The sequence below is a fragment of the Littorina saxatilis genome, linkage group LG6, assembly GCF_037325665.1.
Source record: "Littorina saxatilis isolate snail1 linkage group LG6, US_GU_Lsax_2.0, whole genome shotgun sequence".
Classification (NCBI taxonomy): domain Eukaryota; kingdom Metazoa; phylum Mollusca; class Gastropoda; order Littorinimorpha; family Littorinidae; genus Littorina; species Littorina saxatilis.
Window position 1 is genome coordinate 16471914 of NC_090250.1, and position 52500 is coordinate 16524413.

General features: G+C 42.3%; 1 protein-coding gene across 1 annotated transcript; it reads left to right on the forward strand.

Annotated features, from left to right (window-relative positions):
- Nucleotides 1-24935: 24935 nt before the first annotated feature.
- Nucleotides 24936-50783, forward strand: LOC138968615 (mannan endo-1,4-beta-mannosidase-like). The gene is made up of 8 exons (XM_070341212.1): nt 24936-25019; nt 28794-29077; nt 31140-31280; nt 32421-32498; nt 38133-38281; nt 41938-42059; nt 49585-49745; nt 50266-50783. Exons 2-8 carry the CDS (start codon nt 28832-28834, stop codon nt 50572-50574), a joined length of 1206 nt encoding a protein of 401 aa, XP_070197313.1. The 5' UTR covers nt 24936-25019; nt 28794-28831; the 3' UTR covers nt 50575-50783.
- The last annotated feature ends 1717 nt before the right edge of the window (nt 50784-52500 follow it).

Genomic DNA, 52500 nt, shown 5'->3' on the forward strand with positions numbered 1-52500 from the left:
AGAGAGAGAGAGAGAGAGAGAGCTTTCTGAACAAGAACGAAGCAACCGATAAGAAATAAGACAATCATCGATCGATCAAGATTCTTTAATTAAAGTCAGCTAGGTCACAATAATGTTGTTTAAGTTGCTGTATTTTACAGTTTTCCTTACATGATAATTTCTTAGCACCGTGCAATTGACTACCCATTTCACTTTAGAGGTGCTGGGACGACGCCAAGTTGACTAAATGCCTTAGTTACCGATTTGACCGGGAACTATTTCGTTAACGATTTATTCCTGACATATTTTCTCAGGCTTAAGTGACCATGTATACAGTATGTATTTGTATTTGACTAAAACACACAAAAATAACGACGGTTAGTTCGTGAAAATACACTGACTTGAATCATGTTTGGATAACTACAGCGATGCAGCAGGTATTGCCGCCTAAGTAAATTTGATTTAATTTTAATCTACACCATTTTCACACACACACACACATGGTCATAAAAAGGATGTTCTCAAACAAACATATTTTTTCGTTCAGTTACTTTTTGCAGCACTGTCAGCCGGACAGAACAGACAGTATGTTAATATAAACGTGATATAAACACAGCCGACAGCAGCCGCTATACGCGAACTTCCTTGTGCGGCAGGGAGTGGCTCTTTTCCCGCGCGCTGGCTGGCCGGTCTCACTTTCGCACCGCAGCGCAAAGAAGGATGAAGCGTCTCTGTATACTCTATAGTCTCTGCCCTCGCTCTAAAGAGGGACTAAACTATTTTACTACAACTATCACTGGGGAAAAATAAAGGTTACATACAAACATAATAAATGGTAGAACATATAAGTTTGAGATAGAGAGTGAGAAAGAGAAAGACACGCAGAGACAGACAGACAGACAGACAGACAGACCAACAGACACACAGAGTGGGTTGGGAAGGGGATGCAAAGGCTACAACATAATGTAAGCAATAAACACTGTTTTCATGACGTGGAGGCGTGTTGGAAAGACCCGGACAAATAAACACAACTACACTAAAACTATACGTGTACATGTTACTCATGCAGAGGTTTACCTTTGTGTATTGTTGTTGCTGTTTATGTTAGACTCAGACAGCTGTTGCATCGTTATCGCAATCAATAATCATGTTTTTCAGCCTCCAGTGGTGTCTACGTCAGTGTACATGGTAAAACGTGGGCTGCACATAAGTAGTTCATTGAACAATATCTTCAAAAAAGGATATGAATAAAACAAAAACAAAAGGTCACTTAATATATGAAACATATAGCCAGCTTTACGGTAATGCGTACCCCTAGCGCGGCTCTGCTTGGGTGGGAATGTTCTGAGCAAAACACTATGTGTTACTCCATACCCCCCGCCCTCCATGGAACTTCTTGACCCCAACCAATTGGGGGGGGGGGGAGTTTGCCCAGTCGGTAGAGGCGCTGGCTTTAAAACCGGTTGTTACTATCAGCGTGGGTTCAACCCCCAAGTTCGGCGCGGGATGTGTGTCCCAGAGTCAACTTTGTGCAGACTCTCCTCGGTGTCCGAACACCCCCGTGTGCACCCATGCGCACGATAAAGATCCCAGGGTCACAGCGAAAGCCTCAGGCCTTGGAAACACGAATACATGCATGCAAAAATATGAAGCTCGGGTGTCCGTTCGGCCAACAGCCAATAAAGTAACCATTTCAGCACTGACCCAAGACGACCCAACCCGGTCCCTAGCCCATTTCAGGTCTCCTCTAGCAGCCGGCAGCCAGCTGTCTACATCCCCCCCCCCCCCCCTGCATTTTTATTTTTACATTTAGTCAAGTTTTGACTAAATGTTTTAACGTAGAGGGGGGAATCGAGACGAGGGTCGTGGTGTAGGCCTATGTGTGTGTGTGTGTCTGTCTGTCTGTCTGTCTGTGTGTGTGTGTGTAGAGCGATTCAGACTAAACTACTGGACCGATCTTTATGAAATTTGACATGAGAGTTCCTGGGTATGATATCCTCAGACGTTTTTTTCATTTTTTTGATAAATGTCTTTGATGACGTCATATCCGGCTTTTCGTGAAAGTTGAGGCGGCACTGTCACGCTCTCATTTTTCAACCAAATTGGTTGAAATTTTGGTCAAGTAATCTCCGACGAAGCCCGGACTTCGGTATTGCATTTCAGCTTGATGGCTTAAAAATTAATTAATGACTTTAGTCATTAAAAATCTGAAAATTGTAAAAAAAAATTTTTTTATAAAACGATCCAAATTTACGTTCATCTTATTCTCCATTACTTTCTGATTCCAAAAACATATAAATATGTTATATTTGGATTAAAAACAAGCTCTGAAAATTAAAAATATAAAAATTATGATCAAAATTAAATTTTCGAAATCAATTTAAAAACACTTTCATCTTATTCCTTGTCGGTTCCTGATTCCAAAAACATATAGATATGTTTGGATTGAAAACACGCTCAGAAAGTTAAAACGAAGAGAGGTACAGAAAAGCGTGCTATCCTTCTCAGCGCAACTACTACCCCGCTCTTCTTGTCAATTTCACTGCCTTTGCCATGAGCGGTGGACTGACGATGCTACGAGTATACGGTCTTGCTGCGTTGCATTGCGTTCAGTTTCATTCTGTGAGTTCGACAGCTACTTGACTAAATGTTGTATTTTCGCCTTACGCGACTTGTTTATTTTCATACAAAGCCGGGTTTTCCCGTGTAACATGCCCCTAATGGCTTTGCCGTGAGGGCGTAAAACTTACATTTTCTCTCAATATATGAAAGAGTGGTAGTCGTGTCTCTTGTTTGTATCCCTCATCACACAACTCTTGGACGTGAAAGATTCGCTGCTGCTTTGGTAAACTACGGTATGTATATGTTTCAGTCAATTCTCAAAACCAGGAAATTTACAAATTCCCTAAATATGTCACTAAATTTGTAAATTTCCTGTTTCACTGCGGGATTTTGCAAACTTCCCAAAAAAATCAGGAAATGTGTAAATGTCCTGAAATTAGCATGCAACTTTTTGACGAATTACTGAACAATTAAAATATTCTTTTCAGTAAATGTGTCAAATTCTTCAAATGACATTTTTATTTTTTTCTCCTCATTTTGCATTCTCATTTTAACAGATTGACAATAAGGAAATCAAAATTAAACAAGTCGCGTAAGGCGAAAATACAACATTTAGTCAAGTAGCTGTCGAACTCACAGAATGAAACTGAACGCAATGCAGTTTTTCAGCAAGACTGTATACTCGTAGCATCGTCAGTCCACCGCTCGTGGCAAAGGCAGTAAAATTGACAAGAAGAGCGGGGTAGTAGTTGCGCTGAGAAGGATAGCACGCTTTTCTGTACCTCTCTTCGTTTGAACTTTCTGAGCGTGTTTTTAATCCAAACATATCATATCTATATGTTTTTGGAATCAGGAACCGACAAGGAATAAGATGAAAGTGTTTTTAAATTGATTTGGAAAATTTAATTTTGAGAATAATTTTTATAATTTTAATTTTCAGAGCTTGTTTTTAATCCAAATATAACATATTTATATATTTTTGGAATCAAAAAATGATAAAGAATAAGATGTACGTAAATTTGGATCGTTTTATAAAAAAAATTTTTTTTTACGATTTTCAGATTTTTAATGACCAAACTCACTCATTAGCTTTTAAGCCACCAAGCTGAAATGCAATACCAAACCTCGGCCTTCGTCGAAGATTACTTGACCAAAATTTCAACCAATTTGGTTGAAAAATGAGAGCGTGACAGTGCCGCCTCAACTTTCACGAAAAGCCGGATATGACGTCATCAAAGACATTTATCAAAAAAATGAAAAAAACGTATGGGGATTTCATACCCAGGAACTCTCATGTCAAATTTCATAAAGATCGGTCCAGTAGTTTAGTCTGAATCGCTCTACACACACACACAGACAGACAGACACACACACACACACACACACACACACACACACACACACACACACACACACACGCACATACACCACGACCCTCGTCTCGATTCCCCCCTCTACGTTAAAACATTTAGTCAAAACTTGACTAAATGTAAAAAGGTTAATTTAGGGCATGACTTTAACCGAAGACTTTAAGATTTTGGCCCTGACACACTACCAAATTCACTAAACAGAAATCAGACTTAGTCAACTTGTCAAAGAATTAATTTTTCACAAATATGTTTTTCAATTTTTATTTTGTATTCTTCATTTTTACATTTAGTTAAGTTTTGACTAAATGTTTTAACGTAGAGGGGGAATCGAGACGAGGGTCGTGGTGTATGTGTGTGTGTCTGTCTGTCTGTCTGTCTGTGCGTGTGTGTGTGTATAGCGATTCAGACTAAACTACTGGACCGATCTTTATGAAATTTTACATGAGAGTTCCTGGGAATGATATCCCCGGATGTTTTTTTCTTTTTTTCGATAAATGTCTTTGATGACGTCATATCCGGCTTTTTGTAAAAGTTGAGGCGGCACTGTCACACCCTCATTTTTCAATCAAATTCATTGAAATTTTGGCCAAGCAATCTTCGAGAAAGGCCGGACTTCGGTATTGCATTTCAGCTTGGTGGCTTAAAAATTAATTAATGACTTTGGTCATTAAAAATCTGAAAATTGTAAAAAAAAAATATTTTTTTATAAAACGATCCAAATTTACGTTCATCTTATTCTTCATCATTTTCTGATTCCAAAAACATATAAATATGTTATATTTGGATTAAAAACAAGCTCTGAAAATTAAAAATATAAAAATTATGATCAAAATTAAATTTTCGAAATCAATTTAAAAACACTTTCATCTTATTCCTTGTCGGTTCCTGATTCCAAAAACATATAGATGATATGTTTGGATTAAAAACACGCTCAGAAAGTTAAAACGAAGAGAGGTACAGTAAAGCGTGCTATGAAGCACAGCGCAACCGCTACCGCGCCAAACAGGCTCGTCACTTTCACTGCCTTTTGCACTAGCGGCGGACTACGTTCCGTTTCATTCTGTGAGTTCCACAGCTTGACTAAATGTAGTAATTTCGCCTTACGCGACTTGTTAAGAAATTACTTAGGAAGATTGGTGTTGGTAAACATGTCACATTCTTCACATTTCTAGGACATTTGTCAATGACCTCTACAGTTTCATATGGAATTTGTATATTTTGCATGCAGAATGTTGCTGAAGTTGCTAAACTGAACCAAATAATCTAAGTAAATGTGTTAAGGTTTTTTTAAGTTTTGTGAAAGAAAAAACATTCTGTCTACATTACATATCTGCGAGAACTTTTGTAGTCCCATGCACTTTTGATATATTTTTTTTTTAAATGACCAGGTGTCTTCTGATTTTGTGAAAATGGATACATAAAGATAACCGCTAGTGTCATCATTTTCACGAGTTTTCATTCACAAACACCTGGGAAATAAATCTCATGTTCCCCATGCAATAAATCCCTGGTTACCATAGTTGCAGGAAGCATATTATGCATGGATAATCAAAAGTAAACCCAATAGAAACGCTCGGGGATTCTTCGGCTCTTTTCATTGGCGTTTCCACAGACCTATAAACAGACGACACGACACGGCACTGCTTTGCAAAGTTCCCAAAACGAACTGGCAAACTGGCAAAAGTAAACAAAAAACAAAACTACTTCATGAAAGGTCATACATTCATCACAAACAAATGAAACCTAGCGATATGTTTTGTATTCTTACAAAGTAATGGAGTGCGTGTATCTGTGTTTCGATACACAGACGTTCAGAGAAACACGAACGTCAAGTTCAAGTCAAACCAATTGACTCCTGACATACACATTTTGACCCGTGCACAAGACGTTGTATCGATAAACGAAGCGCAAATAAGAAATAATAATAAAAGCAAGGAACATAGCAACAAGATATGCAAACATCTAACAAAGCTAAGCAAGCAGAATGACAGGTCTAATGAAAAACAAAGAGGCAATGAGTCGGAAACAAGATCACGATTCTTTCCTTCGCTGCACGACGCAAATCTTCTGTGACCTTTGACCCAACGTAGCTTCCACATTCGATCATTAAGCTTAATATTTACAACTGAAAACCGAGGGGGTGGAGTACTGAGAGGAACCTACAGGGCCCGTATGCATGAAATGGAAGTCAGAAACACTGGAAGTAGAGGTTTCTTTTGAAAGTGGGAACTCCCGAAGTTAACTTTCTAACTGTTCCCTATGCATGAACGCCGTAGTGCTGACTTCGAGAGTATTCGGTCAAGGTCGCGAACATTGGGGGAATCCCAACTAGTACATGCGTTTGTTAACGGTAAGCTTGGCGACCAGAAGAAACATATGGAAAGCCGTTTGGCTCATCTTCTTCTTCTTCTTCTTGGCGTTCGCAGAGGTTACACAATCAGTCCAGCACTGGTGATAAATGTTGTCGTTTTCTCCAACTCCTGTCGACTGCCGTATAGTTTGGTCTGCAAGGGAGTTGGTGACGGCCACACTTCTTTTCGTTCCTCATCTAGTAAGGGACATCGCTGTAAGATGTGTTCCGCTGTTTGGTCCTCTTGACCGCAGGCACAGGTTGGTGATGGCGCCAGCTTGAACTTTAGGTTCATGTGAGCATTGAGCCTGTTGTGGCCAGTACGCAGCCTGATGAGGTTGACTTGCTGCTCTCTGGACATTGTGTGGTAGTCATCTCTGTTTGTCCTTGGCCTCATCAATGCCTTGATGATTGTTTTCTGCTCACTAAAGCTGACACTGTTTTCAGGTTGGTCTTCCACGGCTCCTTCTTTTGCCAGCTCATCTGCCCTTTCATTTCCTGGTATCCCACAGTGTGCTGGTATCCACTGGAGGACAACTCTTCTGGTTTGTCTGACCATCTGTAATGCTTTGGCCAGCTGTGGGAGTTTGTCGTTCTCTAGGGCCTGAAGGACTGAAAGGGCGTCCGAGAGGAAGACAACTTGGTAGCAAGGGTCTGCGGAGTCCTGAACGAAGGAGGCGGCCTGCATGAGAGCTTCTGCTTCTGCTTTATAGTTTGTGCAGTGTTTGCCAGTGGCAACGCTGGATGTAGCTGTATGTCCCCCAGGGAACTGGATGAGAATGCCTGCACCTCCATTGAGCACGGCGTTAGTTGCTGATCCATCGGTGTATACATGGATCCACGCCTCTTTTGGGTACTGTTCGTCGATCAGGGCTTAGGTGAGTGCCTGTCGAGCTGTGTCATTCTGATCTTCTCCTGAGGTTACATGTGGAACACTGGTGCAGATCTGGATGCCTGGTTTCTCTGTTGCCTTGGGGGTTTCCTCTTCTTCTTGAGTCAGAGGTAGAGTGTTCTGTGGAAGGACTTCCCTGTACTGTCGAGAAAGTCTCTTGCTCTCGTGTACAAAACTGCTCCGTTTAAGCCGGTTCTTGGTGAGGTTGCTCAGTCTGTGCTTCATGGGGTGGTCGGGTAGGCACTTGAGCTTCTCGGCCTGTACCATAGTCTTGGCTTCTCTTCTCTGACAGAGGGGTTGGATGGTGGTAAGCTTCTCCATTTCCTTGATGGGCGTGGATTTCATTGCACCGGTGATGAGTCGGAGGGCCTGGTTTTGCACACGGTCAAGGGTCTGCAGGTTTGTCTTGGCTGAGGTTGACCACGCTGTGGAGCCGTACTCGAGGTGGGGTCTGATTGTTCCCTGGTATACTGTCTTCAGTATCTTCTCGTTCGCTCCCCAGGTGGTACCTGCCAGCTTCCTGAGTATGGCTAGCTTGCGCCGGGCCTTCGTCTCTGCCTGTGCAATGTGTGGTTTCCAGGTCTGCCGTCTATCAAAGGTGACACCAAGGTACGTTGCTTCTTCATCCTCTCTCAGAGGAGTTCCACCAAGCCTAATGGTTCCGGCTTTCTGCTTTGGCGACAGTGTGAATAGGGTGGTGGAGGATTTCTCCTTGTTGATGGAGACGCACCAATCTTCTGCCCATGCGTTCAGCCTATCTGCCGCTTGCTGCATTCTGTAGGTGGCAGTACTTGCGTGCTCCTCCTTGCACCAGATCACAAGGTCGTCTGCGTAGAGAGCAGCTTTGATCCCCTTGGGCATCTCAGACACCAGATCGTCGATGAAGAGAAGGAAGAGTGTGGGGGAGAGGACTCCGCCCTGAGGGACGCCATGACGAAGGAGGAACTTCTTGCTTTTGGTCTGGTCGACGTTAACTCTTGCCCTGCGGTTATAGAGGTAAGAGCGAATCCACTGGTACATGTTGCTGGACACGCCTTTCCTCAGCAGTTTTACAAGGAGTCCATCTTTCCAGACCTTGTCAAAGGCCTTCTGAAGATCTATCCAGGTGACGAAGACCAGCTTCTGTTCCTGAAAGGCATCTTCAACTTCTTGCGCCAGGTAAGTGACCTGATCTTCAGTGCTGCGGAACTGTCGGAATCCAGCTTGTTCAGGGGCGAGGAGGTTCCTGGATTCCAGGTACCACCTGAGGCGCTCGTTCACAATTCTCTCCAGGGTCTTCACAACACAGCTGGTGAGGCTGATTGGGCGATAGCTGGTGGCCTTCTTTGGATCCTTCCCTTTTTTTAAGATGGGGATCATGATCGCTTCTCGCCAGAGTTGTGGTAGCGATCCTTCTTGCCAGCTGCTGTTGAAGACCTCGAGTAGCTTGTTCTCTGCTGCACTACCAAGGTGGGTTAGCATCTCGTTGGTGATGCCGTCTGGGCCAGGGGACTTCTTCGCCTTTGACTTTTTCAGAGCTGAGTGCAGCTCGTGGAGTGTGAGTGGTTGACTCATGGCGTCCACTGTCGACTGTCTGGCAGGTCTCTCTCTTTTCTCTCTTCTTGCTTCTCTCTGTTTCTCGGGGCTAACATGGAGGTTGCTCTCAGCTGCATAGCTTTCAGCAAATTGGTTGGCAGCATGCTTTCCAGTTAGCACTTTCCCGTTCTCTTCTAATGTGATCTTTCCTCTGCTGGTGTTCTCATCATTCAACTGCTTGGTGAGCCTCCAGAGCTTTCTGCCATCCTTCTCAAGGTTCAGAGAGCTTGTTTTCTCTTGCCAGCTTCTCCGTCTTGCCTGTAGCTTCTTTTTGAGAAATTTGGCTTTGGCTTCCTGGAGGCGGATGTTGTTGTTTTGTGACGGGTTGACTTCTGCTTCCCTTCTGGCGTCTGCCAGATCATCATCCAGTTCCTGCAATTCATTGCTCCAGTAGGGCTTATAGTCTCTCCTGGCACCCCTGGGAATGGACTCACGTGCTGCTCTGAGGATGCTCATGTTGAAGTCCTTCGCCACCATGTTGATGTCTCGACCCTCGACTCTGATGTCTTTGGTGAGTTCGCTGGTGCGGTGTCTAAAGAGGAACCAGTTCGCTCTTTTGTAGTTCCACCGTGGGAAGGAAGCTTCAGTGCAGGACTCCATGCCCAGGGTCAAAAAGACTGGCCGATGGTCACTTCCACCTAGCTGTTCTCCGACCTCTCTGCTGGTTAGCTGGTGCATGTCTTCCGTGCAGAAGGCTAGGTCAGGAGTTGATGTAGTGTGCCATCTTCTGGAGTAGAATGTAGGGCAGTCAAAGGGACTGTTCAAAAGGATGAGACCTTTGTCGTCCTGCCAGTTCTCCACCTCTTCTCCTCTCCGATCCAGGTGGTCATATCCCCAACTCTGTGAATGACTGTTGAAGTCACCCACCACGATGAAGTTGGAGGCCTTTGCGGGGATCGTGTCAAGGGCGAGGTGTCTATCATTGGGGCAGTAGAAGTTGACAAGATGGAATTCTGATGTCTTCGTCTGGATTCGAATCACCTGATATTCGGAGTCCTCCATGTGCGTTTCTATCAAACAGGCATTGATGTTGTTCCTGATGAGGGTCAGGATTCCTCCTTTGCTTCGGTCTGTTCTGTCGGACCTAAGGCATTGGTAGCCTCTCACTTTGAAGGACTTTTGGGGTGTCAGGTGCGTCTCCTGAATACAGCAGATGTTGATGTTCTTCTCATGCAGGATATGCTCCAACTCTGTCTTCTTGTTCAGGATACTTTCTGCGTTCCAGTGCATGACCTGAAAAGGTCGCTGCTGACTGGGTTTCTTCCTGGTTGTGGTGGTGCCAGTCACTTTCCTCCCGCGTCTCCTGGCGTGACAAGACGGACGGGAGGGACCTCCAGTAGTTGGGGCTGGGTCCCTTTGAGGCATGGGACCCGACGCTGCTCCACCCTGGGGGGTCCTCAATGGGCGAGCGCCATTTCCATCTGTGCTGGTTGATTGTGTCATCATTTGCGTAAGTGCGTGTACCCGTGGTTTGTTAGAATGCGCCGTGCGGCCCGGGTCCTCCGTCTTCAGCATTCGGGGTTTTCTGTCGGGGTTACCTCACCCTTAGCTCATGGCCCGTACGTCCTACCCTGAGAGCACAGGGGGGAGGATTTTCCGGGATCCCACCCGGAACCAGTTTGGTCCGCGGCCGCAAGCGGCTGATCTCCATATCTGAAGACCGTTCCCCTATCCGCCACCCGGGGACGCGCTGGGTTGGGGGTGGTCGCCCCACTGAAAATCTCACACTGGGTTAAGAAAGATCAGCCTGTCCCAGGTTTGGCTCATAACTATTACAGCTGTAATTTAAAATAAATACACCTGTATTTATTTCTTAAACGTATACAATAAGTATACATTATTAATTACAGGTGTAATCTTTTTATTAATTACAGGTGTATTTTTGAGTCACTTGAGAAAAAGTGACTCTATGTAATCGGTCAGTGTTAGTCTGTCCGGCCGGCCGTCCGTAGACACCACCTTAACGTTGGACTTTTCTCGGAAACTATCAAAGCGATCGGGCTCATATTTTGTTTAGTCGTGACCTCCAATGACCTCTACACTTTAACGATGGTTTCGTTGACCTTTGACCTTTTTCAAGGTCACAGGTCAGCGTCAAAGGAAAAATTAGACATTTTATATCTTTGACAAAGTTCATCGGATGTGATTGAAACTTTGTAGGATTATTCTTTACATCAAAGTATTTACATCTGTAGCCTTTTACGAACGTTATCAGAAAAACAAGGGAGATAACTAGCCTTTTCTGTTCGGCAACACACAACTTAACGTTGGGCTTTTCTCGGAAACTATAAAAGTGACCGGGCTCAAATTTTATGTGAACGTGACTCATTGTGTTGTGAATAGCAATTTCTTCCTGTCCATCTGATGCCTCATATAATATTCAGAACTGCGAAAGTGACTCGATCGAGCGTTTGCTCTTCTTGTTTTTATTAAATACAGGTGTATTTATTATAAATTACAGGTGTATTTATTATTAAATACAGGTGTATTTATTATTAAATACAGGTGTATTTATTATAAAATACAGGTGTAATTAATAATAATCGCGAGACAGAGTATGCAGCGTGGCGGTTTGCCGGCTTAGAGCACGTGTTGAAAATTTTCATCCACCAGTTTGTGCCCGGGGTCCACCTGAATATGCCCACCAAATTTGATGCAGAATATTTACGATGGGAGGGGTAGTATTAGTGGCAATATTTTGAAGATGGGAGGGATTTTGTACACAAATTGCAATACTTATGTAACCGAGTGCCGAAACACCACAATCACCTTTGGAGGCGAAGTCCAATCATACAGGATTGAGAATTTTAGAGCTTATTTCTAAGCCCTATAAAAACTGTTACGGCTTCACAAAGGAAGGCAAGAACATACAGAGAGACAAAAGCCGCCAGACCCCATCACAAACAAAAATCTACAATCCACAGGTGTTGCTTTGCGACCTAGCTATAAATAGCTCACAACTTCTAAGGCGAACTTCTTCTTCTTCTTCAGCGTTCCAGAATATGTCTGGTTACGTGTGAGCTCGTTTGCCCATTTGGGTTCCCCACACTATACTCTGAGAGCATAGTCAGCTTCACTCCGCTTTCGTTGAGTAGGCATGCTGGGTATTTTCGTGTTTCCATAACCCACCGAACTCTGACATGGATTACAGGATCTTTTCCGTGCGCACTTGGTCTTGTGCTTGCGTGTACACACGAAGGGGGTTAAGTCACTAGCAGGTCTGCACATAAGTTGACCTGGGAGATCGGAAAAATCTTCACTCTTAACCCACCAGGCAACTAAGGCGAACAACTCTGCAAAGTCTGCTGTGAAGGGCGACGGTAGTCTCCCTATCACACTCGCCCCCGTTTGAATGAACTTTGTCCCCAAAGTTCCGAACCATGGACCCGCCAAGCGTAGGTCCCTCCCAGGTTCGTGGAATGGGAACAGCACGAAAATGATTCAGTGGCCATAATGTCATTCCTGAACATATCATGTCGAGTTCCATCCCTGTCGACAACGCCGAATGTAACCGAGTGCTGAAACACCACAATCACCTTTGGAGGCGAAGTCCACTCAAACAGGATTGAGAATTTTGGAGCTTATTTCTAAGCCCTTTAAAAACTGTTATGGCTTCTCAAAGGAAGGCCAGAACATACAGAGAGACAAAAGCCGCCAGACCCCATCACAAACAGAACTCTACAATCCACAGGTGTTGCCTACACACACACACACACACACACACACACACACACACACACACACACACACACACACACACACACACACACACACACACACACACACACACACAGAAGCCGTATATATATATGGGTCGTTCCATAAAGCTGTGTACCAAAAGTGTGACATCGTGAAAATTGAAAGTGTCTGAATAGGTTGTTTTTATGGTTTATGTGAAAGATATAGACATATGCCACGGTGCCGTGCTAAACAAAAGATAAGTTTATGCTTTTTGGATACGAGGGGTGATCGGAAAGGTGTGTAACATCACACATGTTTAACGTTACATGTTGTCCAAACACACGAAACAGATAACAAAAAGCCATAGTATAATACAGCCGCACTCGCCTAAACGAAACACGCTTAAGCAAAAAACTCGGATATCTGAAACCAAAACCAATTCCCCGCCAGACCCCCCTCTTTGTAAGACTATTTCTAATTCGGATAAGCCAAACTCTGTCAAAAAATAGCTAACTCAAACACGGACATCTCAAACGTGATTTTGACAGATAAGCCAAACTCTAAACACTGTCGGAGAGACTTTGTTTTTCTCCTTGAAAAACACGTCAGGAAGATAAACATATTTCGTCACGGCTATAATTATCCTACGGAAACGAACACGTCACCTGTTTTTGAGTATGCGGGGAAACTGATGACGTGTGCCACATTGACCAAGAAATACACGTGTCACGTGATGCGACGTTGAAATCCTTGCGGCTGCCAGCATATGTTCCAAACAACTGTTGCAGTGTTCAAAAACGAGTGGCTCTCATACAAACCTCTTTTTCCAATCGAAGGAAGAGATCTTTGTGAAGAGCAAATCTACCTGAGGAATGTATGTGCACATTTTGAGCGAGTGGTGAAGATCAAACCACAATAAACATGCAGCAAAACAAAACATTTGCCTACAATCTATGTTTACGGGGATTTGATCTTGATTTATGACCACAGAGACAAATTGTCTAATTGTGTTTCTTTTCTTTCTTTAATAGAGAGGGTTTCATTAAACATTACTTGGAATCCTTTTAACAAAAGCATAGTTGCTTGTGGAATCTTTGGTTTTGTTTCTGAGATGTGTCACTGTTTTCACCATTTATTTTTACAGTTGGCTATGATTTAATAATAAAGCTCCACTGAAGAAAGCACTTGTAGCTTGTCACTGTTTTGATCTTATTCATTTAAACACACACACACACACACGCACACACACACAAACACACACACACACACACACACACACACACACACACACCACGTACAGAGAGAGAGAGAGAGAGAGAGAGAGAGAGAGAGAGAGAGAGAGAGAGAGAGTGAGATAGAGAGAGAGTGAGAGAGAAACATTCCAAGTGATTTTACAACTTATCCTGAGAAAAATACTCGTTTAAGCCGAACTGCAGGGTAATTTCTCGGGAAAGGTTTGGCTTATCCGAACTCGGATATGCACAAACTCGGATAAGCGAAACGATTTTTCATTCCCCGGGCGAGTTCGGCTTAAGCGTGTTTGACTGTAGTAACAAGCTTTATTTGCTTCCCATTCAGAGCTCATTCTGAACAAAATTCAGTCGGGGGAAACGAATTGAAATAGATGTTGGTAACTAAAACGTATTTTTTTGGTTGCGTCAACCAACAAACAAACAGTAGCAAGATTTAGATGTTACACTTTTCAGGACGTGTACGGGAACGTGTACGGGTAACGTCATCAAATCTAGTTTTTACGTCACGCGTTTGCCAAGATCTGCAGTTGGAACATTTGAGAAAAAAGTGAGTCACGGTTGACGCAATATCTACACGTACACGTGCAGGTCTTTGCTACACGTTCGATCATCTAGAACACTGTATTGTCAATAACAAAACATCGAGTCAACATGCAGCTAGAAAATGAACACTGAAAGCCCAGAATCAGTTATCACAGAGACAAGTAAGGCTAGGTTTGCACATTTTCGCGCCGCGTCGCCGCTGACGTCAGCATATGTTGTGACGATTCGATTGGTCCATGACGTGGCGTCATCAACTGGGTTATGAATGACAGGGCCGGACTAGGCGAAGAGGAGGGGGGGGATGTTCCCAGTGGGGGTCAGGGGGCAAAGCCCCCTGAAGCTGATGGGTAGGTCATATTCTGAGATAGGAAAATGGTCGCTCCTTGCATGAAACGGCATAAAATAAACAATAATGAAAAATGTTTTTAATAAGTGAGGTACATGTTTAGGCTAGGGGGGGGGGGGGGGTTGCGCAACCCCCATAACCCCCCCGGTAGTCCGGCCCTGAATGACTGTGTTATGAATGTAATTCTTTTGGTTTTAGTGACGTCGTCATTTACTACCCTCGAAATTCGGTCAGATTTTGGTGGGTAGTTTTTAACACAAGGCAGATCAAGACACTTAACGATTTTGATTATTAATGATTTGCTGTGTCTTCCGGTTACGTCGGACACACAGTGGTCCTCTCTTAAACAAGTTGGTATTGTTTTGTGTTTATATCTGAATCATGGAATAACTCAGATACAGAACAATACACAAATTATCCACACAACAGGCACGGCAATTTTTACCTCAAAAACGTTATTTTTCTGCCAATTCTCCTCATTTTTGCGAGCATATTTTTGTGATCATTCTTCGAAAAAGTTAATGTACTTTACGGGTTTTCACAGCTTATGTGTCCAAAACAATGTACTGCTGATTTCAAAGTTACATGGCACAGATTATAAACAAGATGGGCAACTGTTTAGATCTAGTTGACCACTTGCGCCTTCTTGTTATACTTGATTGATAATTCAATCCGTTCTTAGTGGTCCTGTCAGAAACATTATTCTTCCTATACCAAATATCTAAGTGTCATGGGCAAGAAAAATCGCACAATTTCTAACAAAGAATACTCTTTAAGAAGTTGGGGAGGGTAAATGCTGTAAGCTAATGAAATCCGATGCTAAATGTGGCTGCTTGGTTCGCCCAGTCAAGTCTTCCGGATATATACGCTTAGTATCACCAGGCAGTTTGAAGGGGCTGCTCTTTTTTTAATTCTATTTTATATCCTCACTAACAAGGAAATCAGCTTCGCAAAAACAGGATTTCTTTCTCTCTATTTCGCAACAGCATTTAATCTGATTTTCTTCGATTGATCGTTTTCCGAAAGAAAAAAACTAGTCGATCGAATGTGTTCACATTTGGAAGAAAACTCAACTTTTTTTTTTTTACCTTAACTCTTACAACTGGAACAGGACTAGACTACAAAGAATAGCCTAAGACTTGACAAAGATACACCGAGCACGTATATTACAAAATAAATTATTAAAATGTCGAACTTTAAAAAAAATATTAACTTTTAGAGCGAAGAGTCGCGAAAGGTTTCCTACGTAACATTCGTCCTGGCCCTCGTTGGTAACGACTCAAAAAACGCTCCACGCCTTCTTCGTTCAAAAAATTAATGGTATTGAATGAAATTTTGGCCAAGTAGTCTTCGACGAAGGCCGGACTTTGGTATTGCATTTCAGCATGTAGGCTTACAAATTAATTCATGACTTTGGTCATTAAAAATCTGAAAATTTTAATTACATTTTTTTTATATAAAACGACTCAAAATTACGTTTATCGTATTCTCCATCATTTTCTGATTCCAAAAACATATAAATATGTTATATTCGGATTAAAAACAAGCTCTGAAAATTAAAAATATAAAAATTATGATTAAAATTAAATTTCCGAAATCGATTTAAAAACAATTTCATCTTATTCCTTGTCGGCTTCTGATTCCAAAAACATATAGATATGATATGTTTGGATTAAAAACACGTTCAGAGAGTTAACAAGAATAGAGATATAGAAAAGCGTGCTATCCTCCTCAGCGCAACCGCTACCGCGCTTTTCTGAATTGTTAATTTCACTGCCTTTGCCACGAGCGGTGGACAGACGATGCTACGAGTGTACGGTCTTGCGGAAAAAATGCAATGCGTTCAGTTTCATTCTGTGAGTTCGACTGAGCTTGACTAAATGTATTTTCGCCTTACGCGACTTGTTTTGAATTGCACAAATCTTGTCTGCACGAAAATCACGTGCATGGCGTCGTGATGTTTTTGCCTCTGTCTGAGCCTCGAGTGGCAGAGATGAGAAAGCCATGTCAACCGCAATTCTGTGACACTCCCTGCGTCTGCAATTAAGGTGCGGACAATGCCACGACTGACTGAAGCCCAGCGCCATAGTGCTATTGTCCGGTTGCAAGCAGGTGCAACTAATGAAGATGTTGCAGGGTATTTTGGTGTGCCACAACAAACTGTATGTGCACTATGGAACTGCTTAAATGCCACTTAAAGTGTACAGGACAGACCAAGGTCAGTCCGACCTAGAGTCACCACACGGGCTCAGGATCGGTATATCAGGGTGCGACAGCTCCGTGAACGGTTCACTATACCGCTGCGCAGATTCCGGGGGTGCCTCTACCAAAAAAAGAACTTGAAAAAAGAAACATCATGGCGCCATGCACATGTTTTTTAGCAGACAATAAAAGGGCGACCACCTAGTAAAGTCTTGGTTAAATGATGTTCTTTTTGTGGTTTAGTGGTTAGCAACAATGTAACTGACAAACTTCAAACTAAACTTCACCACTAAACCACAAAAAGAACATCGTATTGTCATAAACGTAAAAGCTCACTCTTTGGAGAAGAAAAAAAAAACACCGTTGTAAGTGGGAGTTGCAGAAATATTATGAACTAGATGAATACCCGCTTCGCCGGGTACCCGGCTTTGCCGGGAAGAAGTAGAGCCGAATACCCGGCTTCGCCGGGGACCCGGCTTTGCCGAGTGTACGCCGGCTTCGCTGGCGCACCGTACGAAGGAAGGGAGATAAACGCGCAAAACACTGGAGAAGATAAGGAAGAGTTACTGGGAATGGATGTACAGAAATACCAAAATCGGTTCAGCGCTGCGCGCTGAGAGCACGTGTTGAAAATTTTCATCGACCAGATTGTGTTTTGGGTGTACCTGAATATGCCCACCAAATTTGAAGCAGATCCATCGAGAACTTTGGCCGTGCATCGCGAAGTGACCGACAGACAGACAGACAGACAGACAGACAGACAGACACAGACAAGCCGTATATAGATATAGACGCCCATCTTGTATTTCCGAGGTGGGGGATGACAATCAATTTTACGCTTGCTCTTCATTTAGTACTACCTAAGATTTTGAAAAAAATATCGTTTTTACATTCTATACCGAGCAACAAAAGAAACGCGATAAAAAATCGTCATTGTTTGATTGACAAAATCTCCAACAATTATAGAGTTAGAATTATTAAACCACAAAAGTTTGATGAAGGCATGTTTGACCTTGCTTTTGTGTGATTATTTTGATGCTGTGACTGTTTTAACACACGGGACAAACAGGTTTAACGTTAAACACATAATGCGCGCTCGCAGCACGTGCAAGTGGAGCAGGAGAAATCTGATGTGTGAGATGTGTTCACTAATGCATTAGCAACCAAAAGAGACCATGGCACGCTTGCTGCCAGTCTCACTTTTGAAACAGCCAGGATGCCAAGATTGACACCACCAAAATGCCAGGTCGATTTAAAGCTGGGGATGATCCAGAAGCGCTGGCATGTGCATTAAACGTGCATATAATGTCAACAGTCTATCACCTTCAGCAATGGTCTGTTGACATTGGAAGCACTGCAGTTATGCAACGCGGTGGATTGTTCGCATTACCCCAAATAAGACAAGATCGCAATTTCTTGCCACAACGTCTTCGAGATCGATTCAAGACAGCCACTGACACTACCAGGAACATCATTGGAAGCCACCAGTGTCCGATCAGTGGCCAGAGAGCGCGATGAAGACTGACTGAGCGAGACCTCCAAAACTTCGTTAACGTTAAACCTGCTTGTCCCGTGAGTTGAAACAGTCGCAGCATCAAAATAATCACACAGCAGCTAGGTCAAACATGCCTTCATCAAACTTTTGTGGTTTGATAATTCTAACTCTATAATTGTTCGAGATTTTGTCAATCAAACATTGCAGAATTTTTCGCGTTTCTTTTGTTGCTCGGTATATAATGTGTTTAATTCATGTGGATGCAGAAATGCCTCAATTTTGTCATACAGTTTGAATTTTTTGTCTGAGAGATAATTTATTTATTTTTTTTAGATATTTAGGGTCAAATCTCAAAATGTCCAAAATGTCATAAGAAATGCGACTCAAGTATGCTTAGTGCACATGCAGTCACATGAAATAAAAGGTACAGTGCCAGATGATGTGATTGTAAATTCTGTGCCAGTAGAAAACAGAATAATTGACTAGACACTATAGTAAGTACTACTGAGTGACAGTATTTCGAAACAGTTGTTGCGTACATTGTGAAATTCTAATTTTGACGCGTTTGAAATGTTTGCGAAATTTCAATTAATGTTATGGTTCTCGATTGATATTTTCTAAACTATCATAGATACAGTGGGGATATTTTGCACAGTTATGTTTCAAAGCATTCTTTGGAAGCTGAACCTCTAATCTTGGCCTTATATATAAGGTATATCATAACTCAGCTTACAATGGTTGCAAAATGAAAATTGTACCCTAATTATTCATTACAATTCAGATAAGCGTAGAACATAAATATTTAACCATAAATTCTTTCTTGGAGGTTTAGCTTAAAACAAAAACCAGTTCCATTTAATATTGTTAAGTACCAAAGTCCAGTAACTGTTCATTGTGTGTTAATCCTTCTAGAACCTCACACACTGTAGTAGATATGCCCTTGAAGGTATTTTCTTGTTATTTAATGTTTATACATCAATAAACTAATTCTTGCAAAATGTATTTTATTGTTTCTTAATATTGAATGTATGATCTGACTTGTGACCAAATTGTATGGAAATTGAATGATATTTAGGTAACATACCACCAACATAAAGAAATGCACCCATCGCTAGGTAGTACTGCCCCCTTAATTCCCCATAGATAAAAGGTACAGGGTGACCCTAACAAAGTAAGTGCCAACCAATAAAATACTAATAACTCCCACATGAGTTTAAGAAATAAATTAGAACTCCCAATTTGAAGTATAATTCTGAAAGAGTTTAAAAGTCAAACCATTGGTCGCACAAACTTGAAACGTTGTGAACTGTCTAGCATCTGCATACTTGTTCTTTCCCGAATTCACCACAGTTGAGCAACCAGGTATTCCCTTTTATTTGTTTTGTTACTGTCTGCGCCAGCTGTCATTGGTACTTGATACCCAAACAGTGCGATAAATGAAAAGAGTAGGTAAAACATGTGTGTTTCCCGTTAACATCTCAGTAGGCCTACTAAACGATCATATGTGTTTGATGATGTTTTTAAGAAAAACTAAAATCGAAATGAAACTGACAATAATTCACATGACTCATTGTGGAACAGAAATGTGTATCCCAATGACAAACATGTCACCCCTCCTCTACATTTAGCATGCATTTTGTTTTATGTAAATATCTCCGGGTGATCCCACGAAAAAAAATAGGATACATTTCAGTAACTCCTCAACGCATCCAAACAACGATTTTTGCGGCGTACCACTTCCCACGGCGTGAATATATAATAGGGCTACCACATTCAAGTTTACAAATATACATGTTTTGACTAAATGTAGTAAAAGCTGCAGACCGATAGATTGATTATATGTTTTGATATATCGCTTTACGCGATTTTTCGTTTGTTTATTATTCAAGGCGGAGGTCTAGGGCCGTATTTGATATGTTTCTTTGTTTGTTTTGCGATAAAATAAAATTGGGCACGAAGTTTGTTGTTTCGAATAAAAAGAACTACAATTGTCTCTGGGCTACCTTGATTAAACTCCAAATCAAGATCTAGCATACGCAGCGGATAAAGCAGGTTGAAGGCACAGTGCAGCTCACAGCCTTCGTTTTGCGTTTTTGTTGCAGCTGAGTGCATTGACAGTTCAAAAATCCTCCTATGGTAGTAAAACAAACCCAAAACTACCCAACGACGACATCTGTGAAGCTCGACAGTTTCTTGTTCACGCGAGTGCATAAATTAACCTAGTTATTACGTGGTGTCTGGTCGGAGTTCGATTCAACTGAATGATTCCGGCCTCCATTTTGTTTTATACAAACTCATGATGATGTCTGACATAGTTTGCTTAGTGACGTGTCTTTTTGTGCATGATGTGGTGATCTACCTGATCTAAATTTAGATCCAAAAATAGGTCAAGACCAGCCGGGTCCGAGTACGAAATTAATTCGTAAAAAAATCGCAGTTCTTGACTCTTTGGGTGCAAGTCAATGAAACTTGGTAGTTCTTCTAACTGATAGCTGCCTGAGGTATGACTAAAAGCCCCAGGAGCTCCGTGCACCTGGATTTGACAAGTTCAGTACCTTTAAGTGTAACTTCAACTTTCCTCAGTGTATACAGACCAGAGTATGTTTGATACATTGTTTTAACAAGGACACAAATCAAGTTTTTAACCCTGTCTTTCGGTATCTCTCTGTCTCTCTCTCTGTATGTTGATGTTTTTTGTAACATTTGTGCTTGTGCGCATGTGTGTGCTCGCGTACCACTTGGGGGTGGTGTGTCTTTGTGTGCTTGGGTGTGTTTTGCATGTGTACGGGGTTTGTGTGTGCACGTTTATTTGATACAAAGAGAGCGTGTACTTGTGTTTATGGTTCTTTGTGTGTATTCTGTTTGCATGTACATGTGTGTGATTGAGTGTGTGTGTAGAATAGAATAGAATAGAATAGAATAGAATAATGTTTATTGTCATGAACCAGTAAAGTTATTGACACAACAAACAACAAATAATGCATTATACAATGCTAAAACAATCCGTAACAAATTTGCCAAGACGAACTTGAACTTCGTCTTCTAAGAATAAGTTACTTGGATTTTTGTTAGCATATTTCATATTGATATGTGAAGCATCTTCTTTAAATTCATCCCTTAATTTAACATATTTATTGCATTTATCTAGAAAATGTATTTCATCTTCTATGACATTGCATTCAATACAAAGACGATTTTCTTTAGGGATATTCTGATGTCTTCCACTTTCAATTTTTAGACAATGTGTGCTAGTCCTTAATCTGCTTAACATCTTTCTGTGTTTATTATTCTTAATTTGTATTAAATATGACTGCATTTCGTAAGATTTACTGATCATAGAATAAAACTTAAGTCTGGAATATGTATCTGATTTTTCTTTTGTCCAGTATCTTATATATTCCTCTTGTTGTTTTTTGTCAATGGCAAACTTTAATTTGTGTACATTTAATGTAGATTGGTTATGCCAAACGTGACTAAAACCTAAGTTACAAAGAGATTGTCTAACAAATTGTAGCCATGGCGTTTCTGTCGGATGGTGCAACATTGAGTCATATAATTGATGTATATACGAATCTTGTTTGGAGTCTAGAATATGCGCCCAGAATGCTATTGTTTGTGATAACATTTTTAATCCTAAAGGGAACCTTCCTAATTCCCCCAGTACAGGTATCCACATAGCTTTTCTATGAACTCCAAGAAGGAATCAAAAAAATTTGATATAAACATATTCATGAGGATTTTTGCTAGATAAACATGATCCAAAGAAATGATCAGTATTTGTTTGTTTTATTTTATTATTAAACGTAAACGGATACCAGATTTCAGCGCCATATGTTAATATCGGATTTACAAGTGAATCAAATAAATGTATCATTGTGTCTATTTGCACGTTTTGATTGCTGAAAATTCTGCGGAGGGAATGTGCTGCTTTATTACCTTGTTTACTTAAATGATCTTGAGCTGTATCAAAATTTCCATTCTTGTTGAATATGACCCCTAAATATTTATATTGATCTGTTACTTTGATTACATCAGTTCCACATTTAAATATTGTGTGCATTTTTGGATTTATATGACAAAATACTATAATTTTTGCTTCGCCCCCTGACCCCCACAACGAGGGGGGGGGGTTCTAGGGTTTCCGGACCCCCCCCCCCCCCCAGCCAAGAAATAAAAATATTGAATGAGGTATGCATTTCTTTATTTTACATTGAGTTTCAATTTTTGGGGTATTAATCAGTGACAACATCTGCTGCCTGAAACTGGTAATGATCATCCTCAGAATGCACCAGATTGCACCATTTTGCATCCTTTTTTTCAAAATTTTCCGGGGGGGCATGCCCCCGGACCCCCTTAGCAAGCTAGGCGCTTCGCGCCGTCGGCTCGGCGCTTCGCGCCTTCACACCGATATCTTCACAATATACTTTTGAGAAAAAAACACCCATAAAATGAACTGATCCGCCCCTGGCAACCCCCCCCCCTCCTCTTCGCCTAGTCCGGCCCTGCTGAGTGTGTGTGTATGTATGTGTGATACACAGAGAGAGAGAGAGACAGTGTGTGTGTGTGTGTGTGTTGTGTGTGAGTGTGTGTGTGTGTGTGTCTGTTTGTGTGTGTGTGTGTGTGTGTGTGTCTGAGTGTGTGTATGTGTGTGTGTGAGACAGAGAGAGAGAGAGACAGTGTGTGTGTGTGTGTGTGTTGTGTGTGTGTATGTGTGTGTGTGTACATGCGTGTGTGTGTGTGTGTGTGTCTGTGTGTGTGTGTGTGTGTGTGTGTGTGTGTGTGTGTTTGTGTGTGTCTGAGTGTGTGTGTATGTGTGTTTGAGACACAGAGAGAAAGAGACAGTGGGTATGTGTGTGTGTGTGTGTGTGTGTGTCTGAGTGTGTGTGTATGTATGTGTGAGACACAGAGAGAGAGAGACAGTGTGTGTGTGTTGTGTGTGTGAGTGTTTGTGTGTGTGTGTGTCTGAGTGTGTGTCTGAGTGTGTGTGTATGTGTGTGTGAGACACAGAGAGAGAGAGACAGTGTGTGTGTGTGTTGTGTGTGTGAGTGTATGTGTGTGTGTGTACATGCGTGTGTGTGCGTGTGTGTGTGTGTGTGTGTGAGTGTGTGTGTGTGTGTGTGTGTGTGTGTGTGTGTTAAGAAACGCTGCCGTTGCTGAACTTTGGTTCAGTTTTGTGTGTTGCATGTAGTTGACTTATTTGTACTTTGTGGGAAAGTACCGACATTACATTTTGTAAACACAATATTTATGTTTGGGCGAGAATGCAGGTGAACTTTCTAGTCCTGTCAAAACAAGTTGTTTACCATGTTGTTTTGAGTCGTGGGTTCGTGGCGTTTGCTCGGATTAAGTGCGTCAGCACATTTGATGTACGTCACAGAGAATGTCACTATTCTAGTCCATGGACAGTTCATCTAATTTTAGTTGTATCATGTTCGGTCTGGAATATTCTCGAGATTGAGTATTTACTATATAGGCCAGCGCGATTTGTATGTTAAAAGGCTTCTACTTTGAGTTCTGCTACGATGTGCAGTTGTATGTATGGAATGCTAAATAAATCCTCGAACTCAATTTGACGAGTTTTTGTCTGCTGCTGTGAAGACGGGCCACGTAGAATAAAAGAACACAACTATTGAGAACTTCGTCAATCTCAAGTGTCGTGTAACAGTGTGTGTTTGGGGGTTGGTACATGGTGGGTTAGTTTAGTGTTCATGCGTCCCAATTAACCGATCTGTTCCCACTGGTATGAAATTGGGTTGGCACGCACTTATCTTTTTACATTTAGTCAAGTTTTGACTAAATGTTTTGACGCAGAGGGGGGAATCGAGACGAGGGTCGTGGTGTATGTGTGTGTGTGTGTATGTGTGTGTATGTGTGTGTGTGTGTGTGCGTGCGTGCGTGTAGAGCGATTCAGACCAAACTACTGGACCGATCTTTATGAAATTTGACATGAGAGTTCCTGGGTATGATATCCCCATTTTTTTCTTTTTTTCGATAAATACCTTTGATGACGTCATATCCGGCTTTTTGTAAAAGTTGAGGCGGCACTGTCACACCCTCATTTTTTAATCAAATTGATTGAAATTGTGGCCAAGCAATCTTCGACAAAGGCCGGACTTCGGTATTGCATTTCAGCTTGGTGACTTAAAAATTAATTGATGACTTTGGTCATTAAAAATCTGAAAATTGTAAAAAAAAATCACTTTTTTTATAAAACGATCCAAATTTACGTTCATCTTATTCTCCATCATTTTCTGATTCCAAAAACATATAAATATGTTATAGTTGGATTAAAAACAAGCTCTGAAAATTAAAAATATTAAAATTATGATCAAAATTAAATTTTCCAAATCAATTTAAAAACACTTTCATCTTATTCCTTGTCGGTTCCTGATTCCAAAAGCATATAGATATGATATGTTTGGATTAAAAACACGCTCAGAAAGTTAAAACGAAGAGAGGTACAGAAAAGCGTGCTATCCTTCTCAGCGCAACTACTACCCCGCTCTTCTTGTCAATTTCACTACCTTTGCCATGAGCGGTGGACTGACGATGCTACGAGTATACGGTCTTGCTGAAAAATTGCATTGCGTTCAGTTTCATTCTGTGAGTTCGACAGCTTGACTAAATGTTGTATTTTTGCCTTACGCGACTTGTTTTCCATTGTAGCAGACAACGATAAGAAACTGAAAGGTAGATTAGGGCCGGTATAAAGTCAAAGTCAGCAGTAGAAAAAATAGTATATTTGTTTTTTCCGTCCTTCTTTCGGTCGTGGTGAGTTTGTTTATTGCCTTTATAAGATACTGCTTTTTCTTTCCCTATCTAATGTACACTGTTTCTCTTTCTTACGCTTTTCACGGTCGTCTTTTGCAAGTATGAAAGACTGAGACAAAAAGTAGAAAGATTGTATTGCACTACATAATATAAGATAAAGAAACTTGTTCACTGTTGTCAAAGCTTAATGTACAGCAGACAACTGTAACGATAGTCCATTTTGCAACTCGACCAACAAAAATAGTCCAAAATCACAATCACAACACCAATCTATGTTTCTGTGTAAGCAGGTAGCGCTTAGGCATTACAAAGAAAGAAAATTACCCGTCTGAAGAATTTCGTTAATTTTCTTATTAAACTTTCCAAAAACTAACTTTTGTGGGTTTTTACATTTAGTCAAGTTTTGACTAAATGTTTAAACATAGAGGGGGAATTGAGACGAGGGTCGTGGTGTGTGTGTGTGTGTGTGTGTGTGTGTGTGTGTGTGTGTGTGTGTACGTAGAGCGATTCAGAGCAAACTACGTACTGGACCGATCTTCATGAAACTTTACATGAGAGTTACTGGAAATGATATCCTCAGACATTTTTTCATTTATATCTTTGATGACGTCATATCCGGCTTTTTGTAAAAGTTGAGGCGGCACTGTCACACCCTCATTTTTCAATGAAATTGATTGAAATGTTGGCAAAGCAATCTTCGACAAAGGCCGGACTATGGTATTGCATTTCAGCTTAGAGGCTTAGAAATTAAATAATGAGTTGGGTCATTAAAAATCTGATAATTGTAATTAAAATTATCTTTTTATAAAACGATCCAACAATAATGTCATCTTATTCTTCATCATTTTCTGATTCCAAAAAAATACAAGTATGTTATATTGGGATTAAAAACAAGCTCTGAACATTAAAAATACAAGTATGTTATATTGGGATTAAAAACAAGCTCTGAACATTAAAAATACAAGTATGTTATATTGGGATTAAAAACAAGCTCTGAACATTAAAAATACAAGTATGTTATATTGGGATTAAAAACAAGCTCTGAACATTAAAAATACAAGTATGTTATATTGGGATTAAAAACAAGCTCTGAACATTAAAAATACAAGTATGTTATATTGGGATTAAAAACAAGCTCTGAACATTAAAAAATACAAGTATGTTATATTGGGATTAAAAACAAGCTCTGAACATTAAAAATACAAGTATGTTATATTGGGATTAAAAACAAGCTCTGAACATTAAAAATACAAGTATGTTATATTGGGATTAAAAACAAGCTCTGAACATTAAAAATACAAGTATGTTATATTGGGATTAAAAACAAGCTCTGAACATTAAAAATACAAGTATGTTATATTGGGATTAAAAACAAGCTCTGAACATTAAAAATACAAGTATGTTATATTGGGATTAAAAACAAGCTCTGAACATTAAAAATACAAGTATGTTATATTGGGATTAAAAACAAGCTCTGAACATTAAAAATACAAATATGTTATATTGGGATTAAAAACAAGCTCTGAACATTAAAATACAAGTATGTTATATTGGGATTAAAAACAAGCTCTGAACATTGAAAATACAAGTATGTTATATTGGGATTAAAAACAAGCTCTGAACATTAAAAATACAAGTATGTTATATTGGTATTAAAAACAAGCTCTGAACATTAGAAATACAAGTATGTTATATTGGGATTAAAAACAAGCTCTGAACATTAAAAATACAAGTATGTTATATTGGGATTAAAAACAAGCTCTGAACATTAAAAATACAAGTATGTTATATTGGGATTAAAAACAAGCTCTGAACATTAAAAATACAAGTATGTTATATTGGGATTAAAAACAAGCTCTGAACATTAAAAATACAAGTATGTTATATTGGGATTAAAAACAAGCTCTGAACATTAAAAATACAAGTATGTTATATTGGGATTAAAAACAAGCTCTGAACATTAAAAATACAAGTATGTTATATTGGGATTAAAAACAAGCTCTGAACATTAAAAATACAAGTATGTTATATTGGGATTAAAAACAAGCTCTGAACATTAAAAATACAAGTATGTTATATTGGGATTAAAAACAAGCTCTGAACATTAAAAATACAAGTATGTTATATTGGGATTAAAAACAAGCTCTGAACATTAAAAATATAAGTATGTTATATTGGGATTAAAAACAAGCTCTGAACATTAAAAATACAAGTATGTTATATTGGTATTAAAAACAAGCTCTGAACATTAAAAATACAAGTATGTTATAGTGGGATTAAAAACAAGCTCTGAACATTAAAAATACAAGTATGTTATATTGGGATTAAAAACAAGCTCTGAACATTAAAAATATAAACATTATGATTACAATGAAAATTCCGAAATCGATTTAAAAATAATTTCATCTGATGTTTTGTCGGTTCCTGATTCCAAAAACATATAGATATGATAATTATGTTTGAATTAAAAACAAGCTCAGAAAGTTAAAAAGAACAGAGATACAGAAAAGCGTGCTATCGATCCTGCTCAGCGGAACCACTACCGCGCTATTCTGGCTAGTCAATTTCACTGCCTTTGCCACGAGCGGTGGACTGACGATGCTACGAGTATACAGTCTTGGTGAAAAAAATGCAGTGCGTTCAGTTTCATTCTGTGAGTACGATAGCTTGACTAAATGTTGTATTTTCGCCTTACGCGACTTGTTTCCCCTTACCTCTCTCAAAGTTTTGATAGGTAATGTTACCATAAACTTAGCAAACAAATTATTACAACAAACTTTGCATTCCAATTAAAGCCGTCCATTGAGTATCTGGCACACCTTTCGGATCCAAGATTTGTTTAACGTGACCGCCGCTCAAATAATGCGAAGTCATAAATGTTTGAGGAAAGTGAATAATCTTATTACGGGTTTTAAAACTCTTTCGGAACACCCGTAACAACCCCAAATTTTACTCGAAGTACGTCTAGTAGGCGTAATATCCTAAAAGTTTCAAAGCAATCCTACACGTTATTACTAAAATACCGTGCTTTTCGTCATGGTACCCCCTCAAAATTGATGCGAAACCTCCCGGGTTCTTTTACTCCTAATGCGATCGACACCTGCATCAGTAGGAATAGCATAGCACACGAAATACGCTATCCAGCTAAACAAAACAACATGTTCTGGGTAGATATTTAATTTTACTTTCTACTCGTATGTACAAATTACCAAGTTATAGTTGATCTGATTTTTCGTCGCTTTTCAATTGGTCCCTTCCGTTTTCGTCAAATCATTTTGGGGGTACCCTTATTTGAGCTGCGATCACGTGATCCCTGTTAAAGACATCTTTGATCCAAAATGTGTGCAAGATAGTCAAGTGGACGGCCTTAAAGTGTACACTACATTGGGGTGTGCACGTTAAAGATCCCACGATTGACAAAAGGGTCTTTCCTGGCAAAAATGTATTGGCATAGATAAAACAAAATGTCCACCAAATACCCGTGTGACTTGGAATAATAGGCCGTGAAAAGTAAACATTCGCCGTAATGGCTTGAGATTTACTGGCCGATGTGAATGCGTGATATATTGTGTAAAAAATTCCATCTCACACGGCAGAAATTAATATGTAAAGCGCTTAGAGAACGTCAAGCGCTATATAAATCTCCCATATAAATAAATTTAAAAAAACATAGACAGTTTGAATTAAAATGACACGGGAATTAATGCTTAAATTGAGGTGCGACATTTGTCGCAATGATTTTTTGTGGCTTAGTTTATACACAAATACTTTCAGAATTGTTCCCTTTTGGATCTTCTGTACTGTGTGGCTTGATGGAGCTGTATTTGCTCGGCGCTATTTTGCTGGCGACACTTCCGCTGGATGTGACATCCGGACCTGTAGACCAGCATGCAACGAGTCAGACGCAGACCCTGTACAACGTGCTGCACAAGGTGGCACGTGACAGCAGCAGGATTCTGGTCGGCAAGCATCTACCGACACTCTTCGGACTGTACGGGGGACACAGCCCATACTGGCTCTATGAACACAACGGAAAGCAGGAGGCCTGGATGTATAACGTAAGTCTAATTTGGCCTGTACGGGCTACTTGATCCCAACGGGCTATATGAACATAATGGGAAACAGGAGGCCAGGGCTGAGATGCACGAACCGAAAATGGGTGCCAACCAAACGGGAGATAACGATCAAATCTCAACACATCTCAGTTTCAACCAATCCAACACTGCGGGTGGCTCCCGTTTGGGTGGGAACTTTGTCGTGCACCTCAGTTTCAACCAATCCAACACTGCGGGTGGCTCCCGTTTGGGTGGGAACTTTGTCGTGCACCTCAGTTTCAACCAATCCAACACTGCGGGTGGCTCCCGTTTGGGTGGGAACTTTGTCGTGCACCTCAGTTTCAACCAATCCAACACTGCGGGTGGCTCCCGTTTGGGTGGGAACTTTGTCGTGCACCTCAGTTTCAACCAATCCAACACTGCGGGTGGCTCCCGTTTGGGTGGGAACTTTGTCGTGCACCTCAGTTTCAACCAATCCAACACTGCGGGTGCCTCACGTTTGGGTGGTAACTTTGTCGTGCACCTCAGTTTCAACCAATCCAACACTGCGGGTGGCTCCCGTTTGGGTGGTCACTTTGTCGTGCACCTCAGTTTCAACCAATCCAACATTGCGGGTGGCTCCCGTTTGGGTGGTAACTTTGTCGTGCACCTCAGTTTCAACCAATCCAACACTGCGGGTGGCAACTTTGTCGTGCACCTCAGTTTCAACCAATCCAACATTGCGGGTGGCTCCCGTTTGGGTGGTAACTTTGTCGTGCACCTCAGTTTCAACCAATCCAACACTGCGGGTGGCTCCCGTTTGGGTGGTAACTTTGTCGTGCACCTCAGTTTCAACCAATCCAACACTGCGGGTGGCTCCCGTTTGGGTGGTAACTTTGTCGTGCCCCTCAGCCCTGGATGTTTAAAGTCAGCCAGTAACTGGGTCTGAATAGGGGACACAACCCTTACTGGCCCTGTGAACATAATGAGAAGCAGGAGGGTGTTTAATGTGACTTTAACTAAGCATTGAGAACGACGACTCAATATTTGAGCATCTCCGTATACCTTCACAGACTAGAAAATATACCGAGCAACAAAAGAAACGCGAAAAATTCGTCATTGTTTGATTGACAAATTCTCCAACAATTATAGAGTTAGAATTATTAAACCACAAACGTTTGATGAAGGCATGTTTGACCTTGCTTTTGTGTGATTATGTTGATGCTGAGACTGTTTTAACACACGGGACAAGCAGGTTTAACGTTAAACACATAATGCGCGCTCGCAGCACGTGCAAGTGGAGCAGGAGAAATCTGATGTGTGAGATGTGTTCACTAATGCATTACCAACCAAAAGAGACCATGGCACGCTTGCTGCCAGTCTCACTTTTGAAACAGCCAGGATGCCAAGATTGACACCACCAAAATGCCAGGTCGATTTAAAGCTGGGGATGATCCAGAAGCGCTGGCATGTGCTTTAAACGTGCATATAATGTCAACAGTCTATCACCTTCAGCAATGGTCTGTTGACATTGGAAGCACTGCAGTTATGCAACGCGGTGGATTTTTCGCATTACCCCAAATAAGACAAGATCGCAATTTCTTGCCACAACGTCTTCGAGATCGATTCAAGACAGCCACTGACACTACCAGGAACATCATTGGAAGCCACCAGTGTCCTATCAGTGGCCATAGAGCGCGATGAAGACTGACTGAGCGAGACCTCCAAAACTTCGTTGACGTTAAACCTGCTTGTCTCGTGTGTTGAAACAGTCGTAGCATCACAATTATCACACAACAGCTAGGTCAAACATACCTTCATCAACCTTTTGTGGTTTGACAATTCTAACTCTATAATTGTTCGAGATTTTGTCAATGAAACATTGCAGAATTTTTTCGCGTTTCTTATGTTGCTCGGTATATATATACTAATTTTAAACAACACTTCATATTGTTACACATAAGTGTAACGAATTGAGCTAATAGATACAATTTACAAAAAAACAGTATTACAGAATGAACAGTGGGAAAATAATCAAAATTTTTTTCATAATGTATTGAATGAAGTATTTTGAATATGTAACCAGCCCGACATGGCGCACTCCAATCACGCTGACGAGCTATGTGACCCCTGCGCCCTGACCAATGACTTCCCGGCCATCGCTGGCTTTGATTTCTCCATGATCGGCAACGACATCGAGGACGCCTGGGTCTACCTGCTGCAGAAGGTATTATAGATGTCATTTGTGAAATATCCCTACTACAGCTGAATTGAACTCCATTTAAACGCAGTATAGTGTGTGTGTGTGTGTGTGTGTGTGTGTGTGTGTGTGTGTGTGTGTGTGTGTGTGTGTGTGTGTGTGTGTGTGTGTGTGTGTGTGTGTGTGTGTGTGTGTGTTTGCGTCTGTGTGTGTGTTTGCGTCTGTGTGTGTGTTTGCGTCTGTGTGTATAAATGGGTTAGCACTTTGTGTTTTGTTGTGATGTAAACTGATTCATGCACCCATTTTCTTACATTAACTAAAACATTCAATCCTGTGTCATTTCTTTCAAACTTTGTATGTACTCAACTTGGCTGCCCGGTACACTTTTCGGATCAAAGTTAGGTGTTTTACAGGGACCACGTGACCGCCGCCCACATAAAGGTACCCCCAAAATCGACCTTATTAAGAAAATGAGGTATCAATTGAAAAATCGACGAAAATTCAGAATAGGCACAACTTGGCAACTTTTACCAACGGAAAGTCAAATGAATTAACTATTCTGAACAGGCTTTGGTTTTTTTTCGCTATCTTGAATATTTATTGTGTTATGCCATTCCCTCTGCAGTGGGTGTCGATCGTATGAGCGGTCGAAAACAGGAGGTTTTAGCGTACATTTTGAGGGGTACAAAGACAATGACCCTTTTGGGTTGCTTCCGAGCTGTCCGGATCTCAGGCCTACAGACGATACTTTCCTAGATAATTTATTAACATTCTTCTCGTATGTGAAAGGTGCCAAGTTTAGCCTATTCTGAATGATCGTCAATTTTTTTAATTGTACCTTACGTTTTTTTTCACGTCGATTTTTGGGTTACCCTTATTTTGGGCGGCAGTCACGTGACCCCTGTAAAAAGATCTTTGACCCGAAAAGTGTGCCTGATACCCAAACTAAGTGGCTTTAACTAAAAGCGCATAGTGCTTTTAGTTATGCGCTATAGAAATCTCCTTAATAAAATAAAGAAAGTGTAAATGAAATGACGCGGGAATGAATGCTTTCGTACAGGTACGAAAATTGCTGCAATTTTGTTGTTGCTAAGATTACTCTAGCCAGGCAATATTCCCTGTATGCTGCACATGGTTGAACTAAAGTCTTTTGTCTTATGTCTTAAGGCTCACGACAGGGGCGCCATCATAACATTCTCTTTCCACACAAACAACATGGTCACCGGGAAAGGGCCTTGGATCGGGGTGAGTTGATGTGTTGATCCCCGGCCCCCGAAAGCGGAGTATGGCTGCCTGAATGGCGGGGTTAAAAACGGTCATACACGTAAAAACCTACTCCTGCAAAAACATGTGTGAACGTGGGAGTTTAAGCCCATGAACGAAGAAGAAGAAGAAGTTGATGTGTTGATGCTCGTTTCAAGCAGGAGGACAGGTTCTGTTCGAGCTGTGTTGACCTTAAAGAGGTTGCGGGGAAGAACGGAATGTCACCGACGACGGAACCCAGATAGGTGTGGTACACGTTCGGCGTAATTTCAGGTACTGACACTATAAGTTGGTATGAGCAAGCTAAGAAAAGATAACTTTCGCGGAAAATTGAAATCCCCGAAAACAGGGCGACAGATTTTCACGCTTTCACATTGTGCAAATACGCAGTTCGAACGTTGTCTTTTGTGTTGTTTTCGGTTTTATAATGACCTACGCGTAAAGAGAATAATTCGGGGCCCTTTTCATTGAATATTTTGAAAGCAAAAGCTATTCACAATCATTACATGTACTTTTAACATTATATCGTTTGTATGTCAGTAACAAACGAAATGAACGCAAAAAAATAGATCTTGCAATTTTGTTTTTGTTTGGCCCTTTTGTTACATTCCACGACTGGACTATGCCAAAACTGCTGCCCCAAGGAAAAGGAGGATTTTGACCGGTGTAACACGAGAAAATTACTCCCACGAGATTTTTACTCCGGAGTAAACATTTCGTACGAAAAAGTTACTCCCTTTACGAAAAAAGCACTCCCCCATTGCACGAGAAAATGATTCCCCAAGACAGGTGAGTTCCGAGTAAAAATTTCGTACAAAAATGTTACTGCCCTGACGAATAAATAACGAATAAATTACTTCACCCCAACACGAGCAATTTAACTTCCCATGCCAGGTGTACGAAATGTTTACTCCCTTATCCCCTGTTAGTCTTGGTGGTGGAAGGGGTGGAAGGAGGGTAGCGCGACATTCGTTTGCACGAAATCACTTATTGGCATTATCCCTTCGCCCGCATCCCATTTTTGCGTACGAGATTTTTACTGGAAGTAAAAAAAATGGGGAGTAAACATTTCGTGGAGGGAGTAATTTTTTCGTGCCTTGGGGAGTTCTTTTCTCGTACGAAAGGTGTACTCGGAGTAAGAATTTCGTACGAAATATTTACTCCGGAGTACATTTTTCGTGGAGTAAAAATTTCGTGTTACACCGGCTCAAAACGAAATCTCCAGTCAGATAACATTGGAATATTTTCATACCACAAATAGATCATATCATGGTCCTGGAAAAAACGATATTTCTTACATTAAATCACGTACAACTGAAATGCATGGGTGTTTCTGCTTGTGAGAGCTTAGAGCGACATCACATGTAACAAGCCGCGTAAGGCGAAAATACAATATTTACTCAAGTAGCTGTCGAACTCACAGAATGAAACGCAATGCCATTTTACTCGTAGCATCGTCAGGCCACCGCTCATGGCAAAGGCAGTGAAATTGACAAGAAGAGCGGGGTAGTAGTTGCGCTAAGAAGGATAGCACGCTTTTCTGTACCTCTCTTTGTTTTAACTTTCTGAGCGTGTTTTTAATCCAAACATATCATATCTATATGTTTTTGGAATCAGGAACCGACAAGGAATAAGATGAAAGTGTTTTTAAATTGATTTGGACAATTTAATTTTGATAATAATTTTTATATATTTAATTTTCAGAGCTTGTTTTTAATCCGAATATAACATATTTATATGTTTTTGGAATCAGCAAATGATGGAGAATAAGATAAACGTAAATTTGGATCGTTTTATAAATTTTTATTTTTTTTTTACAATTTTCAGATTTTTAATGACCAAAGTCATTAATTAATTTTTAAGCCACCAAGCTGAAATGCAATACCGAACCCCGGGCTTCGTCGAAGATTACTTGACCAAAATTTCAACCAATTTGGTTGAAAAATGAGGGCGTGACAGTGCCGCCTCAACTTTCACGAAAAGCCGGATAACGACGTCATCAAAGACATTTATCAAAAAAATGAAAAAAACGTTCGGGGATTTCATACCCAGGAACTCTCATGTCAAATTTCATAAAGATCGGTCCAGTAGTTTAGTCTGAATCGCTCTACACACACACACACAGACACACACACACAGACACACACACACACACACACACGCACATACACCACGACCCTCGTTTCGATTCCCCCTCGATGTTAAAATATTTAGTCAAAACTTGACTAAATATAATAATGATTGTAAACGACAAAGAATGAACAATACAGAGAATTCTACCAAAAAAACACTTAATTTTTGTATCCTTATTAGTTCGTGTTGCAAGAACTTTGTTTTGTTTTTTTTAACTTTCCGCTAGGTCCACCGTAAACGATATCCAGATGTGAACGACAGCGAATCAGACTGATTTTGTTTTGTTTTGTTTTGTTTGCTTAACGCCCAGCCGACCACGAAGGGCCATATCAGGGCGGTGCTGCTTTGACATATAACGTGCGCCACACACAAGACAGAAGTCGCAGCACAGGCTTCATGTCTCACCCATGTAGTCACATTATTCTGACACCGGACCAACCAGTCCTAGCACTAACCCCATAATGAGGGCCCCAAAGGGTTTAAAATCGTGATCGTGATTGGCGTTTTTTGACCTTTCTGTGACCGTGATTGCCGAAATTTCCATTTCTGTGATCGTGATGGGACTTTGCCCGTGATCCGTGATGACAAAAAAATCAAGTCTCGTGATCGTGATCGTCATTTGTTTTCGTGATCGTGATGGGCATTATTGCAAAGCATTTTATTTTCAACGTACATTTTTCACAGCTGTATCACTCTATGATCCTCTATTCGTCAAGGAGCCAATCCCGATTGAAGGGAAGCAACAACACATTCAGAAATATGATTTTGACAGCGATTGCTTCCCTTTAAGAGAACCAATCACACAAAAAAAGAGATCCAATCAGAAGGCAAATTGCAAAAGTCTGCCAAACTTCATCCAATGGAAGGGCTTCGTGCAAAAGTTTTGAGTGCATTCAGTCAAATTCGAAGATCAAAAATGGCGTGCAGCGGTACTGTCATCGAACTTCTGTTATATTTTGTGGATTCAAGCCAGACCAAAGCAGGCGGCGAGAATGCCTTCCTTCTACGGGTCGGTCTTTCCGAAGACGAAATATCAAGGCATGTTGATCTATGTTGCTCTATAACTGTTCTGAATGTAGGCAAAGATCTTGAAATTTGTTCAAGATCTTTGAGTTTGAGTGAGATCATTGACATTGTCGACATTGCCACGTCCGGCTGTCACTCGCTCAGTGTGACCTCGACTGGCTCGAGATCGAGTCTGCGTGTAGCCAAAACCGAAACTAGAAATGTGTTTTTTCATCCCAGCAACGTGGACACGCTTGGCATAGATTCTAATTGTCGCTTCTTTGCATAAAGCTTGGATTTATTTTAGCGCCTGTAAACTTTAATATCAACAATGGGTTAAATTCAGAAACAATGGCGGGGAGACGTGCCAGTTTGGGTCACTGGATCCTCATGTCAAAGACGATCAAAGTCATGTTCGTTGGGGATTTTGTCAGGCATGCTACTTTTCGGGTAATTGCCGGAAATCCGATAAAGCCGTTTTCAAAATCCGATAAAGTCAAATTTATTCCGGTGAAGTTGAAAAATTTTCGCAAAAACGATCCGTGTGAATATCACGCAACGCGACCGGGCGCCGGTCTGAATGAAGCCAGCGCACAGCAGTGTTGTTTTCACCAGTTTGGAGGTGTGTTGAATGATGGTGGGCGGAGGCTAAAATGGGATTTTTAACAAGATCACAACACTATTACAGCCCTGAAAATGATGCCCAGAATGCATTAGATTGCACAGCTTTTAACCGTTTTTTGAAAAAGATTTTTTTTGGGGGGGGATGCCCCCGGACCCCCCTAGTTGGCTCGCCTGCTTCGCAGGCTCAGGCCACTGGCACTGCGCGCTTCTTTCAGGTAAAACCATTTTTGGCCAGTAGCATTCCTGTTGGTGTTTCAAGGCCATGAAACCAGGCGATAGTGTACCTCAAATTGAATGGCAAAGTTAAAAATAAAGAACCCATCACACATACATGTACTTTAATTTCAATCCACCCAATAGTTTTTGAGAAAATGGGTTTACAATATTTAGCTCTGGAAATGTGAAATTGTGCATTATATATTCATGTGTGTGAGTGAGGGTGTGGGAGTTGAATGTGTATGAGTGGAGAGAGAGAGAGAGAGAGATAGAGAGAGAGAGAGGGAGAGAGAGAGAGAGAGAGAGAGAGAGAGAGAGAGAGAGAGAAAAACCAATGAAAACAACATTCTTGTTACTGATTACAAATCATGATATGTATTTCTATGTGTGTATGAAAGAGAATTCAAAAATAATAAGAAGAAAGTGCAACAGTTCTCACTTTGTGTTGAATAAACAATAGAGCCAGAGGAGCGAATTACTGTGTGGTTGTGTTTACTTTGACACGTGCTTTCTGTACATGCAACTTTTACCGTGACCGTGATTTGCCACTGGTGTTCGTGATCGTGAAAACAAAAATCAAGGTAACTGTGATCGTGAAAGCTAAAATTTCCCTTCCCGTGATCGTGATGATACCCCCCCTTTGGGGCCCTCCATAATGCCAGACGCCAGGCGATCAGACTGATACTTCGCGCGACACAAACTCGTTTGCCAGGAGAGCGACTTCGGAATTCGTGACGTGAAGTGTTCAAAAGCAAATTGCATTTTTTTCAAAATACATCATGTTTAACTGATGTGCTGTTCCTCCATTTTACAGTGTTCTAGATGATCGAACGTGTAGCAAAGACCTGTACGCGTTCGTGTAGATATTGCGTCACCCGTGACTCACTTTTTTCTCCAATGTTCCAAGTGCATACGTTGTTTTGCTACCGCCAAGACTGCAGATCTTGGCATAAAACGCGTGACGTAAAAATAAGATTTGATGACGTTACCCGTACACGTTACCGTACACGTCCTCAACCGGTGCCACGTCTAGATCTTGCTATTGTTGCAGTGTGAACCAAATAAACTATGTTGTTCATGCACAGATTACAAAAGAAGCTAAGAAGTATGACATGAAACGATCGGACTAATTTCAGCCGAGGATCCAGGGCCGGACCAAATGAGTTGTAAGGGGGGGGTTCCTCCTTTTTTTGGGGGGGGGGGGGGGGCAAATCAGCGAAGTGGCGAAGCCACAAGCGCGCGCCTGCAAAGCAGGGCGAACTAGGGGGGTCCGAAAATTTTTGAAAAACGGTTAAAATCTGTGCAATCTGGTGCATTCTGGGCCTTGTTTTGAGGGTTAAGAGCAGCATTGTTTTGGTGCTAAAACTAGTAAAAGTCAAAGCAAGGTACATGCTTTTTCCAGGGGTGGGGTTCCGGAACCCCTGGAACCCCCCACCCCCCCCTCCTGGGTCCGGCCCTGGATCCATATGTTACACACACGTTGAAAACAGACTTCCTGAGGCCCTGTATGGGATGTAAATTGACGAAAGTGCCCCACTAAACAAAGGAAGTCTCTCGAGAATCCCAACGTGAGTTTAACATTGTGTAATCTCTATTTAACACTACAAGCCGCCGCCTGGATGTATTTTGTACCTACAGGGGGATCATGGCTCTTTCCACGTGATACAAAAACTACTGCCAGGCGGAGATCATTATTCAAAGTTCACGGCCGCCATGGACAAAATCGCTGATTTCGTCAAGAGAAAGATGGTTGATAAGAATGGACATTTAATACCCATCATTTTCAGGTGCGCATAATTTTCTGTTCTATTTGACAAAAAAGGATTGATTGGTTGGTTGGTTGGTTGATTGATTGATTATTTGATTGGTGTTTGGGGGTTGGTTGGTTAATTGATTGATTTATTGGTTTGTTGGTCGGTTGCTTAGTTGGGTCGTTGCATAATTGATTCACTCAGACATTGACTTCCTGAGTCGTGGATTGATTGAATAAAGATTTGAGTGATAAAAATTGACGGAACCGTGGGGCTGTCTTTTGCCCCCCCCCCCCCCTCCCCCTAAAATTCCCAGAAAAAGGTTTAAAAAAAATAGCAGAACCATTAAATACCTTTCAAACACGTCGGCACGAGTGAAAAGACAAATTTCCATTTGTATGTACTCGTTTTAATGGACAATAAAGTGTTGTTATTGATATTGTTATTATATACTGTTCAAAAAAAGAAACGCATAGTTTCTACTTGCCAAATTTGTTTTATTTTTCGAAAAAATTAACAGAAAATCCAATATTTAGATTATTTGTTTGAAATTTGGTATGGACACAGTTGAATGCACACACAGTTCATTTGCATCTTCAAATCAATCAGTCAATCAATACGATTGGGTGCCGAGGCTGTCAAGTCAGTAGGGGGTGTGACTGCCTTGAGCAGCAACAACTGCCCGGCACCTTCTGGGCATGGACTGGATCAGATGCCGGATATCTTGCTGTGGGATGGTGTCCCACTCCTCCTGAAGTGCCTGCAATAGATCGCGGTGATTTGCCGGCGCTTCTTCTCGCCTGCGCACGCGTCTGTCCAATTCATCCCAGAGGTGTTCTATCGGGTTCATGTCTGGCGACATGGATGGCCAGGGAAGCACATGGTGAGTCGTGCTGTGTGCGGGCGAGCGTTGTCCTGCTGGAATATGGCATCCTGGTCAGCCAGAAGAGGAAGGGCGTGTGGGCGCAGAATTTCCTCCACGTATCGCTGGGCAGTTATGCGCCCTTGGACGTGCACCAGGGTGCTCCTTCCAGCGGTATTGATCGCCCCCCACACCATGACGCCTCCACCACCATGAACGGGTGCCTCATCCACACAGTTGGGCGCGTAACGTTCGTTTACTCTCCGGTAGACCCTCCTCCGACCATCATGTCGCTGGAGCAGGAAGTAGGACTCGTCGCTGAACCACACGTGTCTCCAGTGATTCCGGACGGTCCAGCGAAGGTGCTGGTTGCCCCACTGCACTCGGTTCTGGCGATGGCGGCGGGTGAGGACAGCTCCTCTGTGAGGTCTGCGAGCTCTCAAACCAGCTTCATGCAGGCGGTTCCGCACGGTCTGGTCCGATAATCGGTGTGGCCCGGGGAGAGCCTGGACAGAAGATGAGGCCGACAGGAAACGATTCCGGAGGTGGCGGAGCCGTATGAAGCGGTCGTGAGCAGCAGTTGTCGCCCTTGGTCTTCCCGCTCGTGGCAAGTCAGCAACGGAGCCAGTGGCTTGAAACCTGACCCACAGTCTACTGATGGTGCTCTGGGACACGTGGAAGTGCCTGGCGATGGCACTTTGACTTTGGCCTGCTTGTAAACGACCCAATGCAATTTGGCGGTCTTCTCTGCTCAATCGGGCCATCTTTCGTCGCTGAATTGTCGTCTGATTTCTTTGTGGCGAACAATCCGCTTTTATGGGTTTTGGAAGACATGGTGAGAGCTCAATATTCCCCGAGTTTCACGAGATTACACTGAAGCATGACGAGTGGTCATGCCAAATGAGCAATTTTGACATGCGTCACGTGTAGAGCTCACTTGTGGCAATGGACGAAAGGTCGACGACCAGATAAACATTTTCTGCAGTTTGGTGGATATCCTTGTAGCCATATAACTAAATTAACCAAATATTACAAGCTATGCGTTTCTTTTTTTGAACAGTATATGTTAAAAAGAAGAACATACGGCTACGACTTCTTCGACTACGGCTACGAGTAGAGCCTACGTGCAAACTCGTAACAAAATAATAGAGCTACAACTGACTGGTCGGACTTACTCTCAGTATTTTTTGCACGTCGATACAGTTAGTTTCATGCCCCTCCTCCCCCTGCCTAATTCCCCCCCCCCCCTCCCCCCCTGAAAATTCCATCTCTCGCCGCCTTTTCCAAAGCAGTGAGTCTCTCTTTCACGCACACCACTGTTGTTTTTTTACACCACCGGTATAGGGGTGTGTATAGGATTCGGTCGATGTGTTTGTTTGTTTGTTTGTTTGTGTGTTTGTGTTTGCATATAGATCTCAAGAATGAACGGACCGATCGTCACCAAACTTGGTGAACAGGTTCTATACATTCCTGAGACGGTCCTTACAAAAATTGGGACCAGTCAAACACACGGTTAGGGAGTTATTGGTGGATTAAGATTCTACAAGGACTTATAGAGGGACATATTAATGGTCAAAGGGAAATAACCTTCTCAGTTGGTGGCAGTGAGAATGGTAAGGACGGGGGTGTTTTTCCTACCTCGGAGGAATTTCTTGTTATTCTTTGTGTTATCATGCATTTTGTTTATTGGGTACATGTTAATATAAAGAATAAACGAGAGTATTTACAAGGATGTACACTGAGCCCAAAAAGATATTTTTTCAGTGGTATACCCCAGATGTTAAACAGTATTTTTTGTCAGAAATATACGTGTATTTGAAGATGAGTATTATTTTCTTCTGCTTAAAAATGTGTTTCTTGAATCTGAGCAATATTTGGGTATGACGTCACATGTCCGTGACCACGCCTACCCTAAAAAATGGCGTTTTTTGACGGCATGATTCACCTTCAACAGTTGAAACAGTTACTTAAACTGAATAATATTTTGCATTTTTTACACCAAAAGGTTTATTTGGTGTCTTACCTAACAAGTCATACAAATTTCGTTCAAATCCGCCGCGCAGTTAGGCTGATCCAACGTGTAAAGGAAAGCGACAACAATCCTGAAAAACAGCAAAAAATCCAGGGTTTTTATGGTGTTTTTGCTGGGTAGCCGCAGTTGATATGCAATAAATCTAAAACTACAAATAGCAGCCTCTCCAAATTTCACAGAGCGATGACAAAAACCCTCATCTGGATATGTTCCAGTACTTAGGTCAAACAGAACTCAAGAATGGACGTTGTAACGGTTTTCCGTTAAAAATTTGGAAACGTTTGTAACGTCTAAGAAACAAATGTAACATGCACGCAACTTTGTATACTTTGCAAAGAATGGTCCCATTACATGTGTGTCAAGTTTCAAAAACATTCTTTCACGGGCTCAAAAGGTATGATCGTTTGAAAAGAGGTGAAAAATACTGCCCCTGGTGTCTTTCGCGCAACTTTTGTTTATGACTTTTTCTATAATTTTGATTCTCGTTCTCCGATAGGATGCGTACAGCCTTTTACGGATGATGCGAATCACTTGCTCGGTAGAAGTTGCAGAAAAGACTTGACTAAATGTAAAAATGTACTCACCAGCGACAAGAATACAAAAACAAGAACCGGTTTTGAACTATCTTCTTCTTCAGCACAAGTTACAAAAACATTAAGCTGTCGTTGTTTTCTGGTGAGTACATTTATATTGTTTTTTCTTTATTTCTCTCACCTGCAGTCCCTTGTTTCATTTTTTCAGATGATAAAGTGTTATTGAATTGAATTGAATTGAATTAAATTGAATTCCTCTGTGCAGACCCTGGCACGAGCTGGACGGTGGCTGGTTCTGGTGGGGCATGAACAACGACGCTCACAACTCTGTGGACGACATCAAACACCTCTACCAGAACACTGTCACTTATCTCCGAGACCATAAAGGTTGCCGCCCCCCCCCCTTCCACACACAGACACCCTCCCCTCTCTCTCATTCTCTCTTTCTTTCTCTCTCTCTCTCTCTCTCTCTCTCTCTCTCTCTCTCTCTCTCTCTCTCCTGATCTCTCGCTCTCTCTCCTGATCTCTCCTGATCTCTCGCTCTCTCTCTCTCTCTCTCTCTCTCTCTCTCGCTCTCTCTCCTCTCTCTCTCTCTCTCTCGCTCTCTCTCCTCTCTCTCTCTCTCTCTCTCTCTCTCTCTCTCTCTCTCTCTCTCTCTCTCTCTCTCTCTCTCTCTCTCTCTCTGAAAAACCGATGCCAAGCCTTAGAAAACAAAGTCAGGGAACTACAAAAGGTTGAGAAAGAGCAACAAAAACCCTCCTATCAGCAAACGTCCCCTCCAGAATCTCGCCCTTCCCTGTCGAGTGTTCAAGCCATTGCCATCACCACGAACAAGGGGCGATATGCGCCCTCCCTTTCTGACAACGAGGACTCCTAAAAGCGGTCAGTCTGCTAACCGTGAGCCCTGCCGTGACCAGTCCCCGGTCGCTCCTAACGGCACTGATCGGTCCCCTACACTCCGTATCCCCCCCACCTGCACACACTTCCTGCTCGGGGACTCAAACCTGGGAAACATTGCCAAAAAGCGTCTGGACAGGTCGGGTGCTACAGAGATCAGGACTCTACGAGGCACCACGACCCAACGCCTGACAACAATTGTCACTGACAGCGGCACTCACCCTTCAGTGAAGAAAGTTGTGTTAAATGTCGGGACAAATGACTGTAGGGGAGACTTAGATAGCTTTGTGCAGAGTTTTGCTAATCTGCTATCAGCAGTAAAAAAGCACTTCCCTTCATCCTGTGTATGTCGCAGCCATACCCCCACGACGACAAAACAAAATGACACGGAAAATACAGGACTTTAACAGCAGACTGAAGGCTCTGTGCAACACTGAACAAGTGACCTTCCTGTCTCTTCAGTTGATCTGGAAGGTTGACGAAAACGGATGCCTCGACAGCCAGATACTTGCAGACAGTGTTCATTACTCACCCAAAGGACTGTCACAGTGAAGTCTGCATTGTGGGAGCGTCAGCAGAACCCCGTGGCATCATATGCTGCTGCTGTGAAAGGACAGCGCATGTCCAGTCCTCAAGCTTCGCCACACGACATTAGTGAGACATCACAGTCCACTCAGCAGCCCTTATCACCAAGGTCGCAACAACCACCAATAATGTCACTGCAGCCTCCACAGGACGCCGTAACACTGCATAGCCCTCAACAGCAGTACGAAACGGTGCAGCCCTGCCATCGCCCCCAGCACCAGTATGTACCGGACCAGCACAGCCATCGCCCCCAGCACCAGTATGTACCAGAGCAGCCCAGCCATCGCCCCCAGCACCAGTATGTACCCGAGCAGCCCAGCCATCGCCCCCAGCACCAGTATGTACCGGACCAGCACAGCCATCGCCCCCAGCACCAGTATGTACCGGACCAGCACAGCCATCGCCCCCAGCATCAGTATGTACCGGACCAGCACAGCCATCGCCCCCAGCACCAGTATGTACCCGAGCAGCCCAGACATCGCCCCCAGCAACAGTATGTACCGGACCAGCACAGCCATCGCCCCCAGCACCAGCATGTACCCGAGCAGCCCAGCCATCGCCCCCAGCACCAGTATGTACCGGACCAGCACAGCCATCGCCCCCAGCACCAGTATGTACCCGAGCAGCCCAGCCATCGCCCCCAGCACCAGTGTGTACCGGACCAGCACAGCCATCGCCCCCAGCACCAGTATGTACCGGACCAGCCCAGCCATCGCCCCCAGCACCAGTGTGTACCGGACCAGCACAGCCATCGCCCCCAGCACCAGTATGTACCGGACCAGCACAGCCATCGCCCCCAGCACCAGTATGTACCGGACCAGCACAGCCATCGACCCCAGCACCAGTAAGTAACGGAGCAGCCCAGCCAACCGCCCAGGTCAACTGAGGCCACAGCGTTGGCACCAGGTGGTACCCAGCCGCCACACCACAGGTGGTTTCACCCCTTCCCAGTTCTTGACCCCAGTGGGTATTTTCACGCGCCGCCTGGCCCCAACCACTTCCAACAATCCCATTATCTGCACAGTGTTGGTCATTTAAATGTGTATCACCTCTATATATAAGGTTCATGATGTATGTGCCTTCCTTGAAAAAGCGTCTCCGAATTATCATTTATTTGGTATTACTGAATCAAGATTAGATTCCAGGGTTTCCGATAATAATATCGCGATTGTTGATTATTGTGTTGAAAGGCGAGACCCAGAAATTCAAGGGTAGACCGGAATCACGGTATATATTCATGACTCAATTAAACACATTACGCGTACGTAGACGCATAGACCTGGAACCCAGCGCAGTAGAATGCATTTGGTTAGAACTCAAACCCAGCAAATCAATGGCCCCTCAATTCGTGTGTTTTCTTTATAGAAATCCTGCGGCAAATTTTGAGTGGTATGATCATTTTGTACAAATGTTAGACAATGTTTATAATAAGAGCAAACACAATGCTGACGTTATGTTACTTGGCGATTTTAACATAGACATGTTAAAGTCCCATCCCAGCTGGGAATCAACTACTCAGTTATTTGGGCTTAAACAGCATGTAAAGTCACCCACAAGGGTAACTTCAACGACATCTACATTGCTCGATCATATTTATACGAATAATCCGGACACAGTCTTAGGTGCCTGTGTATCCGACCTTAGTGTAAGTGATCATAGTCCTGTAAGCTGTTCCAAATTGATGAAGTTACCCAAGGCAGAATCAAAAGGTCATACTTATATTTCATACAGGTCTTTTAAACATTTTAATCAAGGTCTCTTCTTTAATGATTTGAATTGTACACCTTTTGCTTCTGTGCTTAATTATACCGATCCTAACGAGGCACTTGAAGCCTGGTATTCCCTCTTTATCGATGTGGTAAATCGACATGCACCTGTGAGGCGGAAACGAGTAAGACATCCTAAACTTCCTCCCTGGTTAACCATTGATATCATCGAAGCAATGGCGTATCGCGACCAGTTAAAGACAAACAAATTATTTGAAGATTATAAAAAAAAGCGCGTAACAGAGTAAAGAATCTTGTGAGAAACGCGAAGCGATCATATTTTGATAAACTTGTGGGTAACAGCAAAGATGTTTCAAAAGTCTGGCGCGCCCTCAACACGTTTTTAAAAGGCAACTCCTAAAAAAATAGTAGTATTCCTCAGAATATAAAGGCCAACGACTTTAACGATTATTTTTTTCCGTTGCTGAATCACTGGTAGATTCTCACTCAAAATCTCCAGGTACAGAACCACATTCCTGTTGTGAACGCTTGCAGATGTTCTGTGATGAAAAATTAAGAAACACGGATGCGTTTGTTATTCCGATAATGGCCATCCATGAAGTTGGCCAGTACATAGCAAGGTTAGAAAATAAAAAATCTTCGGGACTTGATGAAATAAGTAATAAATTATTAAATTGTCTACTCCTTATATAGTAGAGTCGCTGACTTATGTTTATAATTTATGTATTCAACACAATTATTTTCCAAAAGAATTTAAAAAAGCGAAAGTCATACCTTTGCCAAAGAAAAAAGGTTCTCAAGACTTAAATGATTTTAGACCTATATCTTTGTTATCTGTATTATCTAAGCCTCTTGAAAGGCATGTTCAGAAACATCTGGTTACTTATTTGGAGGACCACAATCTCTTGCATCAACTTCAGTCTGGTTTTCGCTCTCAACATTCATATGATACTGCCCTTGCCAGATTAACTGATTCATGGTACTCATCCATTAATAAGTTAGACATTTCTGGTGATGTTTTCTTGGACCTAAAAAAAGCTTTTGACCTCGTGGATCAAGAGATCCTTCTACAGAAATTAAAATGTTATTTGAAAAGTTCTAGCACTGTCGCTTTTTTTACTCTTATCTTAGAGAGAGGGTTCAATCTGTATACGTATGTGAAATGTGGAGTGCCACAGGGGTCTGTTTTAGGACCTGTATTATTTTGCATGTATATAAATGATTTGCCCTTGTACCTACAGTCTGAATCTGTTGAGTGTCATATGTTAGCAGATGACACTACCTTACATGCTACAGGGAAAAGCCCTGCACAAATTCAAGACAAATTGCAACAGAGCCTAAACGATGTTTCTGAGTGGTGTTCTGCAAACCGTATGCTTATTAATCCAGTTAAAACAAAGTCTATGATAATCAGCACTCGCCAAAAACATCAACTTTCAGAAATGACTCCGAGTCTGTCCCTAAATGAGCACTCCATTGAGCAAGTAGCTGAGCACCGTTTACTGGGACTTACTGTTGATAATAATCTCAAATGGCAGACTCACATCAATGGAATCTGCAAAAAAATTGCTAAAAACCTGTTTCTTTTGTCAAAGTTACAAAGCATTATTAATCTAGACACAAGAAAACTATTTTACAATGCCCACATAAAACCCCATATTGATTATGCTTCCATAGTATGGGACGGGTGTAGTGAAGTTCACTTGAAGAAGCTGAACTCGCTCCAGCGTAGAGCTGCTAAACTAGTTCTGCCCAGTCCATCTCTTTCTACAAAGGAAAAGATGAAAAGTATTGGGATGTTAAGCTTAAAGAAGCAGCTTTTGTATAATAAATGTTCATTTATGTATAAAGTCGTCTATCAGGACGCCCCAACATATCTTATACAACTCTTCAAATCATCTCCGTCATATTATTCAAACACTCGAAATAACCTTGCCTTGTCAAGGCCCCGCATCGATTTGTTTAAAACTAGTTTTTCTTATTCTGGTGCGTTCCTTTCGAATTCACTACCTGTAAATATCAAGTCATGTCTGTCATTATCTTACCCCCCGCGGGTTAGGGGGAAGAATTTACCCGATGCTCCCCAGCATGTCGTAAGAGGCGACTAACGGATTCTGTTTCTCCTTTTACCCTTGTTAAGTGTTTCTTGTATAGAATATAGTCAATGTTTGTAAAGATTATAGTCAAGCAGTATGTAAGAAATGTTAAGTCCTTTGAGTACTGGAAACTTGCATTCTCCCAGTAAGGTAATATATTGTACTACGTTGCAAGCCCCTGGGGCAAATTTTTGATTAGTGCTTTCGTGAACAAGAAACAATTGACAAGTGGCTCTATCCCATCTCCCCCCTTTCCCCGTCGCGATATAACCTTCGTGGTTGAAAACGACGTTAAACACCAAATAAAGAAAGAAAGAAAGAAAGTCATTATCTTCTTTTAAAAGACAGCTCCGAAAGCACCTCTCTAACGACTAAGTCGGTGTACAATTTGTGCGAGTGTGTGTGAAGATGCGTGAAAGAGAAAGTGTATAGTATGCTTCCATTAATAAGCACACTTTTGAATTTTTTGTGTGTGTTTTGTTATACTTTTCCCCACATGATTGTGTTTTATTTGATTTCTTTTTTTATTCTTCATACTTGTTCTTCGTTTCATGTTTGTATTATAGTAGGGACTAGCTGTAAGAAAGGACCATATGGACCTTATGCTATCATCCCTCGGTAATAAAGTTTTCGAGTTCGAGTTCTCTCTCTCTCTCTCTCTCTCTCTCTCTCTCTCTCTCTCTCTCTCTCTCTCTCTCTCTCTCTCTCTCTCTCTCTCTCTCTCTCTGGAATGCAAATGCTTATTCTATTACCCTAGGCTGTTCTGAGAGTGTTTAGAATCTCATAAAATCGCACAGTTCATCGTTAATTTTATCACGCCATTTTCTCGAATGATCCTTCCAGCTGCCGTACACTTTGACAATCTACAGAATTACCTTCCAAACACTTCGGCGCGAGTGGTTTTGTCGATACCCTCCGTGACCCTCGCTAACTCTCGCACAGCAGCATCCGGCCTTTCGTAACAGGTTCCTCGGAGCTTTCTCTTTACATGTAAAAACAGGAAAACGTCGTAGGGGCCAATTCATGAACATATAGTAAACGGAACATCACGCAGACATCCTAAGCTGTCAGAAATTCGATTGATTTGGAAGCTGTGGAAAACAGGACAGTAATTGCCTTGATGTAGCATCAACACTCGAGCACCCGTGTTTTGCGCCAGGCTTTAAACTCCACGGGCAGGAAATGACGCACGTACCGCTCTAAGGTAACCGCGTAGGGGTAGTAGCATTGGGGTGATATGTCCTTACTTTAAAAAAAAAATGGGACCACCCTCTTCTTGTTAGTGTTCTGTGATCATCAACAGTTGATAGGGGTGGAGCCCTTTAGGAACATCCAAACGGCTGATTGGTGTATTGCCTGGGGGTCAGGTTGATAGACCTAAGTCCCCATCGCATATGACAACCTTCGCAGAAGCCTTACACTCTCTATGATGACATTCGAAGAGCATTTTTATGCACAATTCGAGACGTACCCCCTCCTTTTCTACACTAGAAAGATCATGGGTACCCACTGTCTGCCACGCTTGTGTACCCCCGGCCCAGATGCTTGCGCCGGATCACATTTAAGTGTGCCGATTAAATTCTCTATGTGTCCTTTTCCTCGTGCATCATCTCTCGTCAAATTTCAACGGCAGCAACGTTTGTTGCAGTAACAGCATTCAACTGTCGGTCTGGGTGGGTGTCGTCTTTGGAAACCTGTCTACCCGATTTAAATTCATTGTACAGTTTAACTAGTACAATGAATTTAAATCGGGTAGACAGATTGCCAAAGACGACACCCACCCAGACCGACAGGCAGTTGTTATTACTCGCTTTGGAAAGTGCGTTCTTCCCAAAAGATTCCCACAATGTGGAGTAAGTGTGAGAAATATAACAATCCTTTATGAAATGAGTATGAACGGTTTAACCCTAATCCGAACGGAAACAGGTTCACTTGTACGAACTGAATCATGGCGTACGAACGGAATCTGCATTTTTTTTTATACCCAAGTGATTGTACAAAAGCCATGGGTCTCTATAAACTTCTGTTCAAGCGAAATATCATAACAGGCAATGCTTTTGGTGCTCATGTACAAATCAGGGGTCAGTTTTGATTACAGAGCGAGAAACACAAGAAAATGTTGGAAAACCATGCAATGCTGCCACATTTGACCCGCGTGTGTAATGATCAGGTCGACTAGCACCGTGGTATTTATTGTACACATTTCCCAACTATATTGCTACCTTATTCTTGCAATATCACGAAAGTGCGCTGCCCACACGATTTACCACAATTTTTTTCCTCGACCAAGTGCCGCAAATGAGGCTGTATGAACGAAAACATCCAGGGTACGAACAATACAGCCGGAATCAGTTGACACACCGTGCTACTGTGGAGTTTCAACATTATGTGTACGAGGAAGGATGTTCTTAGCTCAGGGCGACTTCAGTGACGTTGACAAGATGGTATGCACGGAATGGTAGGTACAGTACTTTAAGGAGGGAACGTTTTGATATAATTCGACACTTCTGTCATTTTTTCATTTTTTCATTTTATTTTTATTTTTTTATTATTGGGTTTTTTTGTGGGTGGGTTTTCAGTGAGTTTTTGTATTTTGAATCGCTTCAGGTGTGCACAACTTTCTCTACGCCTTCAGCCCTGACTGTGGGGGTAGGTTTGACGATGATGACGCCCTGTACCCTGGCAACAGCTACGTGGACATCATCGGCACTGACTGTTACCTCACGCCTAACCGGGGAGCGGACTACCTCAAAACTGCCATCGACAAGGTCAGAACATTATCTAACTTAAGCAAACAGTTATTGCCTCATTTTTCGTACCCCAATTAAAACATTTATTCCTGTGTCATTTCACTCAAACTTCCTGATGCCAGTAAACTTTCCCAAAATGGCTCCTTTGCTGTTATCTCTTTAAATATGAGGTTTAGTCGGCCTCTGACGTCACATCGCTCAAAGTATGGTAATGTTATGTTCAATCAATAGACTCATCTTTCCTCCAATACAATTTTCACTTTATGGAAGGGCCATGCATAGGCTGAAGTTTATGTCCCCCACATATGAAGTGATTCGGTCAACAGATGTAGAAGTAACTAACATGTTTGTGGGTTGCATTTTTTTCTCTTTTTTGAGGAGCTTTCAAAACATGGGACAACTTTTGACAACTATAATTGTTTTGACAAAGGGCTGTCGGCAGAACACGTAAAAAGGGAATTGAATTTTAAAGGAATTTGTTTGCACTGGAGGTGAATTTCGATGACGTCTGCTTACGCTACCCCTCCACTGTGTCCAGGTGGTGACCAAGGCTGAGGCGAACGGCAAGATCCCGGCGCTGACGGAGACCGGGGTCATCCAGGAGGACTTGACCAAACGCTCGCACTTCTTCACACAGGACATGCTGCACACCTTCACCTCGTCCTCCGGCATGCGCATGGCCTACATGCTGACCTGGAACAACCAGCACCAGGGCAACGGCGAGTACTCCGTCTACGACCCCTACCCAGGCCACCCTCTGGCCAACGACTACATGACTTTCTACCATGACGGGAGGACCTTCTTCCTGAAAGATCTCAAGTCGCAGTATTCAGAACTGTACCATTAGCGTAATGTAGCGCCAGCATCAGGGCAACGGCCAGTACTCCGTTTACGACCCCTACCTCGGTCACCCTCTGGCCAACGTCTACATGACTTTCTACCGTGACGGGAGGGCCTTCTTCCTGAAAGATCTCAAGTCGCAGTATTATTCAGAACTGTACCATTAGTGCAATGTAGCGCTTCTTGGTAAATTAAAAGAATACACATACAGGATTATTTCGACTGGTTTAATGTATGTGTATGCAGTGACGGGTGGTTGCGAGTATATCTGTCTCTCTGTCTGTCTGTGTGAGAAGATTTAGTGACAATTTCTTTCATTCATTCATTTCATTTATGCCTTTGACCCCGTCCGGGGCATAGGCCGCCAACAAGAGCTCGCCAGGCACTCCGATCCTGGGCCAATCTCTCCAGTTGTCTCCAGGCGTAGGCGATGTGTTTCACCTCTGCCTCCAAGTCACGACGCCAGGTGTTTCTCGGCCGGCCTCGTCTCTTCTTGCCCTGCGGGTTCCATGTGAGGGCCTGTCGCGTGATGCTGGTTGTGGTCTTGCGGAGTGTGTGGCCAATCCACCGGAAGCGTCTTTGCAGAATGTCCTGTTCTACGGATAACTGTTTTGTTCGCTGCCAAAGGTCTTTGTTGCTGATGGTGTCAGGCCAGCGAATTCGGAGGATTCTTCTGAGGCAGGTGTTAATGAAGGTCTGGATTTTTCTTGTGATGGCAACTGTAGTTCTCCAGGTTTCGGCTCCATACAGCAAGACTGACTTCCCCGTGGTGTTGAAAATCCTGAGCTTGGTGTTGATGCTCAGGTCTGCTGATGCCCATACGTTCTTCAGTTGAAGGAAAGCTGCTCTTGCTTTGCCAATCCGGACTCTAACATCAACGTCCGTGCCACCCTGCTTGTCGACAATGCTTCCGAGATAGGTGAAATTGTCTACCTCTTGCAGTGCTTCACCATCCAGCGTGATGGGGGTCGTGTTGGCTGTTGCGTTGGTCCGAAGGACCTTGCTCTTCCCCTTGTGGATGTTGAGGCCAAATCGAGCGGAGTTGTTGGCCACAGTGCTGGTCTTCTCCTGCATTTGTTGTTGGGTATGGGAAAGAAGGGCCACGTCATCTGCAAAGTCCAGGTCATCCAACTGTGTCCAGAATGTCCACTGGATTCCGTTCCGCTTCTGGGCTGTGGATGCCTTCATCACCCAGTCAACCACAAGGAGGAACAGGAAAGGCGATAGTAGACATCCTTGTCTCACGCCTGTTCTCACTTGGAAGGCATCTGTTAGTTGACAGCCGTGGACTACTCTGCAGGTCAAACCCTCGTATGAGTTCCTGATGATATTGGTGATCTTTTCCGGCACCCCATGATGTCTCATCAGTTTCCAGAGGCTTTCTCGGTCAACGCTGTCAAAAGCTTTCTCGTAGTCAATAAAGTTGACATAAAGAGACGAGTTCCATTCCTGTGACTGTTCGAGGATGATGCGCAGCGTTGCTATCTGGTCCGTGCATGACCTGTCTTTTCGGAATCCTGCTTGATGGTCCCGCAGCTGTGGATCGACAGCATCTTTCAGTCTGTTCAGTAGCACCCGATTGAACACTTTGCCTGGGATAGACAACAATGTTATCCCTCTGTAGTTTGAACAGGCGCTCAGGTCTCCTTTCTTGGGCAGTTTGATGAGGTACCCCTCCTTCCATTCTGATGGAACTTGTTCTTCTTCCCAGATCTTAAAGAAAAGGGGATAGAGCATCTCCACGCTGGTCGCCAAATCAGCCTTTAGCGCCTCCGCTGGGATACCGTCAGGTCCTGCCGCCTTGCCGTTTCGCAACTGTTTGATGGCCTGGCTGATCTCCTCTTTTGTCGGCGCGTTGCAGTTGATGAAGAGGTCGCCGTTGGCTGGTGGGATGTCTGGTGGATCCCGTGGAGCTGGCCTATTTAACAGCTCC

What these genes read in the sequence shown, in the direction of transcription:
- LOC138968615 (XM_070341212.1), top strand. Translation starts at nt 28,832, where the DNA reads ATGGAGCTGTATTTGCTCGGCGCTATTTTGCTGGCGACACTTCCGCTG. An exon ending in TTAATACCCATCATTTTCAG is followed by an intron (nt 38,282 to 41,937) that starts GTGCGCATAATT and finishes TCCTCTGTGCAG; the next exon opens with ACCCTGGCACGAGCTGGACG. An exon ending in TCAAAACTGCCATCGACAAG is followed by an intron (nt 49,746 to 50,265) that starts GTCAGAACATTA and finishes CACTGTGTCCAG; the next exon opens with GTGGTGACCAAGGCTGAGGC.